The sequence below is a fragment of the Notamacropus eugenii genome, chromosome 4, assembly GCF_028372415.1.
Source record: "Notamacropus eugenii isolate mMacEug1 chromosome 4, mMacEug1.pri_v2, whole genome shotgun sequence".
NCBI classification, from domain to species: Eukaryota; Metazoa; Chordata; class Mammalia; order Diprotodontia; family Macropodidae; genus Notamacropus; species Notamacropus eugenii.
Genome location: NC_092875.1, coordinates 163,611,180 through 163,683,268, shown reverse-complemented (window position 1 = coordinate 163,683,268; position 72,089 = coordinate 163,611,180). Strand labels below are relative to the sequence as shown.

The 72,089-nt window shown below is 36.2% G+C and overlaps 1 long non-coding RNA gene across 1 annotated transcript; it reads left to right on the top strand.

Moving 5' to 3' along the window:
• The first annotated feature begins 27,188 nt into the window (after positions 1-27,188).
• LOC140498285 (uncharacterized) lies at positions 27,189-65,000 on the top strand. Its single transcript, XR_011965051.1, has 3 exons — positions 27,189-27,355; positions 53,196-53,384; positions 64,675-65,000. It is a non-coding gene; the product is annotated as an uncharacterized lncRNA (long non-coding RNA).
• The last annotated feature ends 7,089 nt before the right edge of the window (positions 65,001-72,089 follow it).

Genomic DNA, 72,089 nt, shown 5'->3' with positions numbered 1-72,089 from the left:
GTGGATTTTTTCCCCCAGCCTGTTTTGGACAACATCATATTTGGCAATAAATAATTAGAATAAAACTCCCGTCCCAAAATTTGTAATTCTTGATCTGGTTTACACACTCAGCTTTAACATATTTTATAAGAAGCTTTGGCCTGTTTTGACAAACAGTTCTATAGGTTAAATTCAGAATGGGATGCGGGACTGGCCAAGGTTCAGGGGGTCTGGAGAATAATTTGATTTTAAGATCAATCCATCAGTCAATCAATAAGAGCTTATTAAATGCCTCATGTAGCCCAGACATTCTTCTAGGTTCTGGAAAGATGAAGACAGAAATGAAGCAACCCCTGTCCTCAAGGAGCTCATGTTCTATGAGTCAACCATATTTTTTTTTTTAGATTATTGGATCACCTACTCTTCTAGAAGCAGGTTCATAGCGTTGTGTTTGTACCTTGCTTTAAGTACCTCCACCCATCCCTGCAAATAATAGTTGTCTTGCACGCTTGTCTTGAAAATAGTATTTTTAAAAATGCTTGTTGAATTGAATTTTTCCTACAAAGCTGTTTTTAAGTCTGTTTAACACTTTTAATTGTATGTTAAATCCAGTAAGCCAATTGAAAGGCAGCTTATGTTTAGATTATGATTAGATTAGATTAGATTAGATTATGGGGTCAATTCCTGCTTCTGATACATACCAGATGCGTGACCATGGACAAGTTAGTTAATCTCAACAGTGCTCTCTTTCCTCTTCTATATAACGAGGGGGATTGGAACAGAAATTCTTCTAGCTTCCTTTCAGTTCTAGAGCTGTATGATTCGATGACTACTGAAGCTCCATTTAGCCACTTAATATCAACTAACTTTTTACAAAGGGATATTTAGAATATATAGGAAAAGAGCAAATATAAAAACATCTCCCAAAACTTTCAGGACAAACCCTTAATTCAGTTCATCTGTAATGCTGTTCTCAGTTATCCACGTGTAGGTCTTGATGGTCACTCTCAAGGTCACTCCTTGGTCTTTGCAGCATCTATGCTATTCCCATGGCAAACCTTGGCCTGCACCAAGACTCCTCGATTCTTATGACTTACTTTCATGAACTCCAAATTAATCTCCTTCCTCAAAAATGGAAGAGAAAAAAAAGCACAGAGACCATGGAAGGGAATTAGCATTTATTGAGTACATGTTATCTGCCAGGCACTTTTACAAATATCTTATTTAATCCCCATAATAACCTGAAAATGTAGGTGCTATTATTATCCCCATTTTAGAGTTGAGGAAACTGAGGTCAACAGTAGTTAAAATGATTTGTTGAGGGTCACAGGCAGTTAAGGATTTGAATTGAGATCTTCATTACTCCAGGACCAGCACTCTATCCACTAGGCTACCAGGTACCATCAACTAAAGTCTTTTCATGGGGTCACAGGGCTTTGGGAGAGGGCTCCAAGGCCTCTCTCCTGATAGCATTATCTGTCTTAGGATGCCATGAAAAGGTGTCATCAAAATCTCTCAAGTGTGCAACTGAGGACAAATCTAAACTAAACTGAAAGATTCCATAACTAATGAAAAAGCTTCCTCTTTACCATGTGATTAGTCAACCAGAACTAGTCATAGGACATCCAAAATGCTTCTCAGTTTCTCCAAAGCACTTCCATCCCATGTCATCATAACTCTTCTAGAAGCAGGTTCTTTAACCATCTTGTGAAAGGACACTATGCATGTGTCAGATCCCCATTACACTAAGACTGGGATCCTGTTCTTTCTTTGATACACACTACTGTTATTTGACCTCATACATGTCACTTAAACCTCCTTGGCCTCAGTTATCTCTGAGGAAATGTACCCAAGAGTGAGTTTCTACTTTGCCTCAGTAAAAAGTTACAGTAAGAAAACCACAGATTCCATCCCTTCTTTTTTGCAATAATATGGAACCCCAGTAAGGAAACTCCTTTTATTCATGCAGAAAAGCAACTGTTCAGTAATTAAGTTGAGAGATTTACCTGATCATTGAGAGGTTAAGTGATTTGTCACAGGTCACATGCCAATCATGTACCAGGGGTAAGCCTTGGACTTTGATCTTCTTGATTTTGAGTCCAGCTCTCTATCCACTACACCACATTGGCTCTCCATTCCAAACTTACAGGTGAGGACATTGAGGCATGGAATTCTCTATGTGGCTTATTTAAGTTCACATAGGGAATAAATGTCAGATTGGAGTTATATTGGGCAGTCTGACTCTAAATCCAACACTTTCCACTATACTGTGCTTTCTTGTCTAAGACTTCAGTGACTGATAAGATCTTCTTTGAATATAAGATTATATATATATATATATATCACTTATAGTTTGGGGTAAGCTACAAGATTGGGGTGTTAAAGCATTCAACATATAATTGTGGGAATTTGGTCATCTGTTCTCATCAACTAGAAATGTTACAGTAAAAGATTAGCTATTTGATTAGATATTATTACCAGAATGTTTTTCTAATCAAGAACTCTGCATGTTATTAGCTAACTCTAAAAAAAAAAAAAAGAAAATATGACAATTTAAATAGAACTAGCTCATGAATGAAAGATTCAAATTAAGCTATAAGACATGGGAAACCTTTAATAGCTCTAATCTAGGTTCAAGTGATGTCTTCATTTTCCTGTAAGTGATGACCTCTGGATTCCATGCATAAATTATTAACAGTTTGATCCCTTAGATTCAGTCCATGAATTTTAATTCTTTCCAGGACAGACCCAGTGGTTAACAGCCCAGAGCTGGAGGCAAACAGGAGCAGCTGTTTATGAGCAAGCTGTTTCCACCTGATCCATGATGTGTGAAGGTTTCTGAGAATACTCTGACTCACTTCTAAGATAGATCTGATCCATGTTTATCCAGGGTTTGTTGGATTCATAAGAACCAATTTTTACGTTTTCAGTGTGAGCATTAATGTCTTGAAAATCATCAATTGCTACAAATCAGGGCTTGATTCATTGTTTTGTGGATTGTCTAGATTTAAAAAAGTGATAGAGAAAAGTTAATTTTATATATATATATATATATATATATATATATATATATATATATATAAAACTTAAGTGTGCTCTGCATACTTTTTTTTTTTGTTTTTGGAAAACTGGTTGTTAAATCTTTCCTAACACATTTCTGTGCTTTAGTACTTCTGTATGTATTGTTCAGGTTTTAACCTTACCCAAAATTTGGGGTAAGCAATATATCTTTTAAGAAAGTAACATATACATAGGTCTATCAGTGGTGGGAACCTGTGGCCTCAAGGCCACATGTGGTCTTCTAAGTCCTTGAGTGTGGCCTTTCGACAGAATCCAAGTTTTACAGAACAAATCCTTCTATTAGGGGAATTTGTTCTGTGAAGTGTGGATTCAGTCAAAGGGCTGCACTTGAGGACCTAGAGGGCTACATGTGGCCTCAAGGCCGGAGGTTCCCCACCCTTGGAGTAGATGGATGGATCCCCATTTCACAGCACACTCAGAAACTTGACTATCTTAACTCTCTTTATGAATATGACAGAAATTTAAGACTTCTGAGTCAGCAGGAAAAAACTGAGATAGCAAAAGAAAACAAATTGAAATAATCTTTACCCACCTTTGAACCACATGACTTTGGATAAGTGGAAAAGGTGCATAGAAGGATAATGGGAAAAGTGATGAGAACTAGAGAAGAGGAGGAGGTGACAGAAATTGGAAGAGTGATCAAGGGAGCCTTGTTCCTGTTTAGAAGATGGCTAGAAGCAAGGTGACAATGTATAGAGAGTTAGCTTTGGAATCAGGAAGACCTGGTTCAGTTCCTCCCTCTGATCCATGCTGTCTGTGTAACAAGTCACTGTAACCACTCAGTGCTCTAGGCAACTTTCTAAGATTATAAAAACTGCAGAGAAAGTGTCTACCTATTTTGGTAGAGATATTTTCTTCATCTGAGAGATTCCTTTACCAAATAAACAATAGGTACACTATCTATTCCCTGTCTTTAGGAAAAGGAAAGAGGAATTTTAGTGCTCAAAGGAAAACTGGATCACTACTCTTCACTGAGTATCCCCTTGAAAGAAATGCTACCTTAACTGGAAATATAATTGTCAGGATATGAATTTTAAATATTCTGACCTGTTGTAGTCATGATTTCAGTATTTTTCCAGGCTTCATCCCTCTGCCCAATTCATGTTGGTATGGAGACAGGAGATGAGTTGTTTATCATTTCTGACTTCTCTGTGGGGAAATAATTAAGACTAAATCCAAGACCATGTGGAATGTAATGAAAGTTTATTCAGAGCTGACTCATCCCTTGGGTTGTGTTCATGTCTCATCTGCCTGTTGTACTAAAGTAGGAAATACATGTATGAATTATTTTTTGGAGGTATCTGAAGTGATTATAGAATCACCCAGTTGTTTGATGTTCCTTCATGTTATAGAAATAAATCAAGTTCTCTTTTGACATCCATGAAGACATGAAAATGTGGAAAGAAACCCCATTGTTCCTAATTATTTGAGCAAGGATGGCAAAGGGCCTTGAGTTCATGCCACAGGGGGTTTGACTAAAGGGATGGGTGATGTTTATCCTGGAAAAGAGATGATTTGAGGAGTTAAGGAAGTTGTCTTCAAGTATTTGAAGTGTTCATACCTAGAATGAGGGCTAGTCTTGTCTTGCTTGGTCCCAATGGGCAGAATTAGGGAGTATGGGTGGAAGTTACAGAGAAACAAATTTAAACTTGACATCTGGAAAGAAAGTTTTAAAATATAAAGTTGGTGTTTATCGTTGAAGAAAGAAAACAAAGTTTAACGCAAGTGAATGCACCCACAAATGGCCTGTTCAAATTCTTGATGCTGCCTAGAGTGCTTGGTGACACACATATGGTCTGAGATCCAATAATTCCCTTTGGGTGTTAGTACTCAGCATGATGCTCCTCTTCCTTCTCCTGGGGGAGACACTAGGACAGTGGATGATGTACCCTCTGCCCCTGCCCCTTAAGCTACAGTTACCTATATTTTCATATCATTACTTAAGAAGCATGAGAAAAGTATGGTTTAAATATCCTGCTTTAAATCACATATTGGAATGGATATTGGGTTTGGAATCAGATGACCTGAGTTCAAATATTGCTTCAGATAGTTGCTAGTTGAATGATCTTGGAAAAATGATTTAGTCTTCCTGGAAGCACTATTTCTTCATCTGTAAATGATCTTTAAAATCCCTTCTACTTTAACAACCTATGAAACTTTTAGATCAATTATAGAAATGAGTCTATGTTCCTGAAACAGGAAAGCCATAGAGAACTTTCTTCACATGAAAGATGTTGAATCAAGTTCCTTTTCACTGAGGGCTCTTGAGGAAAGATGGAGTAGGGAGATAAGCATTAATATAATACCTATTATAGGGAAGGCACTGTACTAAGTGCTTTTGCAAATATCTCATTTGTAAATATCTCAGATATCATTGCAACAACCCTGGGGAGGGATAGATGGGTAGATGGTATTATTAGTCCTATTTTATAGTTGAGGAAACTGAGGCAAACAGAAATTTAAGTGACTTGCCCAGTGTTACACAACTACAAATTGTCTCAGGTCAGATTTGAACTCAGAGCCTCCTGATTCTAGGTCTAGTGACTTATCCATCAAACCCTCAGCTGCCCTAAGCTGGAAAGAAATCTAGAGGAAGACAGTCAATAAGATGAAAGGACTAAGATTAAGCTACATGAAGATGAAGGCACTTTGGGTGTTTATCCTGGAGAAGAGAAGACTTAGAGGAAATGGTATAGTTAATTTCAGATATAGAGGGCTGTCCTGAGAAAAGGAATCAATTAGTTTTCTGTTTAATTCTAGAAGGACAAACTAGGAATAATTGGTTAAAGTTGGCAACAAACAGTTTGAGACTTGATGTGAAGACAAGAATCCTAATAATTGAGCAGTCCAAAAGTCCAAAAGAAATAGAATTTCTCAGGTCATGGTGAATTCCCCAACATCGAAGGTCGTCAAGCAGAGGTGGATGACCACACCTTGGGAAGGCAGCAGAGGTACAGTAGTTGATTAGATCATCTCTTGAGTTCTATCTATTGCTGTGATTCTCTGGGAACTTGATTGATCCAAGCAAGGGCTTTGTATACTAGAAACACATACATGTTGCTATCCATTAGAAATAAATACCTTATATTTTGAGGAAATAAGATGATAATAGTTGACATTCATGTAGCTTCTTAATTTTTTTAATTTATGAAATAAAATAAGCATTTCTATAACACAGTATAATAAAAAAGATTGCACATGCAACTGCAAATCTATTTTGTACAACTTGCTATTCCTTTGAAATATATAATAAAGTTATCAGGTAAATTTCTCTTTTCCTTTTTTCCCCTCCCCTCCAGAGATGGCTACCATTAGACACAAATGTGTGTGTATGCATGTGTGTATGCATGTATGTAAAATCATCCTGCATACTTCTATTTATCAGTTCTTTCTCTGGATGCAGATAGCACCTTCCTTCATATGTACTTTGTGGTTAAAATGGGTGTATATATTAAAAAATATATATATAGTCAAAATTACTTATTCCTTAATGTTTTCCAAGTACATTACAAATATATTATTTACTAACATTGATTCTTATGATAAGCCTGTAAATTAGTCACCAGAGGTGTCATCTTCCTTTTACAAATGAGAAAATGAGAAAACTAAGACTCAGAGATAAGAAGCTGGTCAATAGTTTCACACTTAATAAGTATCTGAGATGGTATATGAAGTCGATTTTATCCTGAATTCAGGTTCAACCTCTCTCTGAACCAATATATTGGAACTTTCCTTGGATTCCAAGGAAACACTTTAAATGTAGGACCATCTTCATACTATGATTCTTTAGGGCTGCTGCGCCAGAATGCCATTAGGAAAGAGGCTCAGGTTTGTACATATGCGTTAATCTATAAGCTGGAATCAAATGGAGGAAGTCCACACACACTTATTTCAGCAGAAGAAACTGTCTCCCAAGTTTGATCTTGTTTCACCTTATGGACTTGAATGATAGTGTTTCTTCTTCTCCTTCTGACACTGATTTTGTCTCAACAACATTACTCTGACCTCCTGTCTTTTCTAGTCTACAGACACTGCTTCATTCAAGATGTTAATGACCAAACTTCTGACTTTGGCCTAATAACTCAACCCCAATTGCTCCTTTTGCTGTATAGTTTGAATTTGATGTTCTCGACCCTAGGCTATTCTCTGAATTAATTAATAACCCCAAAGAAGAGCCTGGCATTTGGTCACTAAACATCCTAGGGCATGAGTGATTCTTGCTGTCATTATTGCATATGTATTTGCTTCCATTCCTGATAACATCCCACTTTTTTACTCTTACTTGAATAGCAACTTCTTTCTTAGGGATTTAGGTGGTCCATTTGGTCTAACAAAGTTATTCCATTAGAAGGAATGAAATCTGGTTATTCTTACCTCCGCTACTCATTGATGGGTCATTATCCTCAAGTCAGAAAGGATACTTTAAAGCTGAACCCCACTCTGAGTTGGAGTAGAGCTATTCAATCAATCAATCAATGGACAAGTATTTATTAAGTCCCTACTTTGAAAGGCAAAGACTGAGAGATTACAGGGTAGCTATATGGCAGGTACTATACTACAAGTAAGGTTATAAATACAAAAATTAAATACTCTCTGCCCTTAAGAAGTGTATATTTTATTGAGGGAGTTGGCATGTAGAGATATAAGTAAAATTAATATATTAACACAATATGATTGGGTGGGAGGGACGGTTCCCCTAGAAGGTAAGGCAACACAAAAGGCATGATGTAGACAATAATATTTGAACTGAGCTTTAGGAGGAGACAGATTCTAAGAGTGAGGAAGGAGCGCATGTTCCCACATCCATCAGAAAGCCATGGATGTCAGGAAAGTAGTATTGGTACAACTTGCTTATTTGGTGACCTCTCATAAGTTGTCTCCAGTAGAGCTGACTTCAATTTTTGCCTTCCCATCTGGTCTTGCCCTTGCTGCTGCCATGTTCACTACCACTTCAAACCTGCTTCTTACATGAATGGTCTATTTAAGTCCCCGACCTTGATTCTACTTCACACAGCAATAGTTTATCTAAGCCTTCCTGTTCTTCATATTCATCCACAGCAGGATAATATTCCATTACATTCATATACTACAATCCTCAGATTGGTTTACAGAACTTGTATCACTACCAAAAGAATATTTTTAATAAAAAAAAACAAAAGCAGAAAATTTAAGGTTTCTTCTGGCTTTGTGACAGTGGAGTACAAAATAGACAAAACTAATATCAAAGTATTCCATATTGCAAATATACGGCATGACAATGATATTTATAATTTTATTTATTTATATATTATATATATTTTTATTTATATATTTATGTTTATATTATGGATCATTTTAGCTTTTCTGTGTGGGCAAATTTTCTCTTTTAACTATAAAAGATGGAATTTTGTTTTTTAACTTTTGAGTATCTTATTTTTTCTAATTAGCTGTAAAATCAATTTTTAAAATTTGGTTTTTTTAAATTTTGAGTTTCAAATACTCTCCATCATAGAAGATAAGCAATTTGATATAGGTTATACGTGTGCATTTATGCAAAACATATTTCCATGTTGGTCATGTTGCAAAAGAAAACAAAGACCAAAAAAAAAAAAAAACACAAGAAAAATAAAGTTAGAAAAAAGTAGTTTTTGATCTGAATTCAGAAACAATCCATTTTTTTTCTGAGAATGGATAACATCTTTTTCATTATAAGTTTTTCAGAATTTTCTGGGATCGTGTTTTTGAGAATAGCTAAGTAATTCACAATTCTTCATTACACAGTGCTGCTGTGTACGATGTTCTCCTGGTTCTGCTCCCTTCACTTTGTATTAGTTCATAGAAGTCTTGCCAGGTTTTTCTGAAAGCATTTTGCTAGTGATTTCTTATGCCATAATTGTCTTGCATTACAATCATGTACCACAATTTGCTCAGATATTTTCCATCTGGAACTGAAGTTTGCCATCACAAAAAAGAGCTACTATAAATATTTTTTGAATATATAGATCCTTTACTTTTTTTAAAAAAAAAATCTCTTCAGGAAATAGACCTAGTATTGCTTTGTCAAAGATTTTATAGCCTTTTGGTTCCAAATAGCTCTCCAGAATGATTGGATCCAGTTTCACCAATGGTGCTTTACTGATCCTTCCCCCCCATATTTCCTCCAATATTTGTTGTTTTCCTTTTCTGTCATATTAGCCATTCTCTAGTAGGTATGAAGTGATACCTCAGAGTACTTTTAATTTACTTTTCTCTAATCAAGAGTAATTTAGAGTATTTTTATATGATTATAAATAGGTTTAATTTCTTCATCTGAAAATTGCTTGTTCATATCCTTTGACTATTTATCAAATGGGGAATAACTTGTATTCTTATAAATTTGACCCAGTTCTCTCTGTCTCTCTCTGTCTCTGTCTCTCTGTCTCTGTCTCTCTGTCTCTCTGTCTCTCTCTCTCTCTATATATATATATGTATATATATATATGTGTGTGTGTATGTGTGTGTGTGTGTGTGTGTGTGTGTGTGTGTATGTATGCTTAAATCACATGGAAGCCTGAGTCCTAAGTCACATGTGGTGGGAGGAGCTTGCTGAATGGGGGAAATAGGAAGGGTGGAGTAGAACTGGGAGAAAGTTGGGGAGAGCAGTTAGGGCAGAGGAGAGAGAGGACACAGAAGAAGGTACCTAGTCTTATATTTGTTGGAAGGCAAGGGGGCTGAGGTGAGGAAGGTTTGGGAATGATTTTGTCCCCTGCAGTGATAATGTGTGTTGACTTCTTGGTTCCTATGACCGATTTGGCTTTCTGATATTGGTATTTGGCTTTCTGGTGTCTAAATAAATGTATTTCTTCTGCCTTCTATATGGAGAATCTGTTATACTTTGTGATTCAGAACTATGCAGGCATATTCATAGTCACCCTTGGTGCTGCGAATACTGCCTTGGTGATACATTTGGCATCACAAATAAGATCACAGGGTATGAAATTTCTTTTTGGTGGCAGAAAGATTTTAGAGGAAGAAACAGATATCCCAGGATGGGAGGATTTACCTTATTCCTCCCTAGCAAGAGAATGGGCTGTATCTCCAAGACAATATTCACAGCACTGGTGGTAACAATGAATATGCCAATATAGTTCTCAAGCACAAAGTATAATAGACTCTCCATATAGATGGCAGAAGAAAAACTTTTATTCCCCAGCTACCAGAAAGCCAAATCAGTCATAGTAACCAAGAAATCAATACACATTATCACTGTAGGGGGCAAAGTCATTCCCAAGCTTCCCTTTCCCCCTCTCCCTTCCAGTCTTCCCACAACAAATACAAGCCTAGCTGTCTGCTTGCCTGTGTCCTTCCCAGCTCTAACTAGCCTAACCAACTTCCTCCCAGCCCTACTACCTCTTTCCTGTTCCACCTGTTAAGCTCCTCCTACCACATGTGACTTAGGCTTCCATGTGATTTAAGCAGGTCACATGGGCCTATTAATGAATGGGAAATATTTTCTCATTTAAATTACCATTATAATGGTAAAAGAAAAAGATGTTCACTTAGCTCAGAAGAGAAAAGCTGGCAAGAGAAGTGTACATACAAACTTTGTACAGACCAGCCTAGTTGCCATGGTGACAACTGCCAGGACAGTGTGTGAGAGGAAAATGTAACAAATTCAGAGTTGGAAAATGAAACAATGTTACAGGAAGAAACTTCTCATGCAGAAAAATCAATACTATGGCAGAAACAGGAGAACCAGGGAGGCAACACAGTATTTAGGGAGATAATTGGGATTTTACTCAGCAGGAGGTCACAGATATTTTGAGTCGGTTCATCCAAAGGATGGGAGAATTGTTAATATCTTGGATAGTGAGAATCAGTGATGAAGGGGATGGAGAAGTATCGATAGATAGCATGGATTATTTGAAATTTATAGGTATTAGAATCCTTTTGTGCAGCAAGCTTTTAGAGATTACAATATGCAAGGAGGTAACAATATGACTAATTTGTTAGCTGTGACTGCAAATTTTTTTTTATCACTGAAGTGTTTCCCTTCCAACTTGTCCTATATTGATGGGTTTTTTTATGGGCAAACCTTTTAAACCATTTATAAACAGTTCCATTATTCACGGGTCCAGAGGTAATTTTTATTTTGCTTCTCTAATTTGTTTATTATGCCACCCTTTATGTCTAAGTCATGTATCATTTGGAACTTATCATGGTATATGGTTGAAATAATGGTCTAAACCTAATTGCTGTCAGACCTCTTTCCTGATTTCCCAGCACTTTTTCTGCATAGTGAGTCTCCAGGTAGTTTCCATTGAATAGTGAGTCCTTCCCTCTATAACTGCAGTTGTCCCTTCCACTGCATGTGGGTTAAGGGTGCAATGTTGCTGCAATCTGAAAAATCTGCATAAAATTTTTGGCTCTCCCTTCATACCAGAGGAGAAATGTGAATTTTTACTCTTTTATGGGCATTTACAATACCTTCTTCTAAAATATGAGTACAATACTATACATATATTTTATGTATTTCTGAGTTTCTATACCTTTTCTGTGTCATCTGTTGGCCTTTGCATGTCATCTGTACCTTCCATAAAACTCCCCCAAATTCTCATTTAATTTCTTATGGTGATGTGATATAGTGAAACCCTGAAGGGAAAAGTCATGATGTGGAAGGGATGAATGTACAGTCTTTGGGTTTCAAATACAGGTACTATGTTCAGTTATTTCTGTATGTTGTGAATGTAATCTGTGGCACTGATCTTTATGTCTATTTTATTTGTAAACACATAGTGTTGAGGAACAACAATGTTAAAAGACTTTAGAAAGGCCTCTGGGATACTAGATGGATTCCAAATGGGGGATATAGAAGAAGGAATAGATGAGTGCCAAGCATAAGAAGATGGAATGTATGTGTTATGAACTATACTATTGGAAGAAGAATCCACATTGATGGGAGCATAGATCCACACAAGTACTTAGTATGACACTTGTGCCACCTAGTTGCAGGGCTGTGGTGAGAAAACCTATTTGTAAGCTTTAAAGCATCACTAAACTCACTTTTTACACAGTTAGAATTTCTTAATTACAGATAAAATTAATTTAAGTAAATAAGCATTTATTAAGTGTCTTAGGATGTGCCAGGCACTTTATCAAGTGCCAGAGATACAAAGAGGGATAAAGAGACAAGCCAACAGTGCCTACCCTCAAAGAGTTGGCCGTCTAATTTAGGAGACACATATAAACAACTATGTACAAACAGGCTATTAACAGGATAAATTGGAGATAATTAAAAGAGGGATAAGAGAGATACAAAGGTTTTCTTCTAGAAGGTAAGAGGATTAGTTGGAACTTGAAGGAAGTCAAGAACTTTTAAAAGTAAACAAACTTCTGAAAATATAAGGGGTACAGAATAAATGAGGGAAAAGTTTAATCAAATACTATTCAAAGTTAAAATTAAATAAAAACTTCCCTTTTTTAAACAAGAAAAACACTCAACAAGGAAGTGAAGTCCTAAAATGCAGTTACGAAGCAGTGTTATAGATATCCAGAAATAATGGAAATTAAAATCCTTACACACATTAGTAAAAAGTCCTTATGTGAGGAAAATGTAACTATTATACATTATAGATTTGGAAGTCTTTTTGCCAACACACCCTAAGGAACTACATGAACACAATTATAAAATACTTTTCATACAAATAAAGACAAATCTGAAAGAAAAAACTGGAGAAATATTAATTGTTCATGACAGTTCTACTTAAATTTATTTATTTATTAAGTTTCATAAGACTCAAATTAACAAATAACTATTTTGTAAAGTTAGAAAAAAAATAACAAAATTATCTGGAAGAACAAAAAGTCAAGAATATCAAGAGAATCTGAAAAAAATCTGGAGGGTAACCTAAAGTACCAGATTTCAAAGTAAAATACAAAGTGGTAATTATTAGAATGTTCTGGTACTGGATAAGAAATAGACTAATGGGTTAGTGTAATAGACACACAATATACAGTAATAAATGACTATGATAATCTGGTATTTGATAAAATTCAAAGATCTACACTTTGGAGGCAGGAACTCAATTAATTTGACAAAAACTGCTAGAAAAACAGGAAAGTAGTCTTGCAGAAACTAGGTGGAAACCAGCATCAAGATAAGGTCAAAATGGTTACATGATTTAGATATGAAAGCTGATATCATAAGCAACTTAGGGAGCATAGAAAAGTTTACCTAACAGATCTATGGAAAAGAAAGAGTTAATGATTAAAAAAGAAATAGAGAGGAGGGTGGGAGATAAAATAGATAATTTTGATTATGTGAAATTAAAAAGATTTTACACAAACAAAACTAATACAGCCAAAATTAGAAGGAAAGCAGACAATTGGGAGAAATTTTTAGAGCAATTTTCTCTGATAAAGACTTCATTTCTCAACTACATAGGTAAATGAGTCAAATTTATAAAAATAAGAGCCATTCTCCAATTGATAAATGGTCAAAAGATATGAATGAGCAATTTTTAAAAAGAAAACAAAGCTATCAATAGTCACATGAAAAATTCTCTAAATCGCTATTAATTAGAGAAATGTTGATGAAAACAACTGTGAATTACCATCTCACACCTATCAGATTGGCTAACATGACAGGAAAGAAAAATGTTATGCTGGAGGGGATGTGGAAAAAATTTGGGACATGAATGCACTGTTGGTAAAGCTGTGAACTGGTTCAACCATTCTGAAAAACAATTTAGAACTATGATCAAAGAGCTACAAAACTATGCAATACGTTTTGGCCCCGTAATACCACTACTAAGTCTATCCCAAAGAGATCAAAGATAAAAGAAAAAGATCTATATGTACAAAAATATTTATAGCACTTCTTTTTGCAGTGTTAAAGAATTGAAAATGGAAAGGATGCCCATTATCTGGGAAAAACTGAACAGGTTGTGATGGCATATGATTGTGATGGAATACAATTGTCCTATAAGGAACGATGAAGAGAATGATTCCAAGAAAACCTGGGAAGGCTTATATGAACTGATGCAAAATGATGTGAGCAGAACTAGTTAAATAGTATACACTGTACAAGCAACATTGTAATGATGATCAACTGAGAAAGACTTGGCTATTCTGATCTACCCAATGATTCAAGACAAAATTCCAAAAATTCAAAAAGGTGCGTGATGAAAAATGCTTCCATACCTCCAGAGAGATAAACTATGAGGGCAAAGTGAAGTGTACTTTTTTCACTTACTTTATTTTTCTTGTTTGTCGGTATTTTTTGCAATATGGTAAATATGAAAATATGTTTTGCATAACTTCACATCTATAATGGGTATCATATTGCTTGCCTTCTGAATTAGTGGGGGAGTGGGTGGAGAGAGGGAGAGAATTTGGAATTCAAAATTAAAAAAAAAAAACACTTATAGCCCATTCTCTTGGGACCCTATCTCTTAAAGTTTTTTTGTCTCTCCAATGTTGTTATTATATAATTATCATTATCCTACTACTTCACTCTGTGTTGATACAAGTCTTCCTAATTTTTCCTAAACTGTCTTTCTGATGGAGCAATAGGATAACATCACATTCAGATGCCATAATATGCTCATACATTCTCCAATTGATAGGCACCCCTTTAATGTTGACTTCTTTGCCATTATAAAAGAGTAGCTACACACATTTTTGTACATATGGAGACCTTTTATTCATGAATCTCTGCTACTACCCTCAGTAGCCTATTTTAGTAAATAACAACCTAGCTGAAAATCCTCTTTAGCTAGCCTAAATTACTCACGCTACATTTTTACCTCATTTCTTTCTTCTCTGTATTTAGTGATTTGGTGGCAGGACAATATAGTATAGAAAGAACTGGGGGTCAAAATAACTTGGATTCAAATACTGCCTTTGATTTATCTTGGTTATATGATCCTGAGAAAGTCATTGACTTCTTAATGCTCTAGGCAAGCTTCTAAGACTATAAATTGCAGAGAAGCTACCAATTTAAACTGGAGAAGTTTCCCTATCCAGGAGTTCCATATGTCAATGAAATCACAGGTCTTGTCCCTATGGTCACTATCTACATATTCATAGATGTAATTCCTGAATTGGCCTTCAGAGTTCTTTTTTCCCAGACTGAATAATTCCACCTCATTTGCCTTTCTCTCATATCTCTTCTTTTTCAGCCCTTTGACCATTTGTAATTTTTCCAGAAGAAGCAGACTGGTTAGTGGGATAGGGGAGAAGCACTGAATTTGAAGCTGGAAGACCTAAGTTTTGAAAATATGAAAATTAATATTACCTCTAGTTTCTTCTGTAGTGATTTCTACTATTATTGATTCTACAATGTAACTGATTTTCAGTTTTCCCTCTGAGTTATTTAAAAGTTGCAAGGTAACTTGATAACATCCTCAAAAGATGTCATATGTCCTTGCCTATCTTTGTGCACATGAGGAAGTTTTTTCTCTTCCAAGGAGGCTGCAAGGTGTTTTTGGTACATTAGCAAAGATTACAAGTTGCAGATGAGTGTCATAAAACAATATTCTTTAATTGTCAGAGAGAAGTGGTTACCAACCCCATGCGGGTGCTAGCCCACTTTTCTTGAGGTAATCAATCATATTGTCCCCATCCCCATGATGCTATCTACCATGTAACCAATTGCACTGTCTTTCCCACTCTGTACTCCCCAAAATATATGAAGGCTGGTGAGCTCTACCTTGGGGTCCTTGGTTATTGAAGGCCACAGACCCAATTCATTGGTTACTGGTGGCCTAACTAATAAATTAATTATTCTCTGACCTTTATTTCTCAGTTTTCCTTAATTTTCAAATGTATCAGTTGGAGTTCTAGCTCTACAACTAACTGACCCAGTGACATTGGGCAAATCATTTAACCTGCCTTAGCTCCCCATTGCTTCATCAGTAAAATGTAAATAATATTACTTGTACTACCTACTTCACACAGTTATTGGGAGGATCAAATAAGACAACATACATAAAAGTGCTCAGTTACCACTAATCTGATATTTTTTATGAGAATATGGTCATTGAGGGAGACCTCAATGTTTTGTTTTTGTGTTTTTCATCCTGGGTGATTTCTACCCATGGTTCATGTTTCACTCCACTAAATCCTCCCATTGAAGATATTGAGGGACTTTGTTTTATATGTAAATCAATAAAATGTAAAAATGTTTCATATGTAAGTCAAAACCCTAGGATGAACTGAGGCTTGCAATTAATGCAAAAAAAATTTACATCATAGCTCAAGATGTCAAGAAGGAGCATGGGATGGATAAGATCACTGCTTTGGAGAGATAGGCAGGGTAAGATGATGGTTAAAAAAATGGGCAGAAAGTGGAACTACTCAGCTTCTGCTTTGTTTTCTGTTTTATTTACCATGAGAGGCAGCGTGATATAGTGAAAAAAGAGTTAGCACTGAAGTCAGGAACATCAGAGTTCAAGTACTCCCCAATGCTAGGTGTGGCTCTGGGCAAGTCACTCAATTTTTCGGTCACTTCAGTTTTCTAGGTAACTCTCTATAACTGTAAATTGCAGAGAAAATTCCAAGCTGCATTGCTAGATGGGGTCCAGTCATCCTGAGGAATATCAGGTCATTGGATTAAGATGGCTCTGAAGAAGAAGTGAGGCTGGTTATCTGCACAGCCCTCCGTCACTCAAAACAAAGTCAAGTGCAAGTCATGTCATCATTTCTCAGATGTCATGGTCTTCTTCAGCAATGAAGGATGAACATGATCCTTACCCAGGAGTTCCTTGTAACAATGAAATCACAATCCCAGGTCCTTTTTCTACCTGATTATCTACCAAAGAAATTTACCTTCAGATTGGGGAATGGGGTTAGAATAAAATGGTTAACATGAATCATATTATTCAAGAGAATTTAGAGGCTAACGCTGATTGCTGTGAACCAGCATGGGTTCTCCAACAAGTTATATCAAACTAACTTTATTTGATTTTCTAGTAGGATTACTTAAAATGGCATATCACGGAAATGCCACATACTCCTTAGAGTGTGCCCCTATTTCAGTTGTAGCACAGTCAGTCAGGAATTGAAGTTGAGATAAGACATCAGTGTATAGCTCTGACAATGATATCAGTCTCCCCACCTTGAGTATCCCTACAGATGATAGATACAATCAGGTAAAAAAAAACACCTCTTCTTTTGAGCTACAGGTTAGTCCACTATACTGTAGCTGAAAAATCCTAAAAGGAGGGAAGAAGGGAGGGAGAAAGAGGGAGTATGCTGTGTGAGACCTCTGTTGTTCAGAGTATGCCACTTCCAAGGTCAGTTGTTCCTCTTCAGCTTCCTCTGTGTATCTCTAAAATCTTTAGGAAAATCTTGGTGCGGAATCATGTTATAAGCTGCCTGAAGTCTTGGGCACAGAGAACATGGAAGAAGTGCTTTGTGTTGATGAATTTGTATACATGCTCTATGATGTCTCCATCTTTGATGAAATTGGACCCATTTCCTATTGTCTCAGGCATGCCTTTATCAGAAGGTGTGTATAATGGCTGCATCACAATATCCTTTTGAACATGATGAATGAGTATATTAATGATGTATAATAGAGAATAATATAGAGGTGGAGTAAAGAATATCATCCTAGAGATGTAGGAGTGCTGGTAGTATACTAGTTAGGTAGTAAAAGTGAAATACAGCAAATGGATTGGCTTTGAGTTCTCTATCTTCTATGCCTCATTCACACAGCTGTTTGAAAGTACAGCCCTGACCATGTCCCTTGCCCATTTAGAAACCTTTAGTGGCTCCATGTTATTTATAAGATAAATATTCTTCTTAGTCCGGCCCTTAAAGCTTAGAACAATCTAACTCCAATCTTCCTTTTCAGCCTTATTTCACATACTCTACTGCAGTCAAGCTAACAACTCTGGTCCTGCACTGTCCAACCTCAGTGCCTTTGTGTAGGCTGCCTCCCAGGCCAGGAATGAACTCTACCTCTTGAGAGGCAGCCTGGTATGGTGGAAAAAACACTTGGATAAGGTTATGAAAGTGCTTGGTTTGAACCTTGCTCCAATATTTACAAGCTTTGCGACTGTGGGGAAGTCATTTAGCCTCTCTAGATTTCAGTCTTCTTGACTAAGAAATGGGGATAAAAATGCCTATAATAAACAAATAAATAAAAGCTAACATACGTAGAGTACTTACTATGTGCCAAACACTGTACGAAACACTTTAGAATTATTACCTCATTCGATCCTCACAGCAACACTGGGAGGTACATGTTATTACTATTCTCTTTTTATAGATGAGGAAATTGAACAAAGCAGAGATGAAAAGAGTTTGTGACTTGCCCAACATCAGACAGCTGATAAGTGTCTGAGGCTGGATTTGAACTCAGGTCTTGTGAAGATCAAATGAGATAAGATATACCTTTGTAAACTCTAAAACACTATATGAAATGTCAGGTATTATTGAAATCCTCTTTCTTGAAAGTCTCATTCATCCTTGAATGTTCCTCCATGAACACTTCTCTAATCCGCACAGCTAAAAGTGATGCCTGAACTACCATCCTTAAATTTCTTTTATTTCTTTTATTAGTAAAGTGAATTTTTGAGAAATATTGTTTATTTAGCATGATGATAAGCAACCCACAAAACACACTTTCACAAAACCAGGAAAACAATAAAAAGGAGCTTTGTGCCTGATAGTAGTATGTGCAATCCTCCATGCCTCTAAGTTCTCTTTTGTTAAAAGAGAAATGTGCCATATACTTAGACCTTAACAAGGCAGTACCAGTGATGGCTGTGGTCTGGAACCTGACTTTTCTCATAGCATCATATTGTCATCATTTAAGTAGTTGTAGTCAGTGTGGATGTTGTTTTTTGGCAAATCCTTTCTTAATTCTACCCACTTCATATTGATTTTCCATATTTATTTAAATTCTTCACATTTCTCATAACAATAATCTATTATAAGTATTAACTCAGGTTGATCTAATAGAAACCACCTAACAGAAATCTTTCCCAGCTCCTTTAGTTCCTAGTATTATCTCCCTGCTCCAATTAGCTTATGTTTGATTATTTTACATGAAAATGTTATTTCCCTTTAGGAACAAGTGAGCTCCAGAGTGTCAAGGACAGGATATTTTTGTTATTGTTGTTGCAATGGTGTTGTCTTTAGATCTCCAGTGGCTTACACATAGTAAGCTCTAGGACTTTCTTTGTTGAATTTATGCACACGCGCACACACACACACACACACACACACACACACATATACACGTTCATTGTTATTCCTGATCATTTGGTACACAGTTCATTTTCATTTTTTCTTGCCATGACAAATAGTGTTACAGTGAGCAGTTTTGAACTGACAGGTCTCTTTTTCCTATTTATAATTTTTTTTTTGAGGAATCAACTCAGCAGTGGAACTAAAGCATCAAAAGAGATGAGCCATATTGTATTCAACTGATAAATTATGCATTGATATTCAAAATGGTCAGATCACATCACAACATCACCATCCATGCATGATTTTCCACAGTTCTTTGAACGCTGATTTTTTTTTAACCTTTTACCACCTTTGACAGTTTAATGCCTTAGAGTGGTCTTAATTTTTGTTTTTCTGTTTGCTAGTGATTTTGAACACATTTTCAGATAGTTCTCTTCATACAACACCTTATCTAGGTCTTTATTTCCTCTTATCACAGTCTATCATGTATCACACTTAATCAGGTACATGTCACCATTCTCCTAATAGAGTGCAAACCCTTTAAGGGCAGAAGTTGGTTGTTTTCCACTTTTCCACACTTAATACCTGGCACAGTCATTGTTGTTGCTCAGTTGTTCAATCATATCTGACTCTATATGACCCCATGGCCTAATGTACAAGGGGTTTTCTTGGCAAAAATACTGGATTGGTTTGCCAATTCTTTCTCTATACACCCCAATTTTAGAGATGAGGAACTGAGGCAAATAGGGGTTAAGTGACTTGCCCAGGTTTACACACCTAGTAAGTATATGCAGTCAGATTTGAACTCAAGTCCTCCTGGCTCTGGGGCAGGTGTTCTATCCACTATATCACCTAGTTATTCTACTTTTGTGATTTTATATAACCTTGACCTTGTGGATATGATTGTCATTCAAAATACCATACTGCGAATGACCACAAATGTGAAGTAAGGAAAGTCTTGAAATGACTAGTGGTTCTTCTAATCAAAGAGTATGAAATGGTTCTAGGAACTTTAGTGGTAGCTGTGGAGGAGGTTGTATTGAAAATGATAACCTTGGTTGGCCCTTGTGGAAAAGTTAGTGGTCACAGTGATTTTAATGGCAAACATACCAATGGAAGATATAATGGAAAGGCAAGATAGCTACAATGGATTTAGCAATGATGGAAATATCTTTGGAGGTGGTGGAAGTTACAATGACTGGTAACTACTACTACTACCACCACTATTATTAGTGGTGGTAGTAGTAGTAGTAATAGTAGTAGTACTGGTACTGCTGCTGCTACTACTGCTATTACTACCACTACTACTGCTACCCACCACTGCCGCTGTTACTAGCTAGCTAACATTTATGTAGCAAGTTAAGATTTGCAAAGCACTTTACAAATAATATCTTATTTTATCTTTATAACAGTCCTGGGAGGAGGTAGCTGCTACTATTATTATTTCCATTTTACAAAGAGAAAGACTGAGGTAGACAGAGATTAAATGACTTGGCCAGGGTCACACAGCTAGTGTCTAAAGCCAAGTTTGAATTCAAGACTTCCTGCCTCCAGGTCCAGGGCTCCATCCATTGCACCACCACACTTACATACCACAGTCATTCTTCAGAGTTTGGTATTGTGAAGAAGAGAATTTTTGGAGGCAAGAACTCTGATCCTTATGATGGGAGCCAATATTTTGCCAAGCTACACGATTGTGTGACTATGATGGATCTAGTAAAAACAATGATTTTAGCAGTGGCTAAAGATGTTGCTATTAGAAAACAAAATTTAGTAGGAAAGGAGAGCGAGAAAAGTGTTGGAGAAACTAGCTACCAGTTACAATGGATTTATGAACTCAAACAAACCCAGTAGTAACAAGGTCTAGATGCCAGAAGACTAGTTGTAGGCAATACGTGTGTGTAAGTGTTTGTGTATGTGTGTGTGTATGTGTGTGTGTGTGTGTATTTGTGTCTGTGCATGTGTATGGGTAAAAATTTCCCACTAAGCTTCTACTTTGACTAGTTGTATAACAGACTATTTTAATTTTTGTCAAATGCTTTTAACATAGATTATTTTTTTTGCACTCATGTTAGTGATTATAATGATCATGATGGCTAAATAAGTATTTTTTTTTAAAGAGAAATTGAAACAGAGAATGCTTAAGTGATTTGCCTGAGATCACTCACCAGGGCTGGAAATACAGATTTCCTAGCTATTAAGTGTGGTGAATCCTTGCTTTCAAGGAGCTTACAATCTAATAGAGGAGACAACATGCAAATAACTGTATATAAACAAGATATAGACAGGATATATTGACAAGAATCAACAGAAGGAAAGCACTGTGTGTCTGATTTTGTTTTGTTTTGTTTTGTTTTTTGTTTTTTGGGGGGTTTGGGGTTTTTTTTGCATTTAGACCATGCCCTAACTCTTCCCTTTTAGGTATCAGTAACATTATTTATTAATATGTGGCAAAAACAAATATGGGATAGAATTCTCCATTAATTAGCCAGCATCCATGCTCTTCAAAATAATGTACCTACCTAAATAGGACATGAATTTGCAACACAATTGGGCAAGGTAGCAAATGATTTTCAGTTTTTGAATCATCCTTTTATAAGGTATTCCTGTCATGTGGTCCTTGAATGATAACAGTCTTCACAGTAACAGCAGCATTGTGTTGCTATGACTGACTTAGCTATTCTCAGAAATACAAGGATCCAAGACAATTACAAAGGACTCAGGATGGGGAAATGCTGTCCCTCTCAAGAGAAAGAACTGATAGGATCTGAATGTAGATCAAAGCATACTATTTTCACTTTTTTTCAAGTTTTTTTTTTTACTATTGGTTTATTTCTTTTGCACAACTATGACTAATATGAAATATGTTTTACATGATTGCATCTATATAACCTATATCAAATCGCTCACTGTATTAGGAAGAGGGGAGAGGAGGAGGGAGAAAAATTTGAAACTCAAAATTTGGTAAAAATGAATGTAAAAAATTATCTTTACATATAATTGGTAAAAATCAAATACTATTAAAAATCATAAAAACAATGTTTAGTGAGGACAACAAAGCATAAAATATTTCTATTCTGCTCACATGATTACACAACTTAGAGGAATAAATGGATGCTAAGGTATCTTCCTGGAATGCAACATAATAGTTTTGACTTTAATATGTAATTCACTAAATGAGCTCTTCTAAGAATTTTACCTGGGGAAAAATTATCAGAAATCACAATGCTTACAATTTGATTTTGACTGAGTTTTGAGTTAGAAAGACTTGGAAACTTATTCTGAGGCATAGTCTAATGGATTTTGATATTGAATGGATTCTCCTCTGGAAGACTGAGTTCATAAGATCATAGCTGGAAGGGATTTTAAAGGTTATCTAATTCAATCCCTTCATTTTCCATTAAGTTCTTTTCCTCAAGGCTGGAGATTTGATGAGTAGCTAACAATAGAAATAACATCAGCAGTTCATATCTATATAATGCTTCAGTTTAAAAATTAGGTTCCTCAAAACAATCTTGTGAGAGAAATAATGGAAATATTATTATTTCCTTTTCACAACCAAGAAAGTTGAGCCTCAAAGATATTATGACTTCCAAACTAATCACTTAAATAAAGGAAGTTAGCTTATTGGATGGGACTTAGGCTGAATCTTTCAAAATTTTTGTCGATACATTTTATTTTGACCCAATAGACACTTCCTGACAGATCCATATGCTTTCCCTACAGAGTTCCTTACAAGAAAACAGTCATTTCAAGCTTTGGACTTTCTACATTTATGATTTGCCAACTGTTAAGAAAAAGGAAGGATATGGGTTTACACTTTCACAATATGGTGACATCACCGCCCATTGTATTTAAGCTAAATTTTGTTGTCTCTTAGTGTGGTCTTTACTTATATAGCTGCAGCCATTGTCTGTACATTTTTGTCTCTGTTTTCTTCACTTAGCATCACTTCGGACAAGCCTTTCCATGATATGCTGAATTAGTCATATTTTTTATTCCTTATGGCACAGTGCCATTCCATTGCATTCATAGATTTAATAATCACCAAACTGCTACGCACATTTGTTTCTAGGTCTTGTTTATCTAGTCTATCCTACTGATTTCCTTTTCTATTTTTTAATCTAGTATCATGTAGTTTTGATAATTACCACTTTGTATAGAGTTTGAGACCAAATTATATTACCCGAATCCTTGACCTATTAGTAATTCAAATGAATTTTGTTATTTTAGTTTTGGTTTTGGACTGGACCTGTGATTTCATGAGAGGGAACTTTCAAGGGGGGAGCTTCTTCTCCCAGAGCAGATTGACACCTGCTCTTAAATTTCTTATCTTAGTCTAGCACTAAAAGGTCTTGCCCAGGCTGACACAAATAGCATACATGATAAACCTTGAACTAAAGTCTTCTTGACTCCACATCCAGTTTTCAATTGATTATGCCCTCTTGCCTCTCTCTTATGTTGTATAATTTAATAAAATATCCTTTGGTAATTTATTGGTATAGTGCTAAATTTATAATAGAATATATTTACATGGCATTTAAAATTTGCATAGCTTCTTTGTATTAATTAATTAATTTGAGATGAAGAACAACCATGTGCTATAGGTAACTTTACAGAAAGGAGAAATGAGGCTCAAAAGTGTTAACTTACCCAGCTCACACAGCTAAAAGTTAAATCAAATCAACAAGCATTTATTAAGTAATTTTGCTGTTCAGTCATTTTCAGTTGTATCTACCTCTTCGTGACCCCTTTTAGGGGTTTTCTTGGCAAAGATACTGGAGTAGTTTGCCATTTCCTTCTCTCACTCATTTTACAAGTGAGGAAACTGAGGCAAACAGGGTTAAATAACTTGCCCAGGGTCACAAAGCTAGTAGGCGTCTGAAGCCAGATTTGAACTTAGGCTTTCCTGATGCCAGGTTTGGCACTCTATTCAATATACCTTTTGTACCTTACTGCATATCAGGGTACCGTTCTGAGCGCTGAGGATGCTAAGAAATGTGGGGTTGGGGGGAGAGGGAAATGGTCCCTGTCATCAAAGAGCTCAGAGAAACAATATGAAAAAACACAAATTACAGGGAATTGACACAGGGAAGACACTAGCATTGAGGAGAACCAGGAAAAGCTTCCTGTAGATGGTAAGACTTCAGCTGGAACTCAGAAGTAATCAGGAAATGGAAGTGAGTTCAAATCTGGCTGCAAATGCTTTCTAACTGTGTGACTCTGAACAAGTTACTTAACCCTGTTTGCCTTAGTTTCCTTATCTGTAAAATGAACTGGAGAAAAAAAATGGCAGATTACCCCAGTATCTTTGCCAAGAAAACCCCAAGTGGGGTCACAAAGAGTTGGACACAACTGGAAAACAACTGAACAACAACAAATCTACTCAATGGCATACTGAAGAAAATGGCAGATTGACCACCTGGTACAATGCAAAAGGAAGTGGTGTGCTGATCTCAAAAGAGTCATTTAGTCTTGTATAAAACTACCAACACCTATTGAGAACATTTATAAACCAAAGTCTATTTCAAATGCAACTATGTCCATGAGACAAATATAAGCTTATTATAAAAGAAACAGGTCATTTGAACTGGGTTGCTACTAGCTCAAGATCTATATTAGGAAGATGTACAAAATAAAGAAGGTGATTTTGAGGAAGTGAGGCTCTAGTTTCTCAACATTCCAAAATCAGCAAGAGGTGAATATGTGTTTTAGTTTAAGGTTGTGGGTATCTTTTGGGAAACTAGGTTTTGATCAGATGTTTTATATCTGTTTTGTATTTGTGACTGTCTTCCATAAAGGGCTATTTTCTTATTTGCAAAATGAGGTGTTTGAGCCATAGATTTTCTTCAAACTCTAAATTTTATGATCCTAGGAAAGACAAATTGGGGTGATTGCTTAATACATGTGAGATCCAGGACTTGAGAACGTTGGTAAAGTTAAATTGGTACAATTTAGTTAGGGATATCTGAGAAGATGACAAATGTGAGGGGAGGGTTGAATGATTAGAAATGGACAAAGGCAAAAATACTGAGGTCAATCTCTAGTAGGGTGGGATGAAGATAGGGGTAGAACCTTCTTACCAAAGAAGGGTAATAAGCCAAGTGAGAGCCAAATTGTAATTCATTTAGATAGATGATTTTAATAGGCTGGCAAGTAGACATTGAGGTCTCCAATAAAATAGAATTTGCATGGAAGAAGAGAGTTGCAGAAAATAATCTAGAGAACACAAGTAATCAAGAAGCAAGAATAAACTACATGTGTTAAAAAATACCAGGAGATATGTGAGTGATCATTGCAATTAGGGCCATCTTTACTTGTTATAACAGCAAGATGAACCACTAGGAAACTTCACACAAAAGAACAACGCGTGCATACGTAATACTCTACGGTTTAGACAGTATTCAGCATTATATAGTGGAAAGAGTCCTGGCCCTGGTCTAGTTTCTTAAGGCACATATTTAACAGTTGTGTGATTCCCAAATAATTTGCTTTACCTTTCTAACCTTCAATTTCCTCATCAGTTAAATAAGAATAATATTTGTGCTCTGTACCTCATGGGGCTATTCTGAAGAAATCCCTTTATAAATTGTAAAATACAACATAATGCAAATTGTCGTCTTAAAATGTAAGAAAAGAGAATATTTAAAATTATCTCTGCCTATGAGAGGGAAGTCAATTGTGTTTGGGTTCCCAGTTTTACGGGGACCTTGGATAAGTAACTTGATCTCTAGGGTCCTCAGGTGCTTTTAAAAAAATGAAGGTTTTTGGCAAATAATTAGGGTTTCCATGAACTCTAAATCCTCAGGCCCTATTGTAATAAGATGGATTGGTTTAATCAAATTTAATCAAAAGGTGAATTCTTGGCCTAGGAACAATAGGCTCTCAAACTGGTAGGTTAGGAGTATTTAAGGATATGGCAGAGATGTGAAGTGAGAAGTAATTAATTAGACAGGGACAGACAGAGAGCTGAGACCACAGCAAGGACTAGGATAGGATGAAGAGGGGGTAGAAACTTTTCACTCTTTTAAAAGGGTAATAAGCCAAGTGAAAATCAAAGCTGGGGAACATGAGAAAGAGATGAATACTTGAGTTTAAAAAACCATCGACGTGCTTATCCTTTGTTGCTGAAGAAGACCATGCCATCAGAGAAATAATGACATGACTTGCTCTTGACTTTGTTGGGAGTGAGGGAGGGCTGTGCAGGTCACCAGCCTCACTTCTCCAGAGCCATCTGAATCCAGTGACCTGATATTCCTCAGGATGACTGGAAATGGCCCAGGATGCACTGGGAGGGAGGCCTTGGGCCCTTTAGACCAAAGTCTTTGCAGGTACTAGCTTAGAGTGCAACACCCATTCGTTGAATAGGCCTGTTTAAGAAGTAGTCAGGGCATGGCCCCTTTAATGAGATCAAGAAAAACAAATACATCAGGGTGGGTGGGAAATTGAATAAATTGAGGGTGGCAAGATAAAGTCAAGGTCCAAAATAATAATTGGGCAGTTTTTCAGAAGGGTAAGTATTACCTTTGGTGGTCACCATAATACATTGCCTTTTATTTTCAGCGAGTGTGGGGGTGGGGCAGGGAGGGCTGAGGTGGAGGGGAGGAGGTGTGGAAGATTTAGGACATTCCAAATATCCCTGCTCTAGGATGGAGTTCTCTGTTCTTGTCCTGAAAGAAAATAAAAGCCCCAAGAGCTGTATCTTCATCTCCAATTGTCCAAGAAATCTTCTCATGCACATATCAGAGGCAGATCTATGGCCTCCAGTAATAGGGAACACTCTTCAGATCAGAAGTGGCACAACTTTCATAGAAAATGAGACCCTCAGGGTTTTATTCATCTCCCAGGGTTCAGGCAGAGGGAGAGGATCGAAGCATTGACCAAGGGGTCTGCCTACAATTATACTTTTATTTCAATAACTCAAGTGTTTGTGATCTCATGTGTGATTACTCCTTGAACTGATGCAGATCACAGTACTTCTCTGCCTTAGTCTTTAAGAGTTACTACAGCTGAAAAATTCATCCACCGGCAACCAACTTGGTAATGAGCTGCTCTAAGGAGTTATCAAGACTGTTCCTTGGGTCACTGACATATAAGCTACTGCCAGGACATTTCAGCTTTTCCAACTAATAAGGTATGTTATGGTTTTTGGTATATCATTGCAAGAACCCAGGGTTGCCCCTTCACTAAGATTAGAATTTGAAATAGCACTATAGTGGAGAAATATTGGCTTTAAATAAAAAATACTGCTAAGAATACCAGTATATACATATTTGGAGGATGAATCATTTTACTGTTTCAAAAACTTATAAATACTTTGGTATTGGTTTGTTGAATGGTTTAATTTTGGAGGTATTTATAAGAAAGCCCTACAAGGTTCTTCTATTATGATGATTACGAAAATTGAAATAAACAAGTGGTAGAAGACTAATCAGAGAATCTGCTGATCAATCCCTCACTACACATAGAAGCCAGAAAAAGTGATGGAGAAAATTATACAGGTGAGAAAAACTCATGATGGGAAGGTAACTAACAAAAATGTCATTGCTCAATAGATTATCCTATTATGACAAACACGTATTTAAGGCATAACTGTCAGTGTCCTGAGAGAAATGAATCAGTAGGTTTTTCAGGCATTTTAATTTTCTCTTGTTCCATCTTTACTCACACACTCTGATGTGATAAAAACCCTCCAAATTATAATAACATACTGATACCTGGTTATTTCATTGCCAAAGTGGGATAATTTGAGGATAGGGAGAAATATATGGGAAAGCATGGTTCAGAAAGAAGGAAGAAGAGACCAGATATTTGCAGATTCTCTGAAAGCTTCACATTTTTGTATTACAAATAGAGTTTTTTGGAGAGAAGAATTGGCAAATTCTATATGTAGCAAGCACCAAATAATATTTTAAGAAATGAAATAAATTATATTTTAACTGAAAGAAAAAAAGGCTTGTTACTGATGTTAAAATTATTGCTGAAGAAGCTATCTTTCAGGAAGATATTCTATTTATAGAGGAAAATCAAAATTAGTTAAAAGTAAGAATGATAACAATAATGAGAAAAAGTAAGGTGTACAAGTGAAACAGCTGAATCCTGTAACTGACAATTGAAAATAAAAAAAGGGAATAGACATGACATTAATATAGATTATAACAACTTTATACAGGCTATTAGCTAATATATATTAAGTACCACAACAAGGAGACCAAAAAACCATAAATTCATATTAGTGAGAAAACATCTGACCTACTTGCCAAATAGAGAAAGATGGCTGGTAAAGACATTGCCAGAACTGAATATCAACTTATTTGTAAAATCTTATGAAGAAGGATAAAAGACAATTACGGGTAGCAGCATCTCATAATTCAGAGAGAAGCCGTGTTTATCAACTTGCCTTGAATGAGGAAATCATTTTAAAGAAACCTTGGCAAAATATCCAATTAAGTCATGTTATCCCAAAAGAAGGAAGGAAGAAAAGTATTGATGAAGCACCCAGTATGCATAAGACACTGTGCTGACCAATATTATACAAACGAGCTTCCAAATATCTCACGTGATCCTCACAACTGTGGGAACTAGATGTTCTTTGTTACTTCTGTTTTGCAGTCGGGGAAACAGAGGTTAAGCGGCTTGCCCAGAGTCATATACCTAGTGAATGAATGAGGCAGAATTTGAACTCAGATTTTCCTGACTCCAGGCCCAGCACTCTATATATTGTGTCACCAAGTTGCCTTTGACATTTAGGGAGGCAAAGGGAATAAGCATGTATATAGGGCCTCCTACATGCAAGGCACGTGCTAAGTGCTTTACAAATATTATCTCATTGATTCTTACAACGACCCTGTAAGGAAAGCGTTGTTATTGTCCCCAATTTAAAGTTGAGGAAACTGAGACAAACAGATATTACACGATGTGCCCCAAGTTACAGAGCTAGTAAGAGCTTAGGTCTTCCTGAATTTAGGCCCAATGCTGAGATTCTTTTGTTGGTTCATTATACAGATCGTGTGATACTAATTGTGGTTTCCCCCCAAGGCTCCCTATTCTTCTCTCTCTGCACTCTGTCCCTTAGTGACCTCATCAGGTCCCATGAGTTTAATTATTATATTTATGCTGATTACTCCCAGATCATTATATCTCACTCCAGGTTATCTCTCTCAGATTCAGTCCTACATCACTAATTGCCTATTTAACATGTTAAGTTGGATGTTTCAAAGACATTTCAAAAAGCTGGACACAATTGAATAGACTGATTCTTCATGATCCCATTTGGGGTTTTCTTGGCAAAGATAACCAAACTTGGAGCGGTTTGCCATTTCCTACTCCAGCTCATTTTACAGATGAGGAAACTGAGGAAAACACAGTTATGTGATTTGTGCAGGCCCATACAACTAGTGAGTGTCTAAGACCAGATTTGAACTCAGGAAAATGAGTCTTCCCAACTCCAGTGCACTATCCACTACACCACCTAGCTGCCCTTATAGTTCTTACAGTTTCATCCATAAGTCCTGTTGGGATGACTAACTTAGTGGGGCCTATGATCAATTATCTTTCTTCTACTGCTTCTAACTTTTATATAAGATGATGCTGGTGGCAATCTTTCCTCATCTTTGTCTATCAAATTTTTTTTTAAAGCAGTGCATATTCTTAATGCATACTTCACTTGGATGCCATATCTCAGTGCTCAGAAAGAAGATTGATTGTTTGTTGGCTGAGGCAGCTTCTGGATTCTTTTGGTCTTCTTGCTACAGAAATTGATTTGTATTAGCTAAATTTCCATGTGATATTGATTCCTTATCTACTACATTCCTTATTTTAAAGTATCAATAACTTGTCTAAGTAGATCAGGTTAAAGTTTTGTATCATTTATGTTTTTTCACTTTTATTCTTTCTTCTAGGTGTGTTTTTTCCTTCAAAGTTTGATCTTTGCTCCAAAAAGTTACTGGGTCTGCCTTGTAAGAGAGCTGGTTCAGGAATGATTCATATATAAGTAATGATTAATTTTGAGTCAATTGCATTATTTTCACTCTTTTTAAGTGATATTAACTGGTGCTCTAATGCCTCTATATTTTGTTTTGTTGAAGAAAGCATCTATGATGTATAGACATGAATCTATAAGCTTTTGTCTTTTCACATTCCTTTCCCCAGAACTATTTTTTCTACCATATTTTCCACCATTCCCCTCTACACTCTATTGTACATTGAAGTCACTGTATATCCAAGGATATATTCATTTAATTTAGAAAGTGTAATCAGTACCTTCTCATCTTCCACAACTGGTATGGTAAGGTAAAATTATTGCGATGTTTGTCTTTTTGTGAATAGTTAGCAGTGTGAGGTGATCAGAGAGGACATTTTGTACTCATCTTTGTTCCATGGGTTTGCCACGGTTAAAGCATTCAGCACCAAGTGGTAGCCTACTGGGGATGATCCTTCTGATTCTTAGCGAGGCTCATTCTCAGAAAGCAAACATTGTGTACTGCTGATATTATAAGGCCTTTCCAGTACTGCCAGACCTTATACTATGATTGGGTGCCCTTCAAGAACCTACAGTCACTTCAATATCATGATAAGGGATTGTTGGAGGTAGTAAAAGATCATGTAATACAACCTTAAAACATAACAGGAAGCATGATTTAGTAGAGTTTCCTCTTTGGAAGTCTTCATGCAGAAAATAGATAACCAAAAACAGATTAGATATGTTATAATGGGAATTTATTTAGGGCAGCAGTATAAAACTCAAGTAGATATTTAGAACCATTCACCCTTCACATTGTATACATTAACAGTAATAGTATTTTAAGAACGACTTTGAATGACTAAGGCATTTTGACTGTTACAAATACCTAAATTAACTACAAAAGACATGTGAAGGAACATACTACGTGTATCTAATGAAAGAACTCATTAATAGAAGTACATATAAAATTATTTTACATATATATTTTATATATATATATGCATACACACATATGTGTTTGTGTCTAATGGTGACCATCTCTAAGATGGGGTGAGGAGAGGGAAAGAATAAAAAATAAATTTATATGATAACTTTATTATACACTTAAAAGGAATTACAAGTTATATATAACAGATTTGCATTTTCATGTGCAATGAGTTTTTCATTATACTATGGTATTGAAATGATTATTTTATTCTATAATTGAAAAATAAAAAGACTCAAATAGAAATGGTGGAAGGGTTGCTAAATTGTACATTTGGATCCAGCAGGCCAGATATTGACTTAGAAAATCACACATTAACTTTATCTATGTTTTACTGCACTTTTATTTATTTTGTTAAATATTTCCCAATTATATTTTAATTGAGTACTGACTGTATTCTGTAGTGTTGGGGGCTGCACCGGCCCTCAGCATGTTTGACACCACTGCTTTAGGGTGTGCGTTATAGTAGAGAGCCACTGAGGCCCCTTTTAAGTGTAAATTTCTATGGTTTTTAGATTCTGGGTTTGAAGTTAGATCACATGAGTTCAAGTCCTAGGTCTGACGCATTACTGCCTATATAAGGTGTCTCAAACAAGACTCTTTAACTGCTATGCCTCCATTTCCTCACTTGAAAAATGAGGGGGGAGGGTCAGACTAGATGAACTAGATTTCTTTTACCTTTAGATGTGGTGAATCAAATCATTCTGAGTCAACCACAGGCACATGTTTGACTTTCTCTTTCTCAGCTACAAAATTTTGCTGACAAATTACTAGGTTTTCTCAATTGTTTAGCTTCTTGTTATGTGCTAATTAACACTCCACTAGGTTCTGGAAATACTAAGACAAAAATGGAACAGTCCCTTCTTTCAAGGAGTTTACATTCTATCAGTGAGACAATATGTACAAATGATAACAGTTAGCATGTGGATAATCCAGGTTTGTGAACATTGTATTGTCCATCATTGTTGTCCTTTGTTTTCGAAGAGGACCCATGATATCATGGATGATATCTTGACTGGTGTGTGAATTGGATCGAAGTGAGTTACACAAAGTCGTCATCTTCACATTTTCTTTCAGAGTCATTGAAGGCCAGTGACAAAGTCAAGACTACTGTCGATGGCTCAGGATGCAGTGGATGACTGTGGAATCTTCGATGTCTAACCAAGCTCTAAGTGCCCCCTTGCTTTAGCACTTGCTTTAGTTGCCTTCATGGCCACTGGAACAAATTGATCTCATTCACTCATTCCACTGGGAGAAGTTTTCATGTTTGGGTAGACATCCCCTGTAGCTCAATGATGGGTTTGAAGCCTGCCAGTTACCCTCAATCTGGGTATGTAGGTATACATGTGTATATATGCATATATATGAGTATATGTATAGATAGATAGATATAAAACCTCATCTGATCCCTCCAATATCCCTATGAAGTAGGTTCTATTATAATCCCAGTTTTACAGATGAAGAAACTGAGTCAGAATTGGTAGAACTTGCCCAGGACCACATAGCTAATACTTATCAGAGATGAGATTTGAATTCAGGTCTTCCAGAATCAAAGTCCAACATTCTGTCCATTGTGCTGTCTAGTGATACAAATAGCTTCCAGAATACATGTAAAAGAAATAGAAGGAAACTTGGTAGGAAGTTCTAGTGGTTGGGGATATCAGGAGAGACTTCATAAGAAAGTGGCATTTAAGTTGAGTTGTAAGAGAAAAAAAATCTGAGGAGCAGTAGTGAAGAGGGCATACATTTCAGACATGGGGGACAACCAGGGTAAAGGCATGTTAATGGAAGATAGAGTATCATATTGTGTGACAGCAAGAAGACAAGTCCAAATGGAATGAAGGGTATGGGAGGCTAATAATATATGACAAATATAGAAAAGTAAGTTTGGGACAGATTGTGAAAGGCTTTAAAAGCCAAATATAGGAGTATGTATTTGATAGGGAACCACTGGAATTTATTTAGCTAAGGGAGTGACATGGTCAGACTTGAACTTTAGGAAAATCACTTTAGTGATTGTATGGCTTATAGCAGGGAAATGAGTCAGGAAGTCAATTAAAGAAGCTATTGGAATAATCCAGGAGAGAGGTAATGGGGAACTGAACAAGGATAGTGACAGAGGTGAGATAAGGGAACATATAGAATATGCCATGGACATAGAAACGATAAGATTTGGCTACTAGTTGGTATATAGGGTAAAGTGGAATATGGAGTCTAAGATAATACAGATTTTAGAACCTGAATGACAGGAAGGAAAATAGTCTCTTGAAAGAGAAGTTCAGAATAAGAGTGTATTTAGCAGAAAATATCATGACTTGTATTTTGGATATGTTGAATTTCAAATGCTTATGGGACATACTATCTGCAAATTCTAATAGGCAGTTGAACTTGAAGCTCAGGAGAAATGCTGTGACTGGATACATGGACCATCATTGGAGACATTTTAATTATACTTACGGAAGCTAATGAAAGAGAGGCGGGGGGGAAGAGAGAGAGAGAGAGAGAGAGAGAGAGAGAGAGAGAGAGAGAGAGAGAGAGAGAGAAAGAGAAGTCTGAAAGAAAAGAGAAGAGGTCCTAGATCAGAGCTTTGGAGTCTATTCACAGTTAGGAGTAATAAGGATACTTAAGCAGCAAAGCAGAATGAAAAGGAACAAACAGACAGCTAGGAGGAGTTCAACATAGATGGTGCCATAAAATCACATGAGAGAGTAACCAGGAGAAAAAGGTAGATAGCAGTGTCAAGGAGGGCAGAAATTTCAAGAAGGATGTAAATTAAGAAAAAGCCATCAGATTTTTGAATTAAGAGACCATAGATAACTTAGGAGCTAGCAGGTTCAAATGAGTGATGAGGAAGACAGCCATGTTGAAGAGGGTTGAGAAAAGAGTGGGAGGAAAGGAAGTGAATGTGATGAATGCAATGAGCTTCTAGAAACTTGACTATGAAAGGGATGAGAGATATGACAATAGCTTCAGAAAATGGTAAAGTCTAGTAAGGATTTTAAGTATTGTGGATATTTGGGAGTGTTGGTAGGCAGCGTGGAAAGAACCAGAAGATGGAGGTAGGTTGAAGATTAGATAATAGTGGGGGCAATCTGCTGGAGAATAGAGGAGACAGGGATCAAAAATTTACATAGCCTTAGTGATGAGGGGCATTTATTCATTAGAGGCTAGAGTCAAGAAAGAGAAAAGGGGAAATGAAGTCAAGAGATTGGGAGATGTAGAGAAGAGGAGATAACAGAGTTGTAGCTTTTGATCTATTTTCTCAGTAAGTATGAATCAGAGCCCTCAGTGGAAAGGGTGACCAGAGGAAGTGTGGGACTTTTGAAGAGGAGACAATGTATCATAGTGGAAAGAACATTAGCTCTGGATAAGGTCCAGTTATCTACCTTTAGATATCTATCTATCCATCTATCTGTCTGTCTGTCTGTTTTTCTTTCTGTCTCTCTCTCTCTCTATCTTATATATTAAATCCAGTTCCTCTCTTCCTATACATTTCTCAGTCCTCTGTAATGTAGTCCACTACCTTATTACTCGTTTCAAATTTCTTCCTCCAAAGTTTCCAGGGGTCTCTTAATTGCAAAGTCAGAAGGCCTGGGTTCAATTTCAGCAAATCACTTCACTTCTCTGGTCTCAGATGCCTCAAGTATAAAATCAGATGAGTGGCCTCTGAGGTCCATTCCAGCTCTAAATATATGATAATGAAAGGTTTGGAAGACCTTCTATGGGGAGAATGATGCATTACTATTTCAAGGAAATTCTAAGGGGAAATTGAAGGGTTGATAGTAATGTTTGGCCTTTGATGTACAACCAGCTCAGCACTATGTACCAAGAAAAGTTAATTTTCTTACATATTTTCTCCTACTGACTTTGTCTAAATGGGAGAGCTTTACTGAGCTCTATTTTTCCTTTTTTCTTTCTTTCCTGTTTTTTTAAAAGAAACTGACGTTTACTAGACCCCTTAGTATCTTGATTAGTCCTATTCTATTTAAGCCCTAGGATTTTTCCTATGTCTTCACACTGCAGTTCATTCAATCTGTGACCAATTCCTTGCTCTTGTGAGGGGGGGGTGGGCAGTGAATTCCATTTCCTCCCATTGAAGAAGAAGGAATTCCAATTTGTTCCACTGTCTTAAAGTCATCACTTATTGGCACTTCAGATTTCTCTCCCATTTGCTAGGGTCCCACTGAATCCTGGATCCAGAAAAAAAATTCTTCTTTTAAAGTTAGATTTGTTTTCTCAGTATGATATTTTAAAATCCAACTCAAGTACCACTAATGCCTCATTGTCCTGTGGAAATGACCTTGGAGTCCTCTCTGCTACACCACTGGAGTTCAGGTCCTGACCAAACTGGAGAAACTTTGAGTATGAACCTGGTAACGGACTGCATCTTAGCTTGACTAAACATAGAAAGATTCCTTGCCAGAAGGCTGGCAACCAGATAGGGTATTACCTGATAGTAAACTGCAAAATGTTATTAGAACAGATGATATTTAGAACAGATGATATTGACAAAGAAATATTGATAAGGAGGCAATCATTAAGTGTATAAAAGCCATGACACAGCACAAAGTAAATGAATTTGGACAGGTGTATACCTTTTTATGTAGCTTAAAAACAATAATAAAGACAACAAAGCTGTCCCATCTCTAAGAAGAAAAGCAGTTTTAACTGAGATTTTCAAAAATATCTTTCTTGAGTCATTTCACTGAATCATAGAATCATAGAATTGGAAGGGGCCTCAAAGGTATGCAGAGGAGAAAGGCAGATGTGGGGAGTGAATATTCACTTAGGAAAAGAACCAAAGCTTGGATTTCTGGACCATAGCTTAAAATACAAGAATCACAGATTCAAAGACTTTGATAGGACCTCAGAGGTTTGTTGTTCAGATATTATCAGTCAAGTTGTGACCTCTTTTGGGATTTTCTTGGCAAAGATGTTGAAATGGTTTGCCATTTTCTTCTCCAGTTCATCATAGATGAAGAAACTGAGGCAAACATGGTAAAAAGAGACTTACCCAGGAACAAATGGCTATTAAGTATTTTACAGAGGAGGAAACTGAGGCAGAGAGAAACTGACAAACCTCTAGTAAGTGTGTTCACATTTGAACTCCTCTCTTCCAGACTCCAAGAACAGCTCTCTATCCACTGTGGCACCACCTAGTTGCTTAACAATTGCTAATCACTTGGACTGAGTTGCTCTAAATTGTTGACAAAAGCATTGATGAAGATGGAGAGGATTCTGGGAAGATGGCAGAATAGGTCAGAAAATTCCAACCTCTCCTCCACAAAAGAGATAAAACGGCACCACAAGGCAAACATAGGGAGGAGGGGAATAAACAAGAGAAGGAGCAAAGCAGTAGTCCTCCTGGAACAACTGGAGAAGATCTGAAGAAAAATCCTGGGCTGAGGTTTGGTTCCTGTGAAGAGTAAAGACCTCCAAGCTAGGGACAACTTAAACAAGTAGCTAGCCCTGGGGTTAGTGGCCCCAGTCACAGGGAACTTTTACTCCCGACAGTGAGGGGAGTTGGGATCAAAGGTGGGGAAGAATCAGGGAACCTCTGCTGACAAGGAACAGCCAGACCCACCTGCGCTGCAGAGACACAAGCAGGGGCTAGAAGGAACAAGCGCACATCCAGTGAGTACAGAAGCAACGGGCCAGGGACTCCACTGACTGTGGGCACTAACAGGAGGCTGGAGATCTTGGTTTGTATTCAAGGTCAGAGAGAGAACTGAAGGAGGATCTGAGGCCAGAGACACCCCCCCCTCCCATATCTCAGAACTAGAGGTGATTTTAAAAATTAAGCTATTACAAAAAACATACAGGAAACAGAGAAAGAGAGTTAAGATGGGAATAGAGAAAACCAGGGTTCATCCTCAGAACAGGCTAGTGAAGCAAAGAAACCTTCCACTACCCCAAAGAGTGATGTCAAATGGTCACCTATCTAAAAAGAATTCATTGAAGATCTTACGAAAGACTTTAAAAATCAAATGAGAGAGACTGAAGAAAACTAAAATAAAAGAACAATCCAAGAAAAACAAGAAGATTGTGAAAAGAAAACCAACCATTTATAAAGGAGATCCAAAATCTTAATGGAAAAAAAATGACTCCTTGAAAATCAGAATTGGGCAAGAGAAAACCAATGAAGTTGTAAGATACCAAAATATAATAAAACAAAATGTAAAGAATGAAAAAATAGAAGATAATGCAAAACATCTCACAAGAGAAAAAACTGATCTGGAGAACAGATCAAGAAAACGTAAGAATAATCAGACTACCTGAAAACTATGATCAAAGAAGAATCTTGATACAATGATACAAGAAATAATTAAAGAAAATTGTCCTGAAGCATTAAAACAAGAGAGGAATGTGAAAATAAGAAAAAAAATCCACTGATCACCATCTGAAAGAGATCCTATGAGGAAAACCCACAGGAATATTATAGTCAAATTCCAAAACCTCCAGTTCAAGGATAAAGTATTAGGAGAACAAGAAAAAAAAAACAATTTACACATGGTGGTGCTACAGTTAGAACCTCACATGAGACCTGGTAGTGGCAACACTAAAAGACCACAGATCTTGCAACATTATATATGAACAAGCAAAGGAGCTGGGGCTCTGGCTGAAAATATCATACCCAGAAAAGCTAAGTATAATCCTGAATGAAAAAAAATGGATATTTAATGAATTGTCAGATTTTCAGGACTTTGTTAAAAAAATAAACACATGAACTTAATAAAGCATACAAGAATCAAGAGAAACATAAAGTACATACCAAAGACCAATTACAAGGGACTCAGTAAGGACAGACTGTTTACCTTGTATGTATGCATAATGTAAAGCATATGTCTAAAATTGTTATTAATAATTGAGTAGTTCATAAGAAAGACTCGGGTAGACCTGAGTATGATATGACTTCAGAAAGTGAAACTGTTCAGGTATAGCTAAAAAGAGTAATTCTCATACAAATGAGGTGCAACATGAAAAACCAATTCAAAGTAATTAGATGGGGGAGGAGGGTTGTTCTGGAAACCTACTTTCATCAGGAATGGGTTTAAGAGGGAACAATACATATACATCTAGAAGGGTATAAAAGTCATCTAAGTAAAAAAAAATCAAAATACTAAGGAGATGAAGAGCAGGGAGAGATCTTTACAGGGAAAGGGTATTTAGATTAATGGGAATGGGAGCATAGGGGAGGGATCATTGGAGGGGGGTAGGTTAAGTAATAGCAGGGCAAGGTAGCTGGTAGAAGTAGAGTAGAGGAGTCAAGAGGGATAGGAAATAAGAGATATGTACAAACAAAAAAAACAAAGATAAGAAGTAGAATCTCTTAGGGAAAGTATATGTTTATATATGCATATATATATGCATGTGTGTATATGTATATGTATATATAAATATCTCTATATAAATATATCCACACTTAATTATAGCCTGGGGGAAGGGGGAGAATGGAAGGAAAGACAAAGTAAAAAGTGTACAGCAGAGAAAAAGAAACCTACAAGGAAGCAAAGATGGAGAACTTTCAATACAATGCATAATTTTTAATATATAGGCTTTTAAAATCATTCAGTCAATTTATTAGCATTTATTAAGTGCCTACTATATACCAGGCACTGGACTAAGTGCTAGGGATACAAAGAAAGGCAAGGAGCTTATAGTTCAATGGCTTTTAGAGAGGTACATGGAATCACAGAACTTAGATTTGGTTTTTTTTAAGTTAATTTATTTATTTTTAATTTTCAATATTTCACTTCCACAGTTTTAAATTTTCTCCCCCTCCCTTTCCTCTCCCTCCACAAGACAGCATGCAATCTGATATAGGTTCTACATATACATTCCTACTAAACATACTTTCACATTAGTCATGTTGTGTAGAATGAATGGGAGCACCCATGAGCAAGAAAACAAAACAAACAATATATAGGTTTTCTTAAAACGAAAATATATTGCTTTATATTTTGAATCCTCTTTTATGTTCTGCTGTGCACATGATATTTTTCTTTTCTTATTTTATATTTGTTTAATATTTAAGTTTATAATATTTTCTTTTTCTTTTCTTATATATCTTAGTAGTCAAGTCTAAAATTTTAAAAAAAGATGAAAAACATTAATGAAGAAAAAGACCCAAACTGTGAAAGACTTAGCTACTCTGATCAATATTGATCAATATAATTCCAAGGAACTTGCGAAAAAAAATGCTATGTACCTCTAGGGAGAGGGCTGAGGAACTTGGAGTGCAGATTGAAGCATACTTTTTTTCACCTTCAAATTTTTTTGTCTTTTTTTTGCTGTGTGACTAATATGGAAATAGGTTTTGCAATAATTTCACACGTAAAATTAATATTATATTGCTTGCCTTCTCATGGGGTGGGGGTGGTGATGGAGGGAGGGAGAAAATTTGAAACTCGAAAAGATTTTTGAAAAAATATAAAACTGTAATTAATTAGAAAAGAAAAGGACCAAGTACAAAGGCCTGTAGCATGCAACTACGCATTCCTATCAATGATCATTATCCATACCCTAATCCACATTATTTGGGTATTCAAGTAAAATATCTTCTTATTCAATGAGAGCCAGTTTAGTTCATAACTCTATGTTGTGCCCAAATGTAGCTTAGTATAGTTGTCAAAATGGACTTTTCACTGAAAGGAAATAACTCTTCTCTTGTCCCCCTACTACCCTGAATGCAAGCCCAGACTCTCTAGAAGAAATATATAATGAAAGGTCATCAGGCACCTCAAAAAACAGCAGGCTCTAAGAATACCTATGTATTCTAAATCCTGACCATTAGTTTAAATTCTTGGGCTGCTGTTTGCCCACTGTGAAAATTATGATGTGAGTCAAATGTAGCTTTTTGAATTGGAATAAAAATGCACTGACCTTGAATATATCATATGGAGTAATCATTGGTAATTTAGTCATACTGAGTCATTTGACAGTAACAATGACCCCAAGACAGCACTTACTCTATCATGATGCAATAGGCCAAATCAGAAGGGCCCCATTATTCTCACCTTAGCAACCATGGCCCATCAATTGTAACCGTCAGATGAAACAGAGAAGGTTGAGTGGAATGGCTGTTTACAGTCTCCAAACTTTCTGTTTCTGCTAATAAAATTAGAAAGAGGAAATGTGTCTAGCACCAAAAAATGAGCAGCCCCAAGGCCACCTCGTCTACGATCCCTGTGGATTTTTAAAAAGCTTTTCAGGTGGAAATTTGTTAGAAAATATCCATCCCACAGGAGATAAGTATTATTCATTTTCCTTATGAAAAATGAAAACTAAACCACATAAAATCAAATAATTTTAATAAAATTGCACAACTCTGGCCTAGAGCAAGCATTGGAGGAAGCTATTTGACATTAGAGGAAAGAATAGTGAATTTGGAGCCAAAGCATCTAGGTTCAAATTTTTGTTCTGTAAGTATACTGTATAAGTTTGGGAAAATTACTTAAGCTTTCTGCTCTTTGTTTCTACAGCTCTCAAATAAGGGGGTTAGATTCCATGACCCCTAGGGTCTCTTCCAGCTGTAAATCCTTTCTACTCATTTCTAGCTCAGTGACTGAGCTTCTAAAGGGACTCCATGGACCTGGTCTAGTCCTCAGTTTTCCTTCATTTAACCTTACAGAGATGTGTCAAGGTCATGATATCATTGGAACTTTGGTTTAGAGCAGTAAAGGACCTTAGAGGAAACTAAGCCCAACTTCCTCACTGAGCAGATTGTTGTTGTTCGGTCCTATCTGACTCTTCATGACCCCCCTTGGAGTTTTCTTGGCATAGATACTAAAGTCGTTTGCCATTTCCCTCTCCAGCTCATTTTATAGATAAAGAAACTGAGGCAAACAGGGTTAAGTGACTTGTCCAGGGTGGCACAGCTAGTAAATGTCAGAGACTAGAACCGAACTCTGGAAGATGAATCTTCCTGACTCCAGGCCCAGCACTCTATGCACTATGGTACCACCTAGCTGTTGAGGAAACTCAAGCTGAGGTTAAATGGCTTGTTCAAGGCCACATAGCTAATAAATGTCTAAGGCAAGATTTGAACCCAGGTCCACTATCTCAAGGTAATATCCAAATTTTTGCCTAAAGTTGTGAAAATGAAAAATCCTTTAAAACACTTTTGCAGCAATAGCCTCAAAGATCATAAAAGACAGGTATAACTTCATGAAAGTAAATAACCTCTTGCTTTGTAAAATGAGAGGCACTCCCTTCTCCTCACCCTTTTCTGATCAAGAAGTGAGAGAAAGGATTAATTCTCTCTTGTATTTAATAACTGATTATTGAATTAGGACCAAGATTTTTCCCCTTTTCTACTTCCTCATTCAGAAATCAGTTCTTGTAGGTTACTCAGGGAGACTTTGAAGTGCAAGGCTGATACTGAGAGGAAGAATTCAGATTTGTTCAAAAGATAAAAGTTGGGTAAATTGATGGATTCTGGTTCATTGTGTTTTACACTTAGAGGTCTGGGAAAAAGTGGCTTCTCCTTTTTGTCAGACTGGTGACATGGATACAGATAATCTTCTGACCAAAACTGAGTGATCAAAGTCACATACCCCAGACCTTCATTAGAATAGATCTACCTCTCATAATATTCATTCTCTCATTAATTATTAACTGATCAGAGTTGATTTAAACCCTCAGGAACATCCAATCTTCCAAGTGCATATAAGCGTTGAGTGGGTTCCATGTTGAGTGGGATCTTTGGTTTAAGAGATCATATCAGCAAGGACCCCGACATACAGAAGAGGGCCTGCTGTACAGGTTCTTAAATCTGCTTTTATAAAAGGAAAGAAACTTTTGAGGGGTCAACAATCTACTTTAATCAAGCACATAGATCATTTACTTAGCTCAGGGGAAAAAGTCAGCACCCTGAACTTCAGAGAAAATACAAACAGAGAAATAAAGATCAATAGGCAGAGCTTCCAACTGTCTGACCATAAGCAATACATACATAGTGAACAGACAGAGAAGCACCAACCTCCAGGTTTTCAAAGCCAGGGGCTCCTTACTGGTTTCACAGAGTCTCATCTGGCACATGAACCTTCTTCCAAAAACTAAGCCCCAAAGTAAAACCTCACTTCAGAGTACAGACATATATATGTATATATACGTATACACACTTTTCAGAGTTGGAGGGGATCACAATCCTTGAGAACTAGTGCCTCATTAGAAAATAACAAAAGATGTGGGCCTTCCAACAAAAAAAATCTCCCCTAATCGAGTTTAATTCCCCACCCATTAATGGGTGGGGAAGATCTTTAACTCTCATTAACATTACAAAGATATGGCCAAATGACCATTCTTTTATTAATAATATGCCAGCATTATTAATAAGATGATTAGTTACTCAGAAACTGTCTCTCAAGCTTTTTATATGTCACAAATGTTACAGATTTTCTCTGTTGAAAATTCAGTTTGCTTAAGTTGGTAGCCTAAATCACCTTTCCTCTCTCTCTCATTCCTATATCTGACTAATCAGGTGCCCAGACTTGTTGACAGCTATCCCCTTTTCTCAGTTAACACTGACCCAATCTTAGTTCAGGCATTAATTATCTCTCACTTAAACTGTTCTAATTTCCTCCTACTCTTAAATGATATATTTAATTCATCCTCTATAGAGCTATAAAAATATAATGTACCTATGGTACAACAACTAATAATAATAATAGCTAGCATTTACATAGCACCTACTATGTGCCAGGCATCATGCTAAGCACTTTCTACAAACATGATTTCCTTTGATCCTAATAACAACACTGGGGGTTAGATGCTAATGTTATCTTCATCTTGCAGATGAGGAAATAGAGGTTAAGTGACTTGTCCAGGGTCTCACAACTAGTAAGTGACTCAGATGGGATTCAAATACAAGTCTTCCTGGCTCCAGGTCCAGGGCTTGCTCTCCACTGCATCACACAGCTTGTACATATCACTGTTTGCTCAAAAATCTTCGTTGGCTCTCTATTGCCTCTTGGATAGACTATAATCCCCTTAGCCTCACATTTAAGATCAATAATCTGTCTCTAACCAGTTCTATTTCACACAAACACCTGTCATGTACTTTAGCTTCCAGTGAAATGGACCAGACTGCTCTCAACTTTTCATGACATCTTTCCCCTCTATACACCCACTCAATCATCCCCAGAGCCTAGTAATTGCCATGCTTGCTCAGTGTTTTCTTTCAGAATCCTCCTCTTCCCTCAAAGCTCAGCTCAGGGCTCATCTCTTCCGAGAAGTTCTTGCTTCTTAGTATTTTCTTCCTCCACAAAATAGTACATTATCTGATCTTTCCCTTACCCCCTCAACTCCCTGGCTTGTGCTTTCTGTGTACATGATGTTGACTGTAAGCTCCCTCATGGCTTATTTAATCTCTTTCTATTTGCTGAAACAAACCCTATGTCTTGGACATATTAGACTCAATAAATATTTGTTGTATTGAATTGAAAGATGAAGAGGTTCTTTTAAGAAGACCTATATATCCAAATTTTAGGTTAGAAATTAAAACAGGTTTTATGTCAACTTCTGGAAAAGATTACCAGATTTTTATTTTATTTTTATTTAACAATACAATGATCTAAATCAATTCCCAAAGACTCATGATGGAAAATGCCATCTACATCCAGAGAAAGAACTATGGAGTCTGAATGCCGATCGAAGCAGATTCTTTTCTCTCTCCTTTTTTTCTTTCTCGTGGTTTTTCCCTTTTTTTCTGATTCTTTTTTCACAACACTACTAATGTAGAAATATGTTTAATATGATTGTACATGTATAGCCTATATCAGATTGCATGCTGTCTTGGGGAAGGAGGGAGAAAAAATTTGGAAATCAGCATCTTATAAAAATGAATGTTGAAAACTATTTTTACATGTAATTAGAAAAAAATACTATTAAGTGAAAAAAAAACCCAAAATGAAAATAAAGAGGCAGCTAGATGGCACAAGAAGAGTATGGAGTCTGGAATCAGGAAGTTGTTACTGTTCAGTTGTATCTGACTCTTCATGATCCCACTTGGGGTTTTCTTGGTTAAGATACTGGAATGCGTTGTCATTTCCTTTTTCAACTCATTTTGTGGATGAGAAACTAAAACAAACAGGGTTAAGGGACTTGCCTAGGGTCACATAACTGGTGTCTGAGGTCAGATTAGATTTGAACTAAGGTCCTTCTGATTTTCTGACTCCAAGCTAGGTTCTCTGCTATGCCACCTAGCTGCCTTTGGAAAGACCTCAGTTCAAATTCTGCTTCAGACATTTTTCAGCTGTGTGGCCTTGGACAAGTCAGTTAAAAAAATGTCTACCTCAGTTTCCTCAACTATAAATGAGAATAATAGAACCTGCCTCATAAAGTTGTTGGGAGGATTAACGCATGCTTATTCCCCTTTTTTTGTCACCCTCCAAAGAGCAATTTTTCATTAGTCAACGTATCAGAACTCTTTTTTCTCCATTGCTTTTAAAAACATTAATCTCATATTTTTGAAACTATATACACGAGTTTATATGTATCCTCTGACTACTTGGTTCATTTATACAAAGCAAAATCATATTTTTTGAAAGTTTCCTACAGTTTGAGGGGTCACATTGGTAGAAAATTCCCTGTAATTCATTATGCTGATATCTCTCTGTTTCTCCCTCCTTTCACTGTCTCTCGTCTTGCCTTTGGAAAGGAGAAAAAATTGAAGTTACTACATGGACAACTGCCTTTCCTATCAGATCTAAATCATCCGCCTAATTCACAGTAGTAGGGCCTCCACATCATGGCTCAGACCCTTGTTGCTGTATAAATCAGTTAATATGAATCTTTCCATATCCTTCTCTGAATTCTTCATATTCCTAATTTTTTTAAAGTACAGTAATTTTGCATTACAATCCATGTGTAGCAATCTGCTTAGCCATTTCCCAATTGATGGGTATCTCCTCTACTGCTATGAAAATTGAAATATGTATGAAATATTTCTTTTTATCCTTGACCACCTTAGTTGTATGTCTGGCAGAGAGATCATTAAATCAAAGGCTATGGATTTTTTAGTCATTGTTTAGCCTAATTCCAAATTGCTTTCTAGAATGGTCAGACCACTCCATGACCTACCTTGATGAATTAGTGTGCCTGTTTTTTAAACACTGTCTTTTACATGTCCAGCAAAAGCAATTCTAACCCCCCAAAACCTAAGCCAATGGAATCATTCCTAATCACTCAACCCCACTGAGGTAAAAATGGACATGTCTATTCCCTCCACAGGGAAAAATGTCTTATCAACAGAATGGAAATTACTGGAAGACAAGACCTGTTTCACTTTTGTCTGAATTCCCATCTCTGATATTTAAATGCTTATTAATCGGCTGATCAAGTTCTCTACAGAAACATGAAATTTCTGAATGTATTTATTGATGGAGAACTCACTTGTCATCAAAATTGTAAGGTGTAGACCATCTCAGAGCCTGACATTTTTTCCCTTGATTAAAAAATCATTTTGACAATTTGATTCTCCCATCTTCTTATGTTCTCATTGAGTTCATCAATGAAATCAAAGTAATTTCACTTTGTATTGGGCATGCACTTAAGATCAAGAGTATACTCAGCAATGCCATCCTCAATGAACCAGACTCTGCCTGAGAGGAAACCATTATCTGGGAGGAAGGGTTTCACTTAGACAATACTAAAGCAGTTATGGATTTAATGACAACCTAAGGGCCATTCAGAGATGTAATTTCTTGATATGTTTTAAGGTACAAGGAGTAGTTTATGCGTGAGAAGAATGTGCCAGCATAGTTTATTAGAAGCAGTCTTACACTTAGCATCATTTAGGAAAAGGGTTCAGATCTTGACTTCTATATTTAAAAATGGTGAGACCATGGATTTCTCTGTGCCCTCATTTTGCCTTCTGTGAAATGGGTTGCATAGTATTTGAACTCAATACTTTGAGAAAAAGGAGGAAAGAGCCTGGTACACTGTGTCCAGAGTGAGAGGCAGGGAATGGAACTGTGATTGCAGTGACAGAGGGAATTCTCAGATGAGAAAATTCTTTCCACCAGCTCAGGGTAGCATCCTCTCCACCATTTGTCATTTTAGGGAGTTGCCTGAAGCATTGAGAGGATAAGTGAATGGCTTAAGGACACACAGCCAGAATGTATCAGAAGCTGTGCTTGAACCCAAATATTCCTCACCCTGAGCCCAGTTCTCTATCCACCATCCCTTGTGGAGCCTGAGTTCAATTACTGTCTCTAACACCTAGCTTACTACCTGTGTGTACTTGGGTAAACTACTTTCTTCCCTAGGTCACAGTTTCCTATCTAACCAGTCACTGAGTTCCCTTCAAATCTAGAGCTATGGTCCTATATAAGTTCATGAGGTACAGAGATTGTTTTTGGATATTTTATCTCCCAGTCCCTAGAACAGTACCTTAAACATAGTAAGCACATAATGTTTTTTTGTTAAATTGTGTAGCATTTAATTGTGATGGGGAAAGTGCTTTATAAACCTTTAAATGTGAGCTCTTTTTATATGATAACTATTTATTATTCTGTTTTCCGTCTTTTATTCAACAAGCATTTATTAAGTGGTTATTATGCGACAGGCATTGTAAAAGAGGTAGGGATACAAAAGAAGGCACGTTTAATGACTAGTAACTATTCATGAGAGGTTCAGGGCATCTACTGGACCAGAATGAGCCTCTTTGAGATTCCCATAGGCAGAAGGTCCTTCCTCCTAAAAGAGACTACATTTCAAGAGGTACTATTAGTGGCCCCCCACTTAGTTCTTACTTTTGCAATAGAATTGAGTAATGATATGAAATAGGGGCTAGAGAAACATCAGGCATTGTATAGTGCTCTTTTGTCTTCCCACACCTTTCTTGCACCCCAATCAATTTGTTGCTTAGAATTCCAAAAATATGTTGCAAGAAATGTCAGGCTCCATGATCACTGCCTGACACTGGGCAGCACTTTTACCAGCTGGTCCCAACAGTCATCATCCATGACTGATCAGCATAAATGTTTAAAGCATGAAGCCAAGGTCATGGCTTCAATCCTCATGGGGTTCACTGGGTCAGTTTAGCATTGCTTAGATCTATGGATCATGCCACAAAATTGATTAACAATCAAGATGGCAAATGTCAACAGATCAAACTGAGGCCAATGTCACTAATAGTAAAGCAATTCAAAATACATACCCTTCTGATGGGGGCTGGGCAATGTCATTGGATGTCCTTAATTAAATCTCCCCTCCTTAGAGACTAAGTCTATTGGAGCAATTAATGACAAATGGGCCACTGGCAGGCTGTGGAGCCATAGTTCCCCAGGAAATTCACAAGGCCTAGCCAGTCCAGAAGGGAAGGTAGAAAGAAGAATTTGGATACTTACCAGTTCAATGTTCAGAGCAATAAAACCATGTGGTTCCTTTGCTGATACAGAGTGAATGAATCAAGAAGCTTTGCAGTTCAGAACACCAAGCAATGGCCTGGAAATCCAAGTATATGCATTTTTTGTCCTAGCCACTGTCATGGAGATACCATATGAAATGAATATGTACGTGAGAGAGGTTCCTTGTCCACCAAGTGAAGAACCTATTCATATGGCCCCAAATTAACTTAGAGAAAAAGGGACTTGCAATAATAAGGCCTTTTATAAGGCTTTTCATAGAATTTTGTATTTATCTCACTAATCTCATTTTGTATTTTCTTATTTGCATGTATCTCATTTTATAGAATATTTTCCAAAAAAATCTAAATATCACACAAACTAATTAGAAAAATGTTTAATCACCAGAAAACATGCCTAGATTTCAATTCAATTTAATAAATATTGATTTAGGATCTACTATATACAAGATAGATATTGGAAGTTACAAAGATAAAATATAATACAGTCTTTAGGCTGCTTGGTGAAAAAAAGAGACAGATGTGGAGTCAAGAAGACTTAAACTCAAATCATGCTCCCAATATTAACTAGCTGTGTGATTTTGGGAAAGGGGCAACCTCTCTCTACCTCAATGAACTCACCTGTAGAATTGGAATAATAATAGCACCTATCTCACAGGGCTGTTGTGAGGATAATATGAAATATTTTGTAAGTGCTTTGAAAATTCTAAAGCACTAGGTAAATGCTAGCTATTATTTTTATTACTTAAGGAGTACTATGTAGAGTTCAGTTGGAGGCTGGGGCTGAGGCATGTGAATAGCTATGTGATAAGTGATGGGATGGTAAGTCTAGATCAGAAGCAGGACTTGAACCCTAACTTTGAGGTCAAAGAGAAGGAATGAGAGATTTTACAAGAGAGGCAGAGAAGCGGTATAATGGTACAGGTATAATAAGTGTTGGGCTCTGAGTAAGGAAGAATTCAGTTCACATATGATCGCATGCAATTACTAGCTGGGTGACCATGGGCAAGGCACTTTACATTTTTTAGTGTTAGTTTCTTCATCATAAAATGAGAGTAATTATAGCACCTACCTCAAAGGGTTGTGGTGAAGATTAAAGGATATTATATACGTAAAGCTTTTTGAAAACCTTATACCTCTAAATAAATCTTAGCTTTTGTTACTCTTGGGGTAGAGTGAGCTAGGATCCCTTCTAGCTGGGGGTATTAGTGAAGGCTTCATGGAGAAGTTAGCCAGGCACGTGAGGCAAGCCTTAAATGACAAATAAAATTGGGAAAGTCTGCATTTCACCTTTTAAAAAAAAGGTTTCTTTAATGTTAATACTAGGTAACAATACATTTTTGTATGATAACATAATAAGTGAAAATAAATTTATTAAATGTTTACTATGTGCCAAGCCTGTGCTAAACACAGGGAAGACAAATTCAAAAATAAACACAGTTCCTGCCCGGAAAGAGCTTACATTCTAACAGAGGGAGGCAATACCCACAGGTAAATGATGGCCAGGAAGGAATTTGGATTCGGATAATTACAGGATTTGTTATAGGAATAGACCAATACATTCTTTCCAGGGTTGAGTGATGGATGATTTAATTAAAATTCACAAACTGGAAAATGGAAACAGGAGCAGAGGTGGTGGATGGTGTGGACCAGGTGTCCTATGAGAGATGGCCAAAAAGTGAAGAGAAGTGTGTCTGGGGACAAGATTAGACAGAGCTGCCAACTGATGTGACTGATGTAAACCACTTATGAAGGTCATAAGTTTTCCATTATATGGAAACTGGTGACCATTTCCACCACAGGCATGACATCAGAATCTATTTTTAACAATAGTAAGAGTCATGGTAGTGTAGGTTAGCCCTAAGGAAGATCTTAACCATGACGGTAGGAGATTAGAGGCTGAATCCACAGAGAAACCCAAAGCATCATAGTCTTCATCTTCAGCCAGCCTTGCAAATAATATGCCAAAATTATTGCTTGAAATAATTCTGTTCAACTTACAACTTACATTGGCTCTTCTCCCACTTATGTGGGCCATAGACTTCCCTTCTGGCCGTGTCTCCTTTTGCTATTCCCCAGATCACTAGACTCAAAGAGGGCAGCTAGGTGGTGCAGTGGATAGTGCACCAGTGCAGGAGTCAGGAGGACCTGAGTTAAAATCTCACCTCAGACACTTGACACTCACCAGCTGTGTGACCTTGGGAAAGTCACTTAACCCCAATTGCCTCATCCTGGGTCATCTCCAGTCATCTAGATGAATATCTGGTCGCTGGATTCAGATGGCTCTGGAGGAGAAGTGAGGCTGGTGACCTGCACAGCCCTTCCTCACTCAAAACAAAGTCAAGTGTAAGTCATGTCATTATTTCTCTGATGGCATGGTCTTCTTTGGCAACAAAGGACTAGCACACACAGACTCAAAGAATGTGAACAGCTGCTTGTAGCAAATACCCTTAGAAAAGCTTCACCAACACAGGGTTTTATGAATGTTAAATGCAAACCGAACAGAAAGGAGGGCGTTAGGGTACTTTTAATTGCTCAGATAGAAGTTCTCTTTTGCTCATGTCCTTCCACAGGATTAGAAAAGGCTTTGGAAAATGCTTAGGTGCTTTACAAATGTTAGACGTTGTTCAAATCAACAAACATTTATTAAATACCTCTTGCGTATAAGACACTGCGCTAAGACCTGAATAAAAATCATTGTCCAGCAATTATTTTCATGATTGTTTTGAGGCAGTATTGAGGCAGTGTCTAGTTTTAGACTTGGAAGTATAAGATTATTGAAGTGAATACTGGAAATGGGAAAATGACTGTCTGGGGACAAAGACAAAAATCCTTAATGTTCTTTGACCCAAGCAAGGACTGAATGTCTGTCAGCCCTCTTGGGCTGAGCCTCTCTGAAGGATTGAAGAAAGGACATGATGAATGGCACAAGTTGAGAAAGGGTGGATGGGTGGCCATGAAGGCTGATAGAGGGAGAGCTTACAATGTTCAGATCACAGATTTATCTAACTAACCAAATCGGTATTTTACAGACAAGAAAGATAGTACTCAGAAGATCTTAGTATTCTGCTATTTAGAGTTAGAGGCATTACAAATCATTCAGTCCAATCCCTTTATGTTTCAAAGGAGGCAACTGAGGCCCAAAGAGTTGAAGTGACTTGCCCAAAGTCCCATCTTTATCCATTACATCACACTAATTCCATATAAATTTCAAAATTTGCCTAGCTTCTATTTCTCTAAAGAATCAACAATTATATTAGTGCTTTGATTCAGAGTGATAAAGAGATATGCAATGTTAAATCAGGTATTTGCCTGAACTGAATCAAATTTAATATATTTGAGTCTCCTCTTCCTTGCTTCCCTCCTCCCCTCATATAAATGTTCATTAAGTTATGTCCATGTTGCTTTCAAGAATGTTGACTTTTCTTCTAATCGTGAGAATGTTCTATTCAACTGACAGTATTGAAAGTAAGACCAAATAGAATGCTTTTATAAAATTCCATACTTTTAAAAAAGCTTGGGGGGTGAGGAGTTGAGATAAAGCATACACATAAGGTATAATTCTAGTCTGCAGGGAGAAATGAAGGGTCTCTATTTCCAAAGACATATGGAAAAAAAGGAGAAGGTGGAACAGTGCACTTAAACTGTGTGTATGGTAAACCATCAGGCAGCAGAAATTCAACTTGGCTTTAAAATATTGTATCCTCTAGCTGCACATAAGGTATTATTCCCACCCTCTAATGTTACCCCCAGGTACTTCTGCCTTGCAGGGACACCACTCAGTTACAGCCTTCTCATCAGAAAGCCTTTATAAGATACCTAATTGTACACTAATTAGCTAAGAGAACACACTCTTGTTATTGCACCAAATTAACACAGAGTTCCCCCACAGACAGATTCACATGAAAATCATATAAAACAGGAGATTGCCAACTGCCTGATTTTTACTGGGTCTCGGCCAGTTTTTTTTAGCATACAGGTCAATACTCATCTTTATGGCCCTTCTCTTAAATAACCAGTTTAGGAGTCTGTCCCAATAAATGTTTCCAATCTAGAAGGTAATGTGAGGTAATAACTTTCAACGTCCAGAAAGCTCTGGGGATAAGGATCTTTTGTAACATTATTAATTTTGTTCTGCTGTGAATGTTTACATGAATGGTCCATTAGAAAAATGGTCCTTCTCAGTGTCACCAGGCACATTTTATTATTCACCTTTCTATTCTACCAGATGATCCCAGAAAGCAAATGTCTAATCCCTTATGTGTTCAACCTTGGATAAGCTGTTTTTTTGAAGTGTATTGGTGCAGAGCAAAATAAGCAGAACCATGAGAACAGTGTACAGAATAACCACAACAGCGTAAATGAAAATGACTCAAGAAAAAGTTGGACTCTGAGTAATGGAAAAATTAATGAAGGTCTCAGAGAAAAGAAATAAAATACAAAAAACCTTCCTCCTAGGCCTCAGTTTCCTCATCTGTCAAATGAGGGGAGAGACCAGGTGGCTTCCAGCATCCCTTCTAGTGCCAGATCATGATCCTGCATGGCAGAGAGGTTTATAGGGTCATATGAAGAGGACTGGAAGGGGTCTTAGAAGACATCAAGTTCAATCCTCTCATTGAGGCTGAGCGAAGTTAACTAGTTTTCTCGTGGTCACACAGCTAGTAAGTGTCTGAAGTAGGATATGAAGTGAGGCTTTTCTGACTTCAAGCTTAATATTCTGTTCAATGTGCCACCTAGCTATGGAAGGATTACTCAGAGAGGACACTACACACACACACACACACACACACACACACACACACACACACAGAAATATATACATACATATGTATACGCACCTGTTATGTATATGTACACACATATACATGCATATATATACATTCGCATATATACATATATGTATATGTACATATATGTACACATACATACATACACATATATACATATAAAATCAGACAGTCTCTATATCTAATGTTTTTGCTTAATTTTTTTTATTTATCATAAATGAGGATATCTCTTAGAGAGGGGGGTAGGTGGGAAATGACTGACAAAGAGACAGACTCGAGGCAATTGGGTGGCACAATGAACAGAGTGCTGGAGATGGATTTAGGAACACTTGAGTTTGAATCCTTCCTCAGGCACTTACTAGTTCTGTGACCCTGGGCAAGTCACTTAACTTTTATCCACCTCAGTTTCCCCATCAGAAAAATGGAGATCACAATAGCAACCACCTCCTGGGATTGTTTTGAGGATAAAAATGAGATAATATTTATAAACTATCTTGCAAAATTTAAGGCTCTCTATATATGTTAGCTATTAAAAATATGCTAATTCAAGCTATGAAGAAATGGCAGGTTCCAGTATGTCAAGACCACAGTGCCCCCATTCTATTGCAGAGTAATGAATGATAGAAGGACATCCTATTACTCAGAAAGGAAGGATTAAAACCCTCCTTTCAAGTGGGTTACAAAAAAAAAGCAAAGCTGCAGCTCTCTTTGGTGATTCTCCCTTTTCTTCTCTTTTCTAATCTGATTTGAGATACACATAACGACTGTTGCCTTCATCATAACCCATTCAAATGAGCTGTGACTAATGATATGCTTCATTAGGAATATGATTTTTAAAGTAGTTTTGAAAAGATGTTATTCCTCCCACAGAGTTTGTTACAGTCAATACCAGGAAAGATGGGTGTTTAGCCACCTGGAAGAGGATCTCAAAAATAGAACGCACTGTCTGAAAAAGGATGATCCCAGGTACATCCATCAGCTCTTGGACTACTCTCCCACATCCATTCTGGCCTAGAAAAGTGAGAAGGCATCAAGATGTTTACTGGACTGAACCTCCAGGTTTGTGACTGAACAGACTCTTTTATGAGGGCTAGCAGAATTATGCCCAAAAGGGGAAGGAAAGGGAAAAGAGAATTTTTGCCAATTGTGTGTATCTCATACCAGTTTCAATTCACTTCCATTCAGTTTAACAAATTCTTAATAAACACCTATATGCAACAGAACTATAGACAAGGAGGACATGTATACATGATGAAATGATTTCTGTCCTCAAAGTATTTTTTAAAATTTTAATTATTATTATTTTATAATATTATGTGCATTTTATATCATATTATAATGTATTATATAATTACTATAATTTTAATTATTATGAACTTAGCAAATATGATTTTTTTGATACATACAAAGAACAAAAAAATGATAAAAAATGGGATTAAATAAAAAATAGAATTAAACAGTTTATGTTAAAGAATTTTTGTGTTTATTAAAATTTAACATATAACAAAGTTACCTTGCTCGCCTGTATCCTTCTCTGAAATTTCTTATGCTTTTGTATGCATTTTTCCCCCTATGTAATTTCATCAGAAAGGAGAACACTAACAACTAGGAAGTTATGGAAAGGCTAGGGGGAGGAGATGGTACTTGAGCACAACCATGATGTGATCTAGGGTTCCCTAGGGCCAGAAGTGAGGAGGGAGAACATTTTAGGCATGGAGTCTGCCTGTGTAAAGGAATGGAGAAAGGAGATTAATGTCATACAGTGGGGAATAGAAGTAAGTTATCTTGTTTGTAGTGTATAGAGTGTGGGGATTGTAAAGTAAAATCTGTCTGAAAAAATTGGGTAGAGCTAAAGCATGTAGAGTTTTAAATGAGAAACAGAAGTTTCTATTATAACCTAAAGTCAATAGGGAGCCATTGAAAGGTCTTTAGCAGGGCAGTGACACAGTCAGATCTAGCTTTATCATCTAGGGACTGTGGAGAATAGATTGGAGAACCTGGAGACAAGACAATCAATAAGTAAAGTGTTGCAGTAATTTAAGCAAGAAATGATGAAAGCTTGAACTAGACTGGTAACCATATGAGAAGAAAGACTGGGATATGAAAAATATGGAGATAGAAATGAAAAGACTTGGCAATTAATTGTATATGGGAGAGCTTGGTCACTGAACAGTTAAGTATGATTCCAAGATTGCAAACCTGATCAACTAAAATTAAAATTTTTAACAGAAATAGAAAGAGGGATAGGTTTTAATGGACATGAATTCCGTTTTGAATATATTTAATGTGAGATATCTATGGGATATGCAGTTAGAAATGTCCAACAGGAAGCTGATAGTGGAGTGCTGTAGCTCAGGTAAGGGAGTAGGTTTGGATATATAAATTTGGGAAGCATCTGCATAGACATGACAGTTGAAGGAATGGGAGCTGATGAGATCACTGTGAGAATGAGTGAAGAGAGAATAGGGGTCAGGGCATATCCCTAGGGTGTAACTATGTACAATTTAGGGAACATAGACAATGATCCTAGAAAGAAAAATGGGAAAGGGTGGTCAGATGAGGCTAAGACTATAATCTAGAAAGAACAGTGTCATAAAAACTCAGGGAGCAGAGAATGTCTAGGAGGGGGAATCTGGTGTCAAATACTTCAAAGATTTTACCTCTGAAATATCTTTCATGTCCTCCTCTCTATTCCAAATGCTACCTCCACAGAATAGTTCCTAATCACACACTTAAAAAAGTACAATGCATCTTAATCTCTCCCCTTCCTTTTCTCTTCCAAAACATCTTTGATCCTTCATATCACCACCGTACTAATCTTCCTCATGAATTGATTCACAGAATTATGGAATAATATCGGATAATATATATCCATGCATACATAATATAGATCCATTGATGTTTAGAAGCATCATTTTAAATAGACCATATTAAATACCCATAATCACCAAACTGAATGGAACAAAAGACGTTCAAATTATAGCGATACAGAGAAAAAAATCAAAATCATGTGGGAACAGGATAAGATATATTGTAATGGCAATCAGATTAGGATCTTTTGCTGTTTTTGTTTTACTAAAAGTGCCTCTGATTGAATAATGTGACTGGGGAAGATCTTTCCCACGTATTGAAGGGTCTGCCCAGCATGGGAAGCTTGTTTAGGGGAGTTGCTTGGTAGGAGGGTCCCAAGTACCTTTTGTTTTTTCTATTGAGGGGCTGGGTTAGAGGGTTATGTCCTCTGACTATAAAAAGTGTATAAATACTCTGAGGGTGAGGTTTTACTTTGGGGATTTAGTTTTTGGAAGAAGGTCTGTATGCCAGATGAGACTCTGGGAAGCCTCTAAGCAGCCTCTCTGGCTTTTTGAGAACCCAGATGTGCTTACCTCTCTGATAATTATGATCAGACATTCATCTGTTGAATTACGAACAGACATTTTGGAAGCATGTCTGCTTACTTTTAATTTCTCTGTATTGTCTTGGAAGTTTGGGGTGCTGACTCCCCTAAACTAGGTGAGTGATGTATGTGCTTGGTTAAAGCAATGATACATGTGCTTGATTAAAGTGGTTGTTAACCCCACAAAAGTTGCCTTTCTTTTTATGAATGCAGATCTAAGAACCTGTGATAGCAGGTCCCTCTGTGTATGTTGGAGTACTTGCTGTTACACATATATTCCCATTGTCCTGATTTTGGATTGGTCTTTAAGATATTTTTAATGAACCTCTTGGAGCTGAGCTGATATCTCAATATATTTATGTAATTACAAAAAAAGAGCAGCTATCCAACTGTGAAATAGTCCTGGCACATTAAATATTAAAGAATAATAATACTTGTCAGATAAAATCTCATATCTGGGGATTTCTATATGAATTCATTTGAAACATATGAGAATAAGATGAAACAATAATGATGATAGTTTTGTTCAGTTGTGTCTGACTCTTCGTGACCTCATTTGGGATTTTCTTGGCTGGTGCAAGAAGATGTCACCTCCAGGGCCAGACATCAGAAAAATTATGTTACTATAACAACCCAGCAGCAAGATCCCACCTCTGGGACAGGCTGGCAGCTAAACCCCACACCCAGAGGAGACCAACAAGGAAGCTCCACTCCCTAGTATGAACCAGAAGGAAAGCCTGCTCTCTGATAAAAACAAGCAGCTAAGCCCTAAAGCCTAGTGACAGCCATCAGTAAGATCCTAGCCCCAGCACAAAAATTTGGGACAAGGCAGGACCAGAGCCCAACTCTCACATAAAATTACCAAGTCACCAAAACCCCCCAGAAAAACAAGCAAAAAACAACAAAAAAAGAACTTGATTATAGAAAGTTACTACGATGATATGGAAGGTCAAGGTATAAACTTAGAAATAGAAAATAATGTCAAAATAGCTACATGTGGAGCCTTAAAGAAAAATGTAATTTGGTCTCAGATCCCAAAAGAATTCCTGGAAGAGCTTAAAAGGGATTTTAAAAAGCAAATGAGAGGTGTGGAAGAAAATTGGGAAAAGAAATGAGAGCAATGCAAGAGAATCATGAAAGAAGAGTCGGTAGCATAGGAAGATATATAAAAATTTACTGAAGAAAATAGCTCCCTAAAAATATAATTTTTCAAATGGAAAATGAAGTATAAAATCTCAAGGAAGAAAATAATTCCTTACAAAATAAAATCGAGTGAGTGGAAGATAATGACTATATGAGACATTAAGATGTGATTTTAAAAATAGAAGAAACTATGAAATTCCTCATTGGTAAAAACAACTGGCCTAGAAAATAGATCCAGGAGGGATAATAGAATTATTGAACCTTCTGAAAGTCATGATAAAAACAAAAGCCTGGACAGCATATTTCAAGAAATTATTAAAGAAAACTGCCCTGTTATATTAAAATCAGAGGGTACAAAAGAAATTAAAAGAATCCATTGATCACCACCTGAAAGAGATCACAAAACAAAAATTCCCAGGAACATCATAGCCAAATTCCAGAGCTTGAAGACCAAGGAGAAAATATTGCAAGCAGCCCAAAATAAACAATTTAAATATCATGGAGCTATAGTCAGGATTACACAAAATTTGACAGTTTCCATATTAAAAAAAACTAGAAGACTTGGAATATGATATACTTGAAAGCAAAGGAGTTATGATTACAACCAAGAATCACCTACCTAGAAAAATTGAACATAATCTTTTTTGGGGGAAAAAATGGAATTTAACAAAGCAGAAGACTTCCTAGCATTCCTAATTAAAAGACCAGAGCTAAATAATGATAATTTTGAAATGATCTCCAAATACAAGACTCAAGAAAAACATAAAAAGGTAAAAAGGAAACAAAAAAAGAGAAAACAAAAGAAATTAATAAGGTTAAATTGTTTGTATTTCTATACGGCAAGATGATACTTGTGACTCTTAAGAACTTTATTACCTGAAGAACAATTAGAAGGAGTATGTGTAGACAGAAGATGTGAATATAAAGTAACTTTGAAAGGATGATACCCGCCCTGAAAAAAAATAAAGGGATGAGAAATAAAATTATATTGGAAGAAAAAGGAAGAAGGAGATTGAAGGGGATGAATTATCCCACATAAAAGAGGCATGAAAGAACTATTATAATGGAAGGGAATATGAGGGCTAGGCATAGCTTAAACCTTACACTCAGAAATTGCCTCAGAAAGGGAATAACATATGCACTCAGTTGCATACAGAAATCTATCTTACCCTAAAAGGAAGTAAAAAATAATGGAGATAATAGAAGGGGAACAGGGGACTGATAAAAGGAATGGTAGATTGAGGAAGGCAGGGAAGTAAAATGCTTGTGAAGAGCGAAAGGGTAAGGGGGGGTGGTATAAACAAGAGAAAAATAGCATGAAGGGAAATGCACAATTCGTTATAACTATAAATGTGAATGCAATGAACTCGTTCATAAAATGGAAATGAATAGCAGAATGGATTAAAAACAAGAATCCTACAATATGTTTACAAGAAACACATTTGAAGCACAAAGATACACACAAGGTACAGGTAAGAGGCTGGAACAGAATCTATCATACTTCAACTGAAGCAAAGAAAGCAGGGATAGCAATCATGATCTCAGATGAAGCAAAAGCAAAAATAGATCTAATTAAAAGAGATAAGGAAGGAAAGGTACCATAGGCAATGAAGCTATATCAGTACTAAACATATATGCACCAAATGGTATGACATCTAAATTTTTGAAGGAAAAGTTGAATGAGTTGAAGGAGGAAATAGATAATAAAACTGTACTATTAGGGAATCTTGATTTTTCCCTCTCAGAACTAACCAAAAAATAAAAAAAGAAGAAAGTTAAGGAAGTAAATAAAATTCTGGAAAAGTTAAAGATGATAGATGTCTGGAGAAAACTGAATGGAAATAGAAAGGAATACAGCTTTTTTCAGCAGTACATGGCATGTACACAAAAACTGACCATGTATAAAAACCTCACAACTAAATGCAGAAAAAATAGAAATAGTAAATGCATGCTTTTCGATCATAATGCAATAAAAATTACATTCAATAATGGAAAATGGAAGGAGAGATTAAAATTAATCAGAAACTAAGTAATCTAATTTAAAAATAAATGGATCAAAGAACAAATTTTTTTTTAAAAAAATGATAATTTCATTAAAGAAAATGACAACAAGACAATATAAAATTTATGGGAGGTAGCCAAAGTGGTACTTAGAGGAAATTTTATATCTCTTATTTCAATAATATACAGAAAAAGCAGATCAATGAATTGAGTATGCAACTAAAAAAGTTAGAAAAAGAACAAATTAAAACTCCCCAATTAAACACCAAATTGGAAGTTCAGAAAACCAAACGACAAATTAACAAAATTAAAATTAAGAAAGAAATTGAAACCATAAATAAAACTAAGAGCTGGTTTTACAAAAAAAAAACCACAGTAAAATAGATAAACCTTTGATTAACTTGATAAAGAAAAAAGAAAACCAAATTACCAGCATCAAAAATGAAAAGGGTGAATTCACTAACAATGAAGAGGAAATTAAAACAATAATTAGGACTATTTTGCCAATAAATTTTGTTGATAAATTTGACTATCAGTGAAAAGGATGAATATTTACAAAAATGTAAATTGCCCAGATTAATAGAAGAGGAAATAAAGTTCTTAACCCCATTTTGTTACAAAAAGAAACTGAACAAGCTATCAATGATCTCCCTAAGGAAAAAAAAATCTCCAGGGCCTGATGAATTTACAAATGAATTCTACCAAACATTTCAACAACAATTAATTCCAATACTATGTAAACTATTTGTTAAAATAGGCAAAGAAGGAGTCCTAAATTCTTTTTATGATATAAATACAGTGCTGATGCCTAGACTGGGAAGAGCCAAAACAGAGAAAGATTATTATAGACCAATTTCCCTAATTAATATAGATTCAAAAATTTTAAATAAAATTTTAGCAAAGGAATTGCACCAAAAATATTAGCTTTAGCAATGAGAAGAAAAAAAAATCGAAGGAAATGGAATAGGCAAAGAAGAAACAAAGCCATCACTGTTTGCAGATGATATATGGTATACTTAGAGAATCCACTAAAAAATAACGTGAAATAATTAACAAATTTAGCAAAATTGCAGGATATAAAATAAATCCACATAAATCATCACTATTTCTATATATTACTAACAGAGCCCAGCAGCAAGAGAAAGAAAGAGAAATTACATTTAAAGTTACTGTAGATAATATGAAATATTTGGGAGTCTACCTGCCAAAACAAACCCAGCAACTGCATGAAGACAAAGTTAGATCTAAATAATTGAAAAAATATCAGTTGCTCATGGGGTAGACTGAGCCAATACAATAAAAATGGCAATTCTGCCTAAATGAATTTACTTATTCAGTGCCTTACCGATCAAACTACCAAAAAATATTTTATAGAGCTAGAAAAAAATAAGAAAATTCATCTGGAAGAATAAAAGGTCCAGAATATCAAAGGAATTAATGAAAAGAAAGACAAGGGAAGGTGGTCTAGCCATACCAGATCTTAATTTGTGTTATAAATCAGCAATTATGCACACTACTTGGTACTGGCTAAGAAACAGAATGGTGGATCAGTGTAATAGCTTAGGTACACAAGGCACAGTAGCCAATGACTATAGTAACCTCCTGTTTGAGAAACAAAAAGACTCCAGCTTCTGGGAGAAGAGCTCACTGTTTAACAAAACCTGCTTAGAAAACTGGAAAATAGTATGACAGAAACTAGGCATATACCAATATTTTAACCCAAATACCAAGATAAAGTAAAAATGGGGACATGGGTTAGATATAAAGGCTGATATCATAAGCAAATTGAGAGAGCCAGGAATAGTTTACCTTTCAGATTTGTGGAGAATGGAAGAATTTATGACCAAACAAGAGATAGAGAACATTATGAAATGCAAAATGGATGATTTTGATTACATTAAATTGAAAAGTTTTTGCACAAACAAAACGGATGCAACCAAGATTACAAGGGAAGCAGAAAGCTGGAAAATGATTTTTATATCCAGTGTCTCTGTTCTAAAATGTATAGAGAACTGAGTCAGATTTGCAAGAATAAAAGGTCATCTGCCCATTGATAAATGGTCAAAGAATATGAACCATCAGTTTTCAGACCAAGAAATCAAAGCTGTCTATAGTCATATGAAAAAATTGCTCTAAATCACTATAGCTTAGAGAAATGCAAATCAAATCTCTGAGGTACCATATCATACCTATCAGGACTGGCTATCATGACAAAATAGGAAAATGATAAATGTTAGAGAAAATGTGGGAAATTTGGGACAATAATGCATTGTGGGTAGAGTTGCTATATCGAAAGGGCTATGAAATTATGAATATATTTTGACCCAGTAATGCCACTTCCAAGTATATTTCCCAAAGAGATCATAAAAATGAGAAAAGGACTCTCATGTATAAAGATATTTATAGTATCTCTTTTTGTTGTGGCCGAGAATTGGAAATTGAAGGGATGCTCATCAGTTGGGGAATGTCTAAACAAGTTGTGGTACATGAATGTAATAGAATACTACTATTCCATAAGAAATGATGAGCAGGTGGACTTCAGGAAAATCTGAGAAGATTTATATGAATTGATACTGAGTGAAGAGAGTAGACCTAGAGGACACTGTATATAGTAATACAAACATTGCATGATGACTAACTTTGATAGACTTAGCTCTTCTCAGAAATGCAAAGATCTAAGACAACTCCAAAAGACTCAGGTTGGAAAATGCTGTCCACATCCAGAAAAAGGACAATGGAGTCTGAATGCAGATTGAGGCATAGTATTTGGTCACTTTTTTTGTTCATTTATTTCTTATTTCTCGTGATTTCTTTCAGTGTTTCAAATTCTTCTTCGCAACATGACTAATGTGAAAATATGTCTAATATGAATATATGGAGAACCTATATTGGATTGTATGGCATCTTAGGGACAGGGGAGGGCAGAGAACAAGAGAAAATTTAGAATTCAAAATCTTATGGAAGTAAATGTTAAAAACTAAAAATTAATTAGTTAACAAAAAAATTCAATGCAATCAAAATTATAAAATAGAAAACTGGGGAAAAATTTTGCAACAAACATCTCTGATAAAGATCTTATTTCTCAAATATATAAAGAACTGAGTCAAATTTATAAAAATACAAGTCATTTCTCAATTTATAAATAGTCAAATCATATGATCAGGCAGTTTTCATTCCAAGAAATCAAAGGTATCTATAGTCATATAAAAATGCTTTAAATCACTATTGATTAGAGAAATGCAAATTAAAACCTCTCTGAGGTACCACCTCACACCTATAAGATTGACTAATGATAGAAAAAGAAAATGATAAATGTTGGAGAAGATTGGGAAAATTGAAACACTAATAATGAGTTGTTGATGAAGTTGTGAACTGAACCAACCATTCTGGAGAACAATTTGGAACTATGCTCAAAGTGCATATAAAACCTAAATTTGATTGCTTAATGTCTCAGGGAATGGGGAGGTTAGGCAGGGAAGGAGAGAGAGAGAGATAGAATTTGTACCTCAAAGCTTTAAAAAGTGTTTAAAAATTGTTTTACCATGTAAATGGGAAAATAAAATAGATATTAAAAAGAATCAATATAAATGATAGTGAAGGCTAATGATAGTTATACATCATTGGATCTATAGAACGCAAGCTGCCTTTCCATCCCTATCCTCTCAAATTTTCTTATACCTTACACATTCTTATTTCTGAACAAGATAATCTGTCTCTCAATTTCATTTTCTTTGGATAGGTGCTATGCCTGGAACGCTTTCCTTTCTCAGTTCTGTTGCCTGGATTCTCTGGCTTCCTTCGAATTCCAGCTAAAATTCTACTTTCTATAAAAGCCTTTCCTAGTCCCTCTTAATTACAGTGCCTTCCCTCTGTTGATTACCTCCAATTTACTCTCTATGTTTCTTTTTGTATTTATTAGTTTTCATGTAGCTCTCCCATTAGACTGTGAACTCCTTGAGGGCAGGAACTGGATTATTTTTGCCTTTGTTTTCTCAACATTTAACATAGTGCTTGGCACATAATAAGTATTTAATAAATGCTTACTGACTGACTGATACTGGCTTAGTACTGAAGGGAGCCTATGAAACCACAAAGCTGCAAGAATTGAACGAAAAGGCCCTCCATGGGCAAAATCCATGCTGACCCAATCAATAATATGTTGACAAGGAATGTTGACAAAATGACAGAGTCCATAAATCCATGAAAACAATACAAGATCTGATCATTATTAGTAGAAATTACTGAAAGTCCATATTGCTTAATGCAAACTTTGTAAGGAAACATGTAGAAACAAGTCAATGTAAGTTAGAAAAATTTAACACCCTCTCAATAGGTATGAAGAATTAAACATGTAACCAGAATTAGATATAAAAGTTCTTTATACTTCATAAGCTAAGTTTCGTATGTCCATAATGCAACTACAGATACCAAAATATCCTTTAAAATTCAAAAAATAAATTTGTGTTTGAACTAGTACATTATCGTAGATAAAAAATTACTGCCTAAAATTATCAGGACACAATATTGACTCATAAAAATGTAAGAATGTTTTTAATAGGTGTTGCCATGCTGAACATTCATAACCTTCGAACTATATTGAATGAAAAGCTTTGAAGATAAAGAAAACTAGAGGAAAAATATTAAAATTATGTAAGATAAAGAAATACATATCATATTTTTATTCTGTCTCCTGCTTGAATTATCCTGAGGATGCATTCATTACATCCCAATACTTTCATTCAAATCCAAACTTCACTTGTTTTATCCACTGAAAATAGCATTGCTAAACATTATATATAAAAGAAAAGAAACTAGATAATGACTTACCCTAGGACCATTTCAATCTGAGATCCACTAAACATAAAGATCAAAAGGTCTAAATGATAATGGTGGTAATAATAATGATAATAACAAATCATTATTATTTACATGTTAACATATTCAACTATAAAAAGCAGCATTTTTACAGTAGTTCACAGAAAATTAAAGATAAAATAATAAAGGTAAGATAGTTACATTCCCAGAATTATTCACATCCGAACAAAAAAATGTTTTCTGTAACGATAGCAAAATGAGTTCACATTTAAATATTTATGATGATCCCCCCCACAAAATGCTTTGTATTGCATTCATCCATGTGTTGTATTTATTTATCCTCACAGTAGAATGGAAACTCCATGAGGGCAGAGGCAGTTTCATTTTTGTCTCTGTATCTAGAGTGTCTAACATAGTTCCTGGCACACAAGTGATATTTAATATATACATGCATACAATATAATGACAATATAATGGAAGAATTGAGGCAATGGAATTTGTTGTGGCAAGACAGAGAATTCCTATCAAATTTCTCAACTTCCTTTTATTATAAATATAATGGGCCACTTGAATATATTCAATTTAACAAATATTTATGACCAAAAGAATGTTTACACCTGCCAAGATAGAACAAATGGGATTGTTCCAGAGTAAACACAGCTATTCTTTTCAGAGACCTCAGAGGTCATGGTGGCTAACAGTTCTTCCAATAGGACTGATCCCAAATTCAGAATACTATAGGGATTAGCTATAACTAGTATAATATAATAATATTATACTATATAACCCCATTTATTTAAAGAACCACAAAGGATCCAAATGACAGCTGAAATAGTCCTACTTCAAAATCCAAGTAAATTAATTTCTTATTACTTATGAATTAAAAAGGATGAGGGCTGTGGTATATAACATCATCCTGGTGTAGGTAAATCCTGAAAACTCCCTATCATAAATATACAGTCTCAAAGTTTTGCTGGATTTGTTTCTATTTTTCAGACTCCCTTGACAGAATGCCTTGAAAGAGTTTCAGTTATCACCATATGACTAAGTGATTATATGCCTCCCTTCAAGAGGAAGATTGAACTTCAGTGATCCATGAACTTGTCATCTTCATTCCAATGATCCTGGCATAAATCCTCTCATGACAACTATCCACAGGAGTGAGGATAGTCCCAAATGGTCCGGTGTGTCTCCCGAGGACAAGAAACGTATCAGATTGATTCTCCATCGCCTTATCCTAGCTGTCAGTACCATTAGGAATTAAATGTAAAGTCTTGGTCTTAATTTTCATGACATTAAAAAGGAAGGTTTTCACCTGTTTCTGAGATGATCACCCTCCTTATTTGCTTCATAATAACCCCTAAGTCTGGTTAGGATAACAGTTGGGGCCAGTATAGGAGTTCTTCAATTTGATACCCTTTGGATTCCATCTGAACTCTGATTATTTTTCTTGAGAAATACTGAACAATCAAATATTCTTGTAATCAATGAAATTGGAAGCCTATGGCATAGAGATATGCTTCTGAGGACCTCTGAAGTCACATCCATTTCTCTTTCTATTGTACTATTCATAAGAAAGAGAAGTTGAATGCATCCTAACCTTCCTGAATTCAAATTCAGCCTCAGATACTTACCAGCTGTGTGGTCCTAGGCAAGTGATGTAACCCTGTTTGCCTCAGTCTCCTCATCTGTAAAGTGAGCTGGAGAAGGAAATGGCAAGTCCAGTATCTTTGTCAAGAAAAGCCCAAATGGAGTCATGAAGACTCATACATGACTGAAATAACTGAACATCAATGAAACACATTCTGATGGAATGGAGACTTATATGATGTGAAAATTCCTAGGCAAACTCAACCCATTATTAAAATAGGAATAGTGGAAACTAAGTAGGTAAAAACAATAACAATAAACACATTTTTACTGAAAAGCAGAATCTAACACAGTGCAATACACATTGGGCCTATGGGGTGTCCTTCCCTCTCCTCCACAGATCAAATGTGATCATCTAACTGTTTAAAGGCCTTCATCCTCATCCCCCATAAACCTGTTCCTCCTACTGACTTCATTATTTCTGTCATCCCAGTCACCATGGTTTAAAACCTTAGGATCATTTTTGACCTTTCCATTTCTTGCCCCGCCTATCTCCCCACATACATCCAACTAATGACCAAGAATAAGAATAGATTTCTAAGTTATCTTTATGTCTCCAGTCCCTTCTGCTTCCAATTTATACTTCATAGAATTGCCAATAATCTTTCTAATACACAGGACATATTAAAGAGATTCAGGAATGAATGGGTGGTGAAGGAGTAGAAGCCATTATTGTAGATTGTTCTTTCTAGAAGTTTAGGAAGACAAATGAAACATGATAAGTTGAATGGATAGCCTTCCTAAGAAGGTTATTGTTTCTGCTTATTAAAGGAGGAGAGGAAAGAGGAAAGGGGGAGCAAAAGGAGGAGGAGGAAGGAGGGAAAGTAAGGGAAGGAGGAAGAAGAGACAGAAGAGAGAGACAGGAGACAGAGAGACAGAGAGAGAGATAAACAGTGAGAGAAACAGAGAGAGAGAGAGAGAGAGAGAGAGAGAGAGAGAGAGAGAGAGAATGGGAGAGGGAGAGAGAATTCAATAAGGCTCTGAAGACCTATAGGAAATGTGATTAAGGACACAGGTGGAACCTTGTAAAGGAAGAGTGCTACCTTATTTTTCCCTTGAGAACAAAGCAAATGAAAAGATGGGAAAATATATACAGAACTTTTTGATATGTTTAGAGTGAAAGATAAAGGAACTCATGATGAAAGATATTACTCTTCTCAGTGATGTAAGAAGTGAAGACATCCATGGGAAAAGGGGGGAGTGGAAATTGAGTGAGAAGAGAAAAGAAATTCAGGAGTAGTAACTGTGGGATATTGTGATTGGGAATTGATTTGAAATGAATAAAAGGATTTTAATATCAGAGTGAAGATACATTTGATATTAGATAAATCTGAACAATCTTCTCAGCTTTAGTTTATGCCTCATAAATTTCAGCAAAGTAGAAATGCTAGCTAGTCCCCAACCTGAAACTGCTCTCTTTCTCATGCCTGTAATTCACTCTTTGTAGATATTTGATTATGTGAAAGTTCAAAGCTTAGGTGCCACTGATGGGGTACCTAAACTTTTAGTATAATACTCTAATGGAGACCTGTAGAGATCCCTAGAATGGAAGACAGGTCTCACTGGAAAAGGGAGATGCAATCATTTTCTGTGGGTGAAAGACAGCTTTCCCTGAATCCTGAGTGAGGGCAAAATGAGCAAAGCAATATGATTTGGGTGGAAGTCATAGAAGGTTGAATTTAGTCTGTGCAAGACTAAAGTCTGGAGCTCTGAACCATGGGCTACATCTAATTCATCTGGTTCTGGTAGTTGAATTCGTTGAGGGATGTTAGGTAATATCTTACAAACTACTTATCTTGGGTTGCTCTCAAAGAGGAGCATTGACATCAGGAGGGCGATGGCTTGACTCATGCATGAATTGGATTTAAGTTTCACAGAGTCGCACAAAGTCATCAATCTCATTCTCTCCTCCAGAGTCATAAAAGTCCAGTGGAAAGACAAAAGTCAAGATGAGCTCCTCCTTCTTTATTGCTTAGTCAGAAGTTCACTACTAGGCAGAAAATACAAGAAAAAAACAAAACAAAACTATGTGACCTTAAACAATCCACTTACCCTCTTTACGTCTCATTTTCCTCATCTTTGAAATGAAACCATTAAACGAAATGACCTCTATGTTGTCTTCCAGCTCCAAATTTACAATGCCAGGACCACATACCTTCTTCCACAAAGCTGTCCTTGATAATTAAAGTGATCTCTCCCTCCTCTTGTGTCTTACAGCATTGTGGGTCTAAGTTTTCTTGTCTGTGAAACAAGAGTCTTGGAGTAGGATGCTCGCTAAAGACTCTTCTAGTTCTAACCTGCTATGACTCCAAGACTTTGTCTTATCTGACCTTTGCCCCTTGTACATTTTGCTTTGTACCATACTTATTGGACATATGTCCCATCTCCTCCCCATCCACCCACAAGACTATAAGCTTTTTGAGGACAAGGACCATTATTTTTTAATTTTTAAATTTCTTATTGAGTTGGACCTATTTTTATTCAACCAGCTAACTTGTTCCTGTATACATGTTGAAGTTTGGAAAAGAAAGGTACAAAAAAGCCAGGTGGAGGTAGGTAGTTGGAAATAACACTTTCCCTAGAGGAAGAAGCTTGAAAGGTCTTAAATATTTATTCTCTTTATAGTCCTGATAGGGTATTTTTACTTTGTGGAAAGCAGTTCTTTCTGAGAACTGGGCAACTCAGAGATTCTGTCTTGGCAGGAATTTCAGCAAAGCCTAGTTACCAAGAATAATCCAATAGGACTTTAGAAAAGGTGTTTTTATACTTCTCTTCTCTCTTCATAATCTTCACTCCTACCAGCCCTTTTCCGTTTTGAAAAATAAATTTTTATTGATATCTTCAGCTTTGATGTCACCTAGATTTCCTCTTTTTTCCCATCCTCTTCCTCTCTCCCAGAATCATCTCATGCAATGGGCAGACTGCAAACTATAGTCATCTGGGTGAAACAGTGAATAGAGAGCTGAGAAGACTCCAAATCTAACTCAAATGCTTACTAGTCATGTGACCCTGGGTAAGTCACTTAATCTCTATTTGTGTCAGTTTCCTCAATCGTAAAATGTAAATAACACCTTGTACATATGTAACTAAGGTAAACGTAAATAATTGCTGTAACTCCAAATATTAATAGCATTTACCTCCTAAAGTTGTTGTGAAAATAAAATGATGTAATATTTATAAATCACTTAGCACAGTGCCTGGCACAAAGTAGGCACAATATAAACCCCAGTCTTATAAAACAATGAGTATTTTAAAAGAGAAAACAAATAAAAAAAAGAAGGAGAAATGTCCAGAAAAATTGATTAAAACATAGAAGAAGTCTGAAAATATGTTCAATAGCCCACACTCATGGCTATCTCAGTTTTGCAATGAATTGGGGGCGGGGCGTTGAGAGAAAATGTCTTTTTCATATCTCTTCTTTGGGGTCATTTGCTTATTCTTTAAATTTTTCAATATTCACTTTTGACGGTTTTGTGATGATTGCTCTTTACATATACATTTCTGTCGTCACGTATATACTATTTTTGCCTCTGCTCACTTCACTTTCCATCAGTTCCCACAATTCTTTTCATGGTTTTCTGTATTTATCATATCTGACACGTCTTACAGTCCAGTAATATTCCACTGCATTCATGTACCACAATTTGTTTAGTTGATGGTCCCAGTAGATGAACATCTATTTTATTTTCATTTCTTTGCTACCTTTAATAATGCTGGGATAAATATTTTGCTGCATGTGGGGATGTTCTTATTAACTGTCTCTTTGGGGTACATACACCTAATAGTTGAATGTATGAGTCAAAAGCTACTCAACTTTATTTCATAATTCTAAATTGAGTTTTAAATGGTTGAATTAGTTCACAACCCCACTAACAATGTACCAAAATGATTATCTCCCCACAACCCCTTCAACATTGACAATTCCCATCTTTTCTCATCTTTGTCAATATGCTGGACACGAGGTGAGGATTGTTTTGATGTACATTTTTCTTATTATTGATTTAGAGTATTATTTTATATGGTTATTAATAATTTGCAATTCTTCATTTGAAAATTGTTTGTTCATATCTTTTGACCATTTTGGGGAGCAGTGTTTGGTCATAGCTAAATCATATATCATATATATACATACATATATGCACACATATATACATACACATGTGTCTCTTAATAGTAGGTATATCTTGGATACCAAACCATTATCTTGTAATTTGATACAAAGATTTTTCCCTATGTTTGACCACTTTCTTTATTTTTTTTTGTACTAGATCCCTGAATTTTGTGCATTGTCATTTTTAAGTCATTTCAGTCAAGTCCAACCCTTTATCACCCCATTTGGGGTATTCTTGGTAAAGATAGTAGAGTGGTTTGCCATTTCCAACTTTATTTTACAGATGAGGAAATTGAGGCAAGCAATGTTAAGTGAATTGCCAAGGGTCACATACCTAGTAACTGTCTGAAGTCTGATTTGAACTTAGAAAGATGAGTCTTCCTGACTTCACGCCTGGCACTCTACTGTGCCACTTAGCTGCCCCTGAATTTTATGTATAAACACATGTAATCAAAATCATTTATTATATCTTTTGTAATTGTCTCTTACCCTTGTTCAATTAAGACTATATCTCTTACCCTTTGTTATGAAAGGAATATTATCCACTTGTCATTTTTTAATGGTACAATCTTCAACATTCAGGTCACCTGTACATTTTGAATCTATCAATGTTTTTATAGCTTCCTGGTTGCATTCTACTTTTCTCTTTCATTAAATGGAAAGAGAAATGAATGCGGCTTTAGAGGACCTAAGTGCCAGTCTTGCCTCTGATGTATACTCTCCATGTCATCTCAGACAAGTCACATATGACCCTGGGCCTCACTTTCCTTTTACATAAAATGAGTGAGTTAGACTCAGTAGCACCCAAGGGCCCTTCTAGGTCTAGGCACGCAAACCTTAGCCTTGTCCATATGACTTTTGCACAGGTGACTGTCTGACTCACTGTGGTGCCTTGGCCATGGTATAGATTATCGATCTATGGAAAGCAATATTCTGAATAAACACATTTCTAGTTTTGATGAACAGTGATTGTCATATTGTGTTTTTGAGTAAAAATGTTCCCAAAGTGATTAATATATAGATTAGTCCCATATGCTTCACAAATGTGCAATTGTGTTTTCAAGGATGAGTGAGAGTATTGGTGTAAACTGTCAAACACAATGTATCATAACATACTATGGCTAGAATTCAAAAGATTATTTTATCATACATCAGGGAAATGTGGCAGAGAAAGGAGGTTGAATACACTTCTTATAATCTTAACAAGTTTCTATCAAGCATATGCTCAAAAATTTTAGGTATGGTGCAGTATTGGGGAGAGGTTTCAGAGAAAACAATAAGATACAGTTCCTTTCCAAAGGAAGTTAATAATATAATTGAATGCAATACCCCACCCCATTCCCAACCACTCCATGAAGTAGGTTCAGCCTTCAGAGTTAGAATCATAACTTCTCTATTTCCCTGTGGGTCTTCTGGGTTTCCATTGATGAATCCAAATTGAATCCATTTGGGAACTGACCTAAACTGCCCCCTTCCCTCTAAGAACCTCTCTTTGTGAGGGAGAGATGAGGCAACTTGAGCCCCAGACCTTGTCTAGTACAGTCCTCCCTAACAGGCACGTCCTGTGTGCTTAAGTAGTAGAATGATGGCATTATGAAAATCAATCATTCAACCAATTGCTCACTTGCATATTTGGAATATGCTGCTCTTTTACAATTATGATGGAAAGCCAATAGAGAAAAAATGATTCAAAAAACCTTCCAATGGAAAAATTGCTGATGAGGGTATTACAATTTTTTTAAAAGGGCAGAATTCTATAGAATGTCACAGATGGTAGATTGCAGTTTCTTTAGTGGGATAAGTCCTTTGAGGCTTTTACTTGGTGTAACTGGGAAGAAAAAGAATAAATTATTTTATAAGAAATTGAAAATCAGGATAAAAAAGAGTAAGGTTAAGAGAGCAACTAGCAACTGTCTTAAAGGAGATAAAACTTGATCTGGGGAATTTACATTCCAGGCACTAAAATCACTTGTACATATGAGTATGGAAACATAGTTCTTCTGATACATTAGGGAACATACAAATTCATGTTCAAATACAACCTCTAAGGCTTAGCCCCTGCATGATATTAGACAAGTCACTTAAGTTCTCTTGACCTCAGTTTCCCAATCAGTAAAATTATGGGAATCATAAATCATCATTAAATTAGATGATCTCTGAAATGTCATCCAGTCCTAGATCTTAGAAATCCTGTTAATATTGTCCTGAATTTCAAAAGAAGGAAGTACAGACTAGTGTGTTCTAAGTCCATTCTCAATGACATTCTAGAAGAGACTTTTTTTTAACTTCATGAACCTTTTTAGAGGTTCAATATGGCAAGAATAAGCCCTACTTAGACCAATTTAATTTCATTTTTGAATAGGATTACTACACTAATGGATTGTGGAAATGCTGGAGACATTGTCTATATACCACCTCGAATTCAACAGGACGCTTGGTGAATTCTCTCACAGTATCCTGGGGAAAAGATGGACAGATTTGGACTGAATGATCATAATGGCGGGGGGGCGGTTGAAATTGGTTTGATGACTGTACACGAAGAGTCTGGGTTAAAAGGATGATATTAATGCCTAAAGAAGTTTATAGAAGCTTGCTGCAGAACTCTGTTCTCATCTCAGTTTTGTGCAAAATGTTTTATCAGATGAAAAAT